The following is a 72,089-nucleotide window of genomic DNA, read 5'->3' as shown; positions in this document are numbered from 1 at the left end:
TTTATATCTGCAATGCCTTGACATATTGACACCAAACTTTGTATGTGTCATTGTCACTTCACTCTGACCACATCACATCAGTTTCGTAACTGCGCCACCTATTGGTCGAAAGTGATAATCATATTTTTAGTTATTGTATGTGATTTTTCAACCATTTTGACAAAATTCATCTTCAAATGTCTTTAATTGCTCCTTGCTGCAGTGGGTCTCACACTCCCAGCCACTTTGGCATGTCTTGTCGTCTTGCTTGCGCTTGGCCCCGGTGATTGCTGCTTGCAGCTATATTTATTATTATTCTGCTTCTTCCGACTGGGCGTCTATGGCAGCCCATAGAACCGTTTCCGGGAAAGTTGTTCCGGTTTGACATTCTGATAGAGGACAGTCCCAACATCAAATACACCAATTTTGGTGTTTCTAACTCATTCCCTCTAGCGCCACCACCTGTCCAAAGTTTTAGAAATTGTATGCTAATAACTTTTGAACCGTAAGGCCTATCAACAAAATTCTTTTTTCCTCTGATTCCTGAGCTCATGCCGATTCGATTGCACTCTATGGCGTCATTTTCGTCAAAAAAATATGTCCGCCATATTGAATTGTCCAAAAAAACTACTTTTGCGAACTCGTCCTAGACGGTTTGTCCAATTCTAACCAAAATTGCACCAGATCATCTTCAGGCAGTGCCGACAAAAAGTTATGGAATTCAAGTTGATTCGCTTAACCGTTTTTGATAAACGCACAAACAAATTTTACGTAGCAGTTGCAAAAATAGACGTAAGGCTGTATCTCCGCAACGCTTTATCGTATTCAGACCAAACTTGGTACATGTCATCACAAGCATGACCTGAAGCTGCGTGCAGCGTTTCGGCGCAGCGCCACCTACTGGTCCAGATATATGAAAAATTGCTATTTTGGCTTATAACTTCTGAACGGTTTGTCCAAGAATCCTAAACGTGGTCTCGTTAGATTCAGGGCGTCAGGCCGAGACGACTGATATCCAATTTTTCCAGATCGGCCATTTTGTCTGTCGGCCATTTTGAATTATGTGCTAAAATGCTGTATTTTTTGAACGCATGAACGAATTTTTACGAAACTCGGTATGAGTCATCAGTACAATGCCCTGAAGGAGCCTGAGAAGTTTCGAAACAGCGCCACCTAGTGGATAAATTTTTTTTTCAAATGCTTATAACTTTGGGTGTGGTCGACTTATTCTCACGGGAGTCATCTCCTTAGACTCCTGAATCGTTGCCGAGTCCAACGATACCAGACTTGCCAGGTTTCGGCATATGGTTTGTGCAGCGTTGTAATTTAGCGCTTAAAAAACATTTGGCGATATCTTCGAAACCGCTAGTCCGATCGAGACGAAACCACCGTCAGAAGTTTGGAAACATAAGTCGATAGCTATACGCCAATGCCCAAATCTCAAAATATTGATCGTAAGGGGTAGTAAAATTCAATCAAAGTCACGTGTCAGTCGTTTTTGACGTGTTTTTTCACATAAATGTCTATAACGTTGAATCTAATTGAGATATTTTCACCAAAATTGACACACAGATGCATGGGCTCGGTATGAGGACACACAAAAAAAACTGTGGGATTGAGCCTCTTGGTGGCGCTAAAACTAAACAAAACATGAAATTCCCATTGACTTCAATGCAGTTTAGTGATGTAAAATGCTATATTTAACGAATGCATTGCTGTAACATTATGAAACTCAGTATGTGCCATCAACACCATGTCCTGAAAGTACTCAACAGATTTAAAGACAACGCCACCTTTTGGTCAAAAGTTGTAACAAATTTTCACGAAATGCTAATAACTTTTGAATAAATTTGCCTATAGTAATGACACTGATCTCAATAGATTCATTGGGTTATGCTGAAAACATATACCAATTTTGCCATAGTCAGCCAAACTTCCTGTCCGCCATATTTATTTTCTTTTAAAACCTACTTTTTCGAACTCCTCCTAGACCGAACGTCCGATTTTCACCAAAATCGGATCGTGTCATCTCCAGACCGTGCAGAGTAAAAGTTATGGATTTCGTGTCGATAGATAAAACCGCTTTTGTATACCGCAGATGCACTGCAAAAAATACTTTCTTAGTTAGTATTTTTGTTTTGTTTCCAGTCCAAATATCTAAAAATTCTTAAACCAAGAAGCGTTTACTAGAGAAGTAAAATGACATAAGAAATTCTATTTTGTTTTAAGATAAAAATAAAGTAATTTAAGTAATTTTTGCTTAAAACGAGCAAAATTATCTGCCAATGGGGTAAGCAAAAAATTCTTGGTTTCCATTCGAATTAAGATTTTTTTTCTTGTTTTCCATTTGAATTAAGATTTTTTTGCTTACCCCATTGGCAGATAATTTTGCTTGTTTTAAGCAAAAATTACTTAAATTACTTTCTTTTTATCTTAAAACAAAATAGAATTTCTTATGTCATTTTACTTCTCTAGTAAATGCTTCTTGAATTAATAATTTTTAGATATTTGGACTGGAAACAAAACAAAAATACTAAGTAAGAAAAGCATTTTTTGCAGTGTGCAAAGTTGAGGCATGATGCCAAAATGACTATTCAGGCTTTATATCTGCAATGCCTTGACATATTGACACCAAACTTTGTATGTGTCATTGTCACTTCACTCTGACCACATCACATCAGTTTCGTAATTGCGCCACCTATTGGTCGAAAGTGATAATCATATTTTTAGTTAATGTATGTGATTTTTCAACCATTTTGCCAAAATTCATCTTTAAATGTCTTTAATTGCTCCTAGCTGCAGTTGGTCTCACACTCCCAGCCACTTTGGCATGTCTTGTCGTCTTGCTTGCGCTTGGCCCCGGTGATTGCTGCTTGCAGCTATATTTAGGGGCCAAGCACTGAAGGTGCGGGCACCTATTGTATCTGTTCCGGTTCTTCTTCTTCTTCTTTTTCTTCCGACTGGGCGTCTATGGCAGCCCATAGAAGCGTATGCGGGAAAGTTGTTTTGGTTTGACATTCTGACAGAGGACATTCCCAACATCAAATACACCAATTTTGGTGTTTCTAACTCATTCCCTCTAGCGCCACCACCTGTCCAAAGTTTCAGAAATTGTATGCTAATAACTTTTGAACCGTAAGGCCTATCAACAAAATTCTTTTTTCCTCTGATTCCTGAGCTCACGACGATTCGATTGCACCCTATGACGTCATTTTCCGTCATAATAGTTTTCCCGCCATTTTGAATTTTCCAAAAAACCTACTTTTTCGAACTCCTCCTAGGCCGTTGCTCCGAATTTCACGAAAATTGAACCAGATCAACTCCAGACCATGACGACAAAAAGTTATGGAATTCAAGTTGATTCGAATTACCGTTCTCGAATACCGCGCAAATAAATTTTACGTAGCGCTTGCAAAAACAGACGTAAGGCCGTATCTCCACAACGCTTTATCGGATTCAGACCAAATTTGGTACATGTCATCACAAGCATGACCTGAGGCTACATGCTGCGTTTCGGCACAGCGCCACCTACTGGTCCGGAGATATGAAGAATTTATATTTTTGCTTATAACTTCTGAACGGTTTGTCCAAAAATCACAAAAGTGGTCTCGTTAGATTCAGGGCATCGTGCTGAGTCGACTGATATCCAATTTTCCCATATCGGCCATTTTGGCTGTCGGCCATTTTGAATTATGTGCTAAAATGCTGTATTTTATGAATGCATGAACGTATCGTTACGAAACTCAGTATGGGTCATCAGTACAACGCCCTAAAAGTACTCAAAAATTTATGAGACAGCGCCACCTTTTGGTCAAAAGTTATAATGAAATTTCCAAAAATGCTAATAACTTTTGAATAAATTTGCCTATAGTAATGACACTGATCTCAATAGATTCCTTGGGTTATGCTGAAAACATAGATACCAATTTTGCCATAGTCAATCAAAGTTCCTGTCCGCCATCTTTATTTTCTTTTAAAACCTACTTTTTCGAACTCCTCCTAGACCGAACGTCCGATTTTCACCAAAATCGGATCGTGTCATCTCCAGACTGTGCCGAGTAAAAGTTATGGATTTCGTGTCGATAGACAAAACCGTTTTCGTATACCGCAGTGGCAAAGTTGAGGCATGATGCCAAAATGACTATTCAGGCTTTATATCTGCAATGCCTTGACATATTGACACCAAACTTTGTATGTGTCATTGTCACTTCACTCTGACCACATCACATCAGTTTCGTAACTGCGCCACCTATTGGTCGAAAGTGATAATCATATTTTTAGTTATTGTATGTGATTTTTCAACCATTTTGCCAAAATTCATCTTCAAATGTCTTTAATTGCTCCTTGCTGCAGTTGGTCTCACACTCCCAGCCACTTTGGCATGTCTTGTCGTCTTGCTTGCGCTTGGCCCCGGTGATTGCTGCTTGCAGCTATATTTCTTTTTCTTTTTCTTCTTCCGACTGGGCGTCTATGGCAGCCTATAGAACCGTTTGCGGGAAACTTATGAAAATTGGCACAGTGATAGAGGACAGCCTGAACTATCACCATAGCGAATTTGGAGTCTCCAACTCGTTCCCTCTAGCGCCACCAGCTGTCCAAAGTTTCACTCATGTTTATGCTAATAACTTTTGAACCACAAGGGCTAGAAACAAAATTCTTTTTTCCTCTGATTCCTGAGCTCATGACGATTCGCCTGGACCCTATGACGTCATTTTCCGTCATAATAGTTTTCCCGCCATTTTGAATTTTCCGAAAAACCTACTTTTTCGAACTCCTCCTAGGTCGTTGCTCCGAATTTCACGAAAATTGAACCAGATCATCTCCAGACCATGACGACAAAAGTTATGGAAATCAAGTTGATTCGAATAACCGTTCTCGAATACCGCACAAATAAATTTTACGTAGCGCTTGCGAAAACAGACGTAAAGCTGTATCTCCACAACGCTTTATCGGATTCAGACCAAATTTGGTACATGTCATCACAAGCATGACCTGAGGCTACATGCTGCGTTTTGGCGCAGCGCCACCTACTGGTCCAGAGATATGAAGAATTTATGTTTTTGTTTATAACTTCTGAACGGTTTGTCCAAAAATCACAAAAGTGGTCTCGTTAGATTCAGGGCGTCATGCTGAGTTGACTGATATCCAATTTTCCATATCGGCCATTTCGAATTGAATTATGTGCTAAAATGCTGTATTTTATGAACGCATGAACGTATCGTTACGAAACTCAGTATGGGTCATCAGTACAAGGCCCTAAAGGTACTCAAAAGATTATGAGACAGCGCCACCTTTTGGTCAAAAGTTATAATGAAATTTCCAAAAATGCTATTAACTTTTGAATAAATTTGCCTATAGTAATGACACTTGGGTTTCCTTGGGTTATGCTGAAAACATAGATACCAATTTTGCCATAGTCAGTCAAACTTCCTGTCCGCCATCTTTATTTTCTTTTAAAACCTACTTTTTCGAACTCCTCCTAGACCGAACGTCCGATTTTCACCAAAATTGGGTCGTGTCATCTCCAGACCGTGCCGAGTAAAAGTTATGGATTTCGTGTCGATAGACAAAACCGTTTTCGTATACCGCAGTGGCAAAGTTGAGGCATGATGCCAAAATGACTATTCAGGCTTTATATCTGCAATGCCTTGACATATTGACACCAAACTTTGTATGTGTCATTGTCACTTCACTCTGACCACATCACATCAGTTTCGTAACTGCGCCACCTATTGGTCGAAAGTGATAATCATATTTTTAGTTAATGTATCAACCATTGTGCCAAAATTCATCTTTAAATGTCTTTAATTGCTCCTTGCTGCAGTGGGTCTCACACTCCCAGCTACTTTGGCATGTCTTGTCGTCTTGTTACTCTTGCTTTTTTTTTTCTTTGAAAAAACGAAAATAACTGATGTGCAAATCATTACTCTACCGGATTGTTAATATATTGTTTACAATTTAGAGATTTGCAGTCTCCGTAGCATGGTTGTAAATGCAGACCAAATGTAAGCTAGATTTCCGATCGAGAGAACATGTAAACACTTGATCGGAATGAAAATTTAAACTGGAAAGGACTGCACATGTGCAATGACGTAGAAATGGCGTGATGACATATGATGCGCGGAATGAGCTGCAGTTTGTTGTTAAATAAAATGTCATAAATTACTCCTGTTATTCTAAAATTCTCCTACCCAGGGCTGGCCTGGTAATCTGGCATACCAGATCGGTAGGCCGACATGCTTTTTGGGCCGATACATCTCATACTTTTTTTTTTTTTTTTTTTTTTTTACGGCCCATAAAACTCGTACATCGGCGGCCCATTCGTTTTGTTTTGTTTAACTGACGGCGCTGGGTTAGTGCCGGTGTAATGCATTGGTCAAAAAAAGTAAGCGTTAGTTTTTTTCCACTGACAGACCGGATCTTAATCTTAATCTTAATTTACACTGGGCTGGCCCAATCACATCTTTAAACACCTACCCCTTTTTGGCTTTGAGCGAGCTTGCAGTGTCAGTGTGTATCTGTCGAAAAAATTATCTGAGAGATGGAGAAGAAACGCAAGGAATGTGCAGAGAAATAGCGTGAAAATTAGATACAGGCTCTTCAAACAGACGCTGTAAAATGTGTCAAAATATATTTTTTTCTGCAGCAGCAGGACCTTCATCAACTCCAGTGGCTGGTGATGATAGTGAGGAGAATCAGGAGAGAGATGAGAAAGGTTTCGCCCCCCTCATTAGAGACTGGGTCTGTTTTTATGTTCAGTCCTGCAAGTGGGGGTTTGCGTGGCTTGGCTTATCACAGCACCACCATATCCAGTAAGGAACACCTGGCTGTTCCGCGATCGGATCATTTTAGAATGTCACCTGGGTTCAGTTGCCCTTTTCTGTTGTGTGTTGGGTTATATTGGCTGCTTAGCTGCCTTCTGCTTCATCCTGGCTTTTTTAGCCCGAAAATTGCCTGATAATTTTAATAAAGCCAAATTCATCACATTCAGTATGCTCATATTCTGTGCTGTTTGGATCGTTTATCCCAGCCTATGTCAGTTCCTCAGGGAAATGTACTGTAGCTGTGCGGATATTTGCCATTTTAGCTTCTAGTTATGAAGTACTTTTGTGTATTTTTGCACCTAAATGTTACATCATTATTTTCTAAAAAGAAAAGAAATTGAATTCTAAAAAGTGTATCATGTCCCAAAAATGATTTACTATGTCATGGTGTACTCTTTCATGTTTTTTATGCTTTTTGAACATTCACTTATGTGTAAATATGTTAACATATTTAATGAATGTAATACAAAAAGAAAAAACATGTGTGTTGAATCGCTTTATGAGGTGATAATCTGTCTTGGCCTGTGACAATGAATGGAAGTAAATATTTTATTAATTTCAGACACACATGCAAGTATGTTGTTCTACCACTAGAGAGCACTAATGTTCCAGTAAAACTCTTCAGTTAGACATCACAATGATCTGACACTTGCACCACTCATTGGAAGCCACTAAAAATGTCATAAATTACCCGTTATTCTAAAATTCTCCTCATCGTCTGTGAAGTGGAGCAGAACAACGTCCCTGTCACGGTATATGGATTAATTGACTCGCCCTTGCTATGTGTGTGCGTGTTGTGTGAATGGGCGCGGCTCATCAGCACGGCTCGCTATCTCCGCTGATGAGCCGATCAACGCCAGCTGTTCTGAATAAGGATGTCCTATATATTTTTTGTCACTTCGTATTGTCTTTGTCAGATGGTTGTGGAGGTTCTCTCTCGGACTACTCACCTTATACTCCTGCGTTCCAGTTTCTGGTCCCATGCAGTGGACTTCAGTGTTTCCTGAAGGATATTCTGTCTGTTTCCAGCTTCGTTGTTTCCCCTGCGTTGCTGAGCCCGAGAGATTCGCGCCGGCGTCCATCCTGACCTGCTCTACCTTCTACTACTTTGTGTTAATAAACATCATCGTAACTCGCTATTGAATCCTTGACTATTTTCCTTCCGAACCATGACAGAACCATCTGACCAGCCTATGGATTCAGTGAGTGCACCCGAGGTAATCACGCCCGTATGGATCGTCAGAACGAACAGATCGGGGCCTCAGGCCGGGCGATACAGGCTCTGGTAACGCAGGTGTCCGAGCTCACCTCTCAAATTCAACGTCTGAGAGTTCCCACTGTGCCAGCCCCGCACCCGCCTGTTCCCCCGGATTTTTCCAACTTCAACCGGCCAGAGAGGCATTCCAACACCAGAGAGGTATGCTGGCGAACCCAATCTCTGCAGACCTTTCCTAACTAAATGTTCGATTTACTTCTCCCTTTCAGCCAGTGACATTTTCTTCCAAACAGTCTAAAGTGGCACTAGTGATGACGTTGCTGTCCGGACGCACGGCTCTGTGGGGAACAGCGGTGTGGCAGAATAAACATCCTTGCTGCTCCTCATTCCTAGCACTCGAGCAGGAGATGAGGCGAGTGTTGAACCGTGCTATCGCCGGATGCGAGGTAGCCCGTCAACTCGCCGACCTTCGACAGAACAACAGGACAGTTTCCGACTACTCTATCGAGATCTGGACGTTGGCAGCCGAGTGCAAATGGAAAGAGTAGGCGCAGTGGGACATGTTCCTGCATGGGTTGGCTGACCGTGTTCAGAGGGAGATACACACCCTGGAGTTACCCAAGACTCTCAATGGTCTTATCGAATTAGCCCTACTGGTCGATGCACGTCTGCAGCAGAGGAAGAACCGGTCGTACCAGACTCCAGTGTCCGATTTCGCTGAGTTTCCCGGTTTCAGGAGTGTGAACACGGTCAGTCCCTCGAACGATGCTGAACCTATGCAGGTAGGTCGAGCTTGGCTTTCCCGGGAGGAGAGAGAACATCGCAGAACGAGGGGTCTGTGTCTCTACTGCGGGGAGGCCGGCCACTTCATTGCCACCTGTCCTTTAAAAGGCCAAGCCCGGCGGTAGGACGGAGGCTACTGTCGGACCAGACCCTATAATGCCACTCTCCTCCCGGTAAGACTGCAATGGACAGACCGATCCTTCAACTGCCAAGCGCCGGTGGATTCGGGGTTAGAGGGAAACTTGATGGACTTTTCACTCAAGAACTGCACATCCCCATCATAGCTTTAGAACACACAATCAACGCACTCAATGGACAAGAGCTCCCGGGAATCACTCACTCCTCTGGGGTCATTACACTTACTAGTAACTCACTAGCCTGTTAACGCACCACCCGTGCGCTCAGTTATTTATTTTTCTTTTACTTTATGAACTTCTTCACTTATAAGATCGATAATATCAGGGACAAAATATAACTATGCAACTGTCTTAATACAGTATCGCATCAGGAAGTGCATTGTAGTCTCCCTGAGGGAAAATTTTATTCATTCATTGCTATAGGAGAGGAAGAATTTTGCAAACTCGTCAAATCATCTAAATCGACAAGTTCTATGTTAGACCCTATACCGACTAAACTGCTGAAAGAGATGCTTCCAGATGTCATAGATCCTCTTCTTAATATCATTAATTCATCTTTGTCTCTAGGATACGTACCAAAAACCTTTAAGCTGTCTATGATTAAACCGCTTTTTAAAAAAACGCAACTTGATCCTACAAAATTAGTCAATTACAGGCCGATCTCTAATCTGCCTTTTCTGTCAAAGATATTAGAAAAAGCAGTATCGATCCTCACAACTGTGTTCCTTTCTTGAAAGAAATGATTTCTGCAAGGATTTTCAGTACGGATTTAGACCATACCATAGTACCGTGACAGCTCTCCTTAAAGTCACAAATGATTTGCTCTTATCATCCGATCGTGGTTGTATCTCTCTATTAGTATTACTTGATCTTAGTGCTGCATTTGACACCATTGACAACAATATCCTTTTAACCCTCTGGGGTCGGCAAACGCGCGGGCGCGTTTTGCTTGTTTTTTTTTACATAGCAGCAAAATAGACCTAAAATACTCTGTCAGTTTTGGTCATACAGACTTAAGAAATATGAAAAAATAAGCTGTTAAATGTCTACTTTTTTATGTGTCCACTTACAATCGAAATAAAACATTGTGCTTTTGTAAAATAAAGAAAATATACAGGGTGTGCTTTCTGCCTCTCCGTCTCTGTGAACTTTTTTTCTGAAGCACGTCTCTAAACTTAAACAAAACTCAGCGAATACTATTCACTCAGACATGAGATATATATCTCTATAATCATTTAAGTGTGTAGTTTTGAATTGTTTAAATTGTAAATTCTCTGTTTATGTAATCTATATAAAAAGAGAGAGAGATCAACCGTTCTCATTATGGTTCTGGCACCTCATTACTCTGCTAATTTGACACGCCCATGGAGAGCGCGCGCTATTCTGGAAATTTTACCTCAAATGTGCTGGAGTAGCCTAACAACGGATCCAGCTGCAGATCAGTAAGTGCTTTGTTCTAATCGCGATATGAAATGGTGTCTGTAAACCGCAAAAGACTGTTTAAATTTGAATCGCGTTTCTGTGTTTGAATGAATGAACGGCACATATGCATGCTGTTGTTTACTACAGCTATTGCCTACTGAGATGAGTAAAAATCGACTGAATACGTTGAAATAAAATGTCTTTTTATAAGCAACATATTAAACTGTAAATTAACATTTATGCCCTAATATATATTATAAAAGATGATATGTTACAGCCGAAATATGAAAGACAACATTTCGTTTTGGATAGATTATAACGTTTTTACTGCCACATCAAAACCTAATTTACAAGGTGCAAACAAAATCTTAAAAGGTCAATATAAGCCTTCTCTTTAAATTATTTTTGTGTTTTATTAGTGACAAATTTGGAGAGAGGATAGCCTACATATTCCAAAACTTTCTGAAAATACGAATAAGAATTAACTGCACAATTAATAGAAATGTTTACCTTGGATTGTCACGACACACACAGGAAAAGGTAAGGTCCAGGCGCAGTATTTATTAGGGGAAATCCGTACTCACATCAGTCCAGGCAAAGGTCAAAATCCAATAAGGCAATCCGAAGGCACAAACAACAAGTGTGGTGACATATAGCAAGGACTCTGTGACATGAACTGAGACAGACAGGGTACTTATACACAGACACTAACAAGGAACAGCTGGGAACAATGAAGACAGGGAACAGCTGTGTGAAATGAACATTGATGGGTAACAGACAAAGGATGGGAAATGTAGTTATAATGTGGATGACACCATGGGGAAGAGGACCTCTAGTGGACACCAGGAATACACAAACCAGACACTGTGACATAACCCCTACGGAGCGGCTACCAGACGCTCCAAGACCCACAAAAAACAAACAAAACAAGAGTCCAGAGGCCTGTTGCACAAAACTAGGATAAGGGATTAAGCCAGGATATCTTGGTGATCCTGGCTCAATTGATCCGTAATCCGGTTGCACTAAAGCTGGATAGGGGGCAGGAGGATATGTTATGGTATAAATTACCATGGAGATTTATTCTGTGGAGCTAGCCTGCTCCAGACCAGGCTAAATTCCAGGATCTATTTAATCTCATCCCTAATGTCAGTCAGCAGTCCCCACAAATGGAAACCAATAGTTATTTCACTGCTCACTATACATTGTTATCACATATAACTAGACCCACTGTCATCATTTAACCTGTTAGCCTTCACCAGAGCGAGGACGCTCTGAAGCGTTTTTTTTTTTATATAGTTCAAAGTTACTATCAGATTTAATGTTATTACCTTGACAAACTATACATCATTAAAAAGATATGTCTCACGTTTCAGTATTTGACCACTATTGTATTCTGAGAAACTTATAGTGACAGTTATGTCTTAATTTGTGTCAGGATTTATGTAATGAAAAAATGAGTCGATACCTTTAATATGAATTATGAGCAACAGACGCGTCCATTCTGAAAAAAACTCTCCTGCTGTTGTCATGAGAACGCGTGACAAAACAACGTCCCTCGGGGCTTTTGGCTCAAAAATGTGCAGATTTGGAGAAATATTGATAGATTCTCATAGGTTTACATCAGATTTCTATAGACAGGAATAATATTTATTGAATTTATATCAAAATGCGTCCATGTAAGCATAATGCGCGCTGGATACACTGATGTACTGTGTTTTCAATTCATACAGCAGACTGAGGGCGCCAGAGATACACAGAATAATCCATATATGGATGCACAGTGCACATGAAGAAGAGCCATACCATGTGACCTTCCAGGACGCCACTAACATAAACAAAGCTAGCTTTCAGAGATCGTTGTAACATGCAGATAAAGATGTTTTGAAGACAATAAACATGATTGCAATGATATTTGATTTACCTGTGTTCTTCGAGCCATGTCAGGTATTTTTATAATAGTAGATTATATTTATAATGTAATTCTAATCGATAGACTTTAGCATAGTGCAGAATACTATCAAATAATACATTTTCTGTCTGATTTTTTTATCTGAAGCCACATAAGATCGCTGAAGGTTATTTAAAACACTCGACTTGCAATATAAAGTAAGTTTGGAGCACAAACATGGTTTTAATCTCATAAATTGTCGTGTATTGATGGTGTGCTAAGCTAACATGCTAACGTTAGCTAGCTCAGGTGCACCTGCCATCTAGCTGTTATTTTTATGAATTTTTCTAAATAGGAATGCTTACTGAAATGTTTCTTTGTTCAAGAAAGGCATTTGATACAGTTTCAATGTGAAGTGATAATTATGAAAGAAATTAGGGGGTGAAAAACCGTGAATAGCCAGTCCTTAGCCATTATAATGCAAACAAAAGAAATGCATATTACCAGGGCCATAACCAGGGCCATAACCAGGCTGGAGAGGTGTGAATGAGAGCAGGAGAGACTGACACTGAATGGGGCTCGTTTGCACCACAAAACAATAGAGACAATAGACTGAATAGATGCTTATAGATGACAATAAACACAAGTTTGCATTTTAGAGTCATTTCAAAATAAAGTCATATGACATGATCTTGAAAAACATTTAACAAAATACAGAGTTTTAGACTTATCACCTTCAAATTTTAAATATAACATGGTCAGACATGTGTCTTTAGCTGGAGTGCATTTCTAGAGAGCTGACGGGCCAACTTCAATTTAATTTTCATGAAGATGTTTCATAAAAATAAATTTCTAATAACTTACACAACTTTGAAGCTATTCATAATTTTTTTTTTCATTATGACAATAATTAATTCTACATTTCCAATAAAGTGCCAGGTGTCAGCTTTCAAATGAGACCATACTTGTGTTTTTAGGACAAAGGGTTAATAAACACTATCTATTTTAGTGTGGGTATGCCATTTCTGGGGATTTTTCAAAAGTGGCGCTTCAGGCTAACAGGTTAAACATTTGTGATCATTAATTTCAATGATTTTGGATAAATAATGATTTTTAGATGATATTACTATCATTAGATAATTTACAGTTTCCCATAGACTATAAGGCTATATATAAAATGATAGAATATTAGGGCCACAGAGGAAAAAAAAAAAAGACAAGTCATAATATTGTAACCAGTTGTTTTAAAGGAGGACAGTTACAAAACTGTAAAAAGAATATGTAGCTTTTCTGCAGAAAGAACCAGCCTCATAAATGTATGACTTTATCCTTTTTCTTCAGTGTGGCCCTAGTACTCTGTCATATAAACAAATACACATTCCATATGAATATAAAAACACAATGTGTAACATTATGTTCCTTTATTGAATAAGGACAAAACAAAGCAAGTAAACCATCAGCTCCTTTCGAAGCTGAAGTCACAGTCTACAAGATGAAAAGCACAGAATCAAAGCATATTATACAAAATGATACATACACATTCAAAGGTCTGTATATAACACACCCTGCATGTCTGCACACTAAAATAAATGCAGGACAAATCCATACACATCAACTGAACAGACAAATGAATGGATGCAGTAGCCTCCCTGCAGCCTTGTATTACACACAGTATACCGCACAAACATCATAAGAGGCCAAATTCGTAAAAAAACGAACCCAAAAAAAAAACCAAATTCCTCTGCCACCGCAGGACATATTTAACCAAAATTGAAAGCACACATACTAACTAAAATAATTCAACACATATTGGTCCCTCAGCAGCCAACCACTGTCATCATCAGGGAAGATTGCCGGATTGTCCCAGTCCATGGGTGGTGGCACTCTGGGGGCCCTCTCCTTCCTTATAGTTTAGACAAAAAATATAAACTTTAAGTAAATGTGTGCTTAAAACAAGCAAAAAAATAAAAAAATCTGTCAATATAATAAGAAAAATTCTCTTGAAATAAGTTTACTTTTTCCATAAACACTTAATTTTAGAAAAGTTCTCTTGTTTCACTGGCAGATTTTTATTTTTATTTTCCTAGGTAATTTTGCTCAAGAAAATATTTAAGATTTTTTTTAGATATTTTTTTTTTTACTGAAAACAAGACAAAAATACTAAGTAAGAAATACATTTTTGCAGTGCAGTGAGCAACCGACCTTGGGTCCTTTGAAAGGCACTATATAAATTAAAGTGATTATTATTATAGCATATCTATTTATTCAATTAAATTTTATTTATATAGCACTTTTCACAATTGTTTCATTCTGTCGAAGCAGCTTTACATTAATAAAAGCAGGAGAAACACACACAAAAAAACGGTGGACAACATAAGAAGCAGAGTACAACGGCTAAGATTAAACCGTACTGAGCGTAGTAACGTTAAATAATAATGTAAGGCTTTAATAATAATTTATCATAGCTTTATACAGTGTGATGGAGTTACTTTACATAATTTCACTCATATCTGCAGTGCATTTCAATTAAAAATTTAACCGTTTCATAATTACAGTACAAATGCGTTTTTGGAGATGTGAATTAAATATTTGAATTGTAATTGTGATGTTTCAGCGGAGCGGTGAGTGTGTAATTGTGCACTACTTACGCATTCAGGCGGTCTGCAATACTTTGCCACGCTTTTTCTCTTTGCTTTATCACTGTGGCGGTGTTGCCTTTCTTCTTAATTATATCTTTTACCTCCTCGTATGCCTCCATGAGGATTTGCGCTTCCGACGGGGAAAAGTACGCGGCTCTAGTTGCCATGGTAAATCAGTTAATCTGTGATCTGTGGCGGGGTCTATTTGAGTGAGCCGTGAGCGCGCACCTATCCAGGATTGGTTTACCTGGCTTAATGAATCCGTGTCTGCTCATCCTGGCTTGGTCTTTGTGCAACCAATTAAGCCTGGATGCACATGTTTTGGCTTCATTGAGCTCAGCTGAGTCATTTATCCCGGATGTCTTAATTCTACTTTTGTGCAACAGGCCCCAGGTGGGAGGTGGAATGGTGGAGGATCAGGGGGAGGGATGGAGGGCCAGGACCATGAAGGGGAACAGGAACAGGGGATGACGACTTAACCGGCGGCCGGGGCGAAGCAGACAGTCCATCGGGCGGCCAGGGCGGAGACGACAGTCCATCTGGCGGCCAGGGCGGAGACGACAGTCCATCTGGTGGCCAGGGCGGAGACGACCCTTCAGGTGGCCAGGGTGGAGCAGGTAGTCCATCGGGCGGCCATGGTAGAGGAACAAGTTCAGGAACCGGCTCAGGCACAGGAACAGGAACAGACACCACCGGCTCAGGCACAGGAACAGACACCACCGGCTCAGGCACAGGAACAGACACGGGCACCGGCTCAGGAACAGACACGGGCACCGGCTCAGGAACAGACACGGGCACCGGCTCAGGAACAGACACGGGCACCGGCTCAGGAACAGACACGGGCACCGGCTCAGGAACAGACACGGGCACCGGCTCAGGAACAGACACGGGCACCGGCTCAGGAACAGACACGGGCACCGGCTCAGGAACAGACACAGACACGGGCACCGGCTCAGGAACAGACACGGGCACCGGCTCAGGAACAGACACAGACACGGGCACCGGCTCAGGAACAGACACGGGCACCGGCTCAGGAACAGACACGGGCACCGGCTCAGGAACCGCAGGCGTGACGTGAAGCTCAGGCTCTGCAGGCGTGACGTGAAGCTTAGGCTCGGCAGGTGTGACGTGAAGCTCAGGCTCGGCAGGCGTGATGTGAAGCTCAGGCTCGGCAGGCGTGACGTGAAGCTCAGGCTCGGCAGGCGTGGCGTAAATCTCAGGCTCGGCAGGCGTGACGTGAACGGTCTCTGGATCGGCAGTACTCGTGTGTCTCCTCCATGCATGCAGTACAACCACCGCGTAAATAAGGAAGACAGCCCTCTTGACTGTGACAGGACTGATGGAAAGCCCCGGGGACACCAGCGGGCTGCATGGACAAAGCCTCCGGGATGACAGCGGACTGTTCTGGGACGGTCTTCGGGACTACAGCGGGCTGTTCGGGGACGGCCTCCGGGACAACAACGGGCTGCTCGAGGACGACCTCCGGAACCACGGCGGGCTGCACGAGGACGACCTCCGGGACGACAGCGGGCTGCACGAGGACTACCTCCGGTACCACAGCTACCTGCACGGGGACGACATCGGGCTGCACGGGGACAACCTCAGGTACCACAACGGCCTGTACGGGGACGATCTCCGGGATGTTAGAAAGAAGGGAAGTCTTCCTCCTCCTCTGTCGTTTCTTATGGCGAGGTGCAGGCTCTGGGCTGGACAGGACCCGCAGCGAAGGGTGCTCTGGGCTGAGCATCACCGGCCCAAGGTCGAAGAGAAACCGAAGCGGAGAGTGGTGCCGGGGCTCACATCTAGCCCCTCCTCTCCCACGACCTCCACGGGTCCCAGAAAACCTGGCCAGACGAGTTCCCTCAAAAGATTGTCCATGCCTGATGGAAGGGGGCTCGGGGGAATTGACTGTCATGGCCTCCTCAGTTTGACGGGCCCAAAGCGCGAAACATTGAAAAATGTTCAAACGAGGTTCCACCTCTCTGGCTCGAGAAATCCCATTGTGCTGGGATCCTTTCCTCCCCGTAGTAGTGGGCAGGATACGGAAACCCGTACTGCTGGACCTTGACATGACGGAGTCCTTCTGTCACGACACACACAGGAAAAGGTAAGGTCCAGGCGCAGTATTTATTAGGGGAAATCCGTACTCACATCAGTCCAGGCAAAGGTCAAAATCCAATAAGGCAATCCGAAGGCACAAACAACAAGTGTGGTGACATATAGCAAGGACTCCGTCACATGAACTGAGACAGACAGGGTACTTATACACAGACACTAACAAGGAACAGCTGGGAACAATGAAGACAGGGAACAGCTGTGTGAAATGAACATTGATGGGTAACAGACAAAGGATTATGGGAAATGTAGTTATAATGTGGATGACACCGTGGGGAAGAAGACCTCTAGTGGACACCAGGAATACACAAACCAGACACTGTGACATGGATATTATACAATTTGCAAGCATACACAGTTTGTGGAAAAATACACTTTTTTTCAAGATGCTTCCAACTCTGAACCAATTCTGTAGTTATATATATATATATATATATATGTGTGTGTATGTATATATATGTGTGTGTGTGTTGTCTTTGCATTCTTTCTTGTGGCTCAGAGACTCATTAATATGCAGCATTAGCAGGTCTTTGTCTTCTCAGGTGTGAATTAGAACATTATTCATGACCTCGTTGGATCATTCACACCCACCTGCATATTGCCTTTCCAAACAAAAAGTGTCTTACAAAATTTAAATCAATCTATTGTTTAATGTGAACGATTAGCCCGGATGGTTTTCAGATAATTTTGAAGTAAAAACTCTAGGTGAGAACATCCATTAGTCAAAAGTATTGTGGGAATATGTGAAGTTGGTCGTTTGTGGTCTTATATCAGAAAATTTAAATTTGAGTTTTTTGAATAACCACGCATAAATAATATTCTCTCAAAAATGCAAACATGTACATACAGTATTGTTCAAAATAATAGCAGTACAATGTGACTAACCAGAATAATCAAGGTTTTTAGTATATTTTTTATTGCTACGTGGCAAACAAGTTACCAGTAGGTTCAGTAGATTCTCAGAAAACAAACAAGACCCAGCATTCATGATATGCACGCTCTTAAGGCTGTGCAATTGGGCAATTAGTTGAAAGGGGTGTGTTCAAAAAAATAGCAGTGTCTACCTTTGACTGTACAAACTCAAAACTATTTTGTACAAACATTTTTTTTTTTCTGGGATTTAGCAATCCTGTGAATCACTTAACTAATATTTAGTTGTATGACCACAGTTTTTTTAAAACTGCTTGACATCTGTGTGGCATGGAGTCAACCAAATTGTGGCACCTCTCAGCTGTTATTCCACTCCATGATTCTTTAACAACATTCCACAATTCATTCACATTTCTTGGTTTTGCTTCAGAAACAGCATTTTTGATATCACCCCACAAGTTCTCAATTGGATTAAGGTCTGGAGATTGGGCTGGCCACTCCATAACATTAATTTTGTTGGTTTGGAACAGAGACTTTCCCCGTTTACTAGTGTGTTTTGGGTCATTGTCTTGTTGAAACAACCATTTCAAGGGCAATGTCCTCTTCAGCATAGGGCAACATGACCTCTTCAAGTATTTTAACATATGCAAACTGATCCATGATCCCTGGTATGCGATAAATAGGCCCAACACCCATAGTAGGAGAAACATGCCCATATCATGATGCTTGCACCTCCATGCTTCACTGTCTTCACTGTGTACTGTGGCTTGAATTCAGAGTTTGGGGGTCGTCTCACAAACTGCCTGTGGCCCTTGGACCCAAAAAGAACAATTTTACTCTCATCAGTCCACAAAATGTTCCTCCATTTCTCTTTAGGCCAGTTGATGTGTTCTTTGGCAAATTGTAACCTCTTCTGCACATGCCTTTTTTTTAACAGAGGGACTTTGCGGGGGATTCTTGAAAATAGATTAGCTTCACACAGACGTCTTCTAACTGTCACAGTACTTACATGTAACTCCAGACTGTCTTTGATCATCCTGGAGGTGATCATTGGCTGAGCCTTTGCCATTCTGGTTATTCTTCTATCCATTTTGATGGTTGTCTTCCGTTTTCTTCCACGTCTCAGCTGGTTTTGCTCTCCATTTTAAGGCATTGGAGATAATTTTAGCTGAACAGCCTATCATTTTTTGCACCTCTTTATAGGTTTTCCCCTCTCCAATCAACTTTTTAATCAAAGTACGCTGTTCTTCTGAACAATGTCTTGAACGACCCATTTTCCTCAGCTTTCAAATGCATGTTCAACAAGTGTTGGCTTCATCCTTAAATAGGGGCCACCTGATTCACACCTGTTTCTTCACAAAATTGATGACCTCAGTGATTGAATGCCACACTGCTATTTTTTTGAACACACCCCTTTCAACTAATTCAACTAATTGCCCAATTGCACAGCCTTAAGAGCGTGCATATCATGAATGCTGGGTCTCATTTGTTTTCCGAGAATCTACTGAACCTACTGGTAACTTGTTTGCCACGTAGCAATAAAAAATATACTAAAAACCTTGATTATTCTGGGTAGTCACATTGTACTGCTATTATTTTGAACAATACTGTACATGTTGCTCACATATTATGATAGCCATGTTCGTGCTAAATAGAGTGTAATTACACCTTTGCCATTAATATGTTTATAAGCAACTGAAAAAAATACAAATATCAGGGCATGTCAAAACATCTCAAGGACCCCAAAAACACCTTAGACCCCAGAGGGTTAAAGACACATCTCTTTGACCTAGTATTCACATAATGCATTATAGACTTCTATAACTCAATGTTAGGCTGCATAGATTAGGTCAGCCGGAACTGGGAACACTTCCCTTAAATCCTGATGTACTCGTTACATCATAAGAAGAATGGCATCTACAATAATTTGAGTGTCTTTGTTTATCCCGAGGTTTTCCCGCAGCCTGCCGGATCCAGGCCGTATCCAGATCTGATGAAGAACCTTCGCCTGGACCCGATGTCAACGCAGTGCTGAAGTGCCAACTAGCCTTTCCCTATGGAGGATCCCTTTACCACTCTACAGATAAAGCATTGTGGACAATTTGCGTATATTCCCCGTAGTGATAAAATAAAATAAAATTCTGTATCAAATTTATAGGCAGGACAAGTAGTTTGTTTAGGCTTGGTTTGTAGAGAATTACAAACATGCGCACATATATTCAAACGCACATAACTATAGAATTAATCCTTGATGCGCACGTGAGCTCCATCAGTGTTTATCACAGGTTCACGTTTAAAGTCTGTTTAGAGAGAATGGTGTCGTCTTAGCGGCCCCTAATTTAATAACAAATTATCCTTTCGACGGAAGTGAATCAATCAAAACTATCTTTAGCTGGAAAATAACATTATTCAAGAACCGCTGTAAAGCCAAAACAATCTGTTACCTTAAATTATACGTTTATCTCTGTAAAGCAGCTTTGAAACAATCTACATTGTTAAAAGTGCTATATAAATGAAGATGACTTGACTTGACATGTCTCTCGTCTGCTGTTTCGTCTGTTTCTTGTTCTGTGTTGCAGGAGGAACCAGTGAATATGTCTAACGTGCCACCGGAGTATCTCGACCTGAAGGCAGTGTTCAGTAAGTCCCGGGCTGCTTCTCTTCCTCCGCATCGTCCCTATGACTATGTTATAGATTTACTGCCAGGTACGTCTCCGCCTAACGGCAAGATATATTCGCTTTCTGCTCCAGAAAGGGAGGCTATGGAGAAATATAGTTCTGATTCTCTAGCAACTGAGTTCATCCGCCCCTCCTCTTCTCCAGCGGGGGTGGGGTTCTTTTTTGTGGGGAAGAAGGACGGTTCTCTGCGACCTTGTATTGATTACCGAGGGTTGAACAGCATCACGGTAAAGAATACCTATCATTTGCAGTTGATGTCTTCAGCCTTTGAGAGGTTGCAGGGAGCATCAATCTTCACAAAATTGGATTTACGTAATGCATATAATTTGGTTCGCATCAGGAAGGGGGATGAATGGAAAACCGCGTTGGAAAAACACTTAGAATATTTGGATATGCCGTTTGGTCTTTTCAGCTCCCCAGCGATTTTCCAGGCACTCGTCAATGATGTGTTGAGAGACATGGTAGATCAATTCATATATGTTTACCTGGATGACATATTGATTTTGAGGGAGTACACATGGATCCTGAGAAGGTTCAGGCTGTGGTGGAGTGGCCAAGTCCAGATTCCCGTAAGGCCCTACAGAGGTTTCTGGAGTTTGCCAACTTCTACCGGCGTTTTATTCGCAACTTCAGCCAACTAGCCTCACCTCTGACTGCCTTGACCTCCCCCAGAACAGCGTTCAGGTGGTCAGACACAGCTGAGGCTGTGTTTGCCAAACTGAAGAGCCGCTTTGTTTCTGCCCCCATCTTAATAGCCCCTAATCCTTCACGTCAGTTCGTGGTGGAGGTTGACGCGTCAGAGGTGGGGGTAGGAGCAGTGCTATCCCAGCGTTTCCCCACGGACGACAAGATGCATCCCTGCTCGTTTTTGTCTTGTCGTTTATCACCTGCTGAACGGAACTATGACATTGGTAACAGAGAGTTGTTGGCAGTCAAGTTAGCGTTGGAAGAATGCCGTCAATGGTTAGAAGGGTCGAGGGTACCTTTTATCGTCTGGACCGATCACAAGAACCTGGAATATATCAGAACCGCCAAAATATTGAACTCCAGGCAGGCTCGGTGGGCACTTTTTTTCGGTCGTTTTGATTTTTCTCTTTCGTACCGCCCTGGTTCCAAAAACATCAAACCTGATTCTTTATCGCGTATTTTTGACCGCTCTGAATGCCCGTCTACTCCCGAGTGCATTTTACCCAATACCCTATTCGTCTCCACACTCACATGGGAGATCGAATGCCTTCCTCCTGACCAGTCCAGTCCCCCTGCAGAGCTGTCATCCGATCAGGGGACACATTTCAAGGGAGGTGAGTAAGAACTCCGTGAGACCTTTGTTGGAATGTCTAACGAACTACAACATCTCCTTGCACCACAGAAGATCTCCTTCCGCTTAAACCCCCCAGCAGCTCCCCACTTCGGAGGGGTGTGGGAGAGGGAGATGCGCTCAGTTAAGAGCGCACTGCTCAGCCTGTTCCAGAAGAAGTGCTTTGCACCGTACTTACTGAGGTGGAAGGGATTCTTAACAGTAAGCCCTTGAGTTATGTGTCTTCAGATGCCAGTGACCCAGATCCAGTGGCTCCCAGTGTTCTTCTTATGGGGCGGCCTGATGGTTCGCTACCTCATGTAGTCTACCCCGGAAGTGAGCTCATCTGTCACCGCCGTTGGAAACGCTCCCAAATCTTGGCTGATCACTTTTGGGCCCATTTCATCTGACTCTATGTGCCGAGTCTGCAAGCTCGCCAGAAGTGGCAGGCTACACCAGCTGATATTGCAGGGGACTGTGTAGTGATGATCGCTGATCCACATATTCCGAGGGCCCTCTGGCCCATTGGAAAAGTAGTCAAGACTCATCCCATCCCTGACGAGCACATCAGGTCTGCTGATATAAAGGTGAAGGAGAGAATCTACATCCGGCCAGTTGCCAGGCTGGTTGTCCTCCCTACACTTCCTTCTGGAGTAGATGGAGACGGTTCCACTCCTGCCACTTCACCCCAGCCATAGAACTTTGTTGCCTTTAATGATGAGAGAATGTATTACATACATTCGGGGCGGCTGTAGAAAAGGCCCCAAAGTTATGTTAGTGTTGCTATTATTTAGAACAGTTGACCATATTGTGCTTTATGTTTCACGTTTACTCCCGTTTATTCAGTGCTTGTGACAGGGTAGCAAAAGCGTGCGCTGGTTTGTATATTATATCTGACGTCACACAGTTAGTATGCAGTACGATAGAGATAGTCGGCCGGTTGTCACACAGTTAGTATGCAGTATGATAGAGATCGTCAGTTGGTTGGATTATAATTGTGAGCGACACTTTTCTTCAGAAACTTTTCTTTCAGTAAATGAGAAAAGTAAGAATATCTGCTGCATTACTTGTGATATTGTATTTTTTTGTCAGCTGTTATTTCTGTTATTTGATATGGATGAGAGTTAGGAGTTTAAGGGTCACTACACGACCGTTGTGTTAATTATATCCACATTCGTACGTTACTTTCTAGCTTCGGTCCACCTGATTCAGTACATCGGGTCAACATATGTCACATTGTGTTTAGACATGTTTATACTTTACTACTTGTTGTTATGAATGTTCAGTACTTTGTGGTTGAGCAAAATATTAAGTGGTGTTAAATATTATTATCTGGACCGCTATTGAGGCTTTAAAGTATATAATAGACGACAAAGTTTCTATCTACGTTATGGTAACTTAATGCATGGTAGAAAATCTGAGAATCCCATATAAGTGTTTAAATCCTTTCTCTCTGCTTACATTTTTAGAGTTTAACTAACACATTTTTTGCGGGAAACCCTACACAATAGAATAAAGAACATATACCTGGGAGGCTGAATAGGCTATTCACATAAGCCAGCGAGTCCAACAAGTTACCGGTAAGCGAGTTCACCAAGCTCCCGCGATCTCCTTTCACAACACTGAATCCATTGAGTTCTTCCTCGGTGTTGCTTCTGAACAACTCCGCCAACCAGAGTGCCCTCTCGCGGCTGTAGACGGTAATGTTTTCTCTTGGATCATCTCAGTCAGTATTGAATTAATTTTTATATATTAGTCGCACCTGACTATAAGTCACAGGACCAGCAAACCTATGAAAAAAAGTGTGACTTATAGTCCGGAAAATACGGTAGATAGTGTAGCGATAATCAAATTTCGGGGAATAATTAATTCAAATGAAATTTATCGTCTATGAATATAAATTTACCCTTAAAAGGGAATAAGTTGCCCGTGCGTATATGCACACTCAAATACAAGGAATTTATATTTGATGATCCATACAGTTAGGCATAACTAGATACATTTGTGTACATCGATAATTAATCATAACGAATTATAATTCAGCATTAATATATCACTTGTCTAGAATCGATCAGTTTTCGGGATAACTTTTATGGAATCAATTTATCATCACACAAATCTATTCGTCCAGCGAACAGATCGCTGATCTTTATTGACTCTCATTAAAGCTACCACTTTATAGAAACTCACAGAAAAGCTATTCTTCTGGCCACGAAAAATAACTTCCTGTTCTATAAAAATACTAATTTACCTATCAACAAAATATAAAGCTTGTAGCTTAGATCGAACATTTTAGTGACTTGAGACATGAGTGTCACGGTGTGACAAGAATCAGAACGGGACTAAGTTTCTTGTGAATGCAGTGTTATTTAGAAATTCCAGTGAACATCCGTCTCTATGCACTGCGAATCTGTTGCCATGGCAGCAAGGCAAATTGCCCGAGTGACAGCAGGTGTGGGGTAATTACAGGGAACGCTGTGAGAGGGACACATATCTCGATGGGGCTTTAAAAGCAGAGAGGAAACAGACTGTCGGTGTGGTTCTCCTCCCGTGAGATACTGTGTTTGTCGGCGGGCTGTTCTTTTTATCGAGGCTGGGCTGTGGAGCGGGTGAAGAGCGAAACGGAGAAGTAGAAAGAAGAGAGTGAAGGATTTATCAGCGAAAACCCAAGGAATATCGTCAGCAGTGGGAAGGACGCAAAGTGATGAGTATTGGATCCGTTGTTTATATGCACTAACACTGAAGTGGTGTTGAGAGTTTGGAAAGTGTGTGGCACGAGTGAACTAGTACACTGAGTGAATTGTTGATCTGTCTCCAACTTCTGTCCTCTCCTTGCCGAATGTGACAATAGCTGCACCTGTCTTCTGCTTTCCCCGGAGCGAAGTCGAGCCCTGGCAAAAGACGAGATCTGATCTGGTGGGAGAAAGACCGGTGGGTGAGTGCTGGCCTGAATGCACGAAGTGACGATTCACACGGTTTGTGCTGTGAAGTGAAATTGTTGTGTGGAGAAGTAATAGCAGTCTGCCGTGCACTCTCCCCCTACAGTCTTCCACCCGCTGTCTCTAAGGAAGGGTTAGAGTGTTATGTCAGCTGAATGTTTCATATACTGGTGAACAGCCAAAACCGTACTGTATTGTTCCAGTACACAGCCAAAGTGGAGCGTCCCGCTCAAAGTGTCCTCCCCGCCTGGTGGTCTCCACACGCCTCCAATTGAAGTATCTGCCCTAAACGGAAAGAGAGAAGGTATTTCAGCTGAATGTTTCATATACTGTTGAACAGTTAAACCTAGCTGTATCGTTCCAGTGACTCGCTTGCCCCCACACCTGAGTACCTACCTCCAGAGTAACACCAGTGACTCGCTTCGCCCCCGCATCTGCATACCTACCTGGTTCCAGCCAGAATGGGGTCCGTATGACCACGACCCCCTCTTGAGTCCTGTAAAGAGTACTTACCTAGTGACCTACCTGGACGGCGCGAGTATTCCCCCTGATCCTCCTTCAACGAGCCGCCGGCCCGCCACGATTGTTCCCCCCCTCCTGTCTCAGGAGGTCCAGAGACTATTGAACCGCCCCTGGTGGCAAGAAGAAGATTTTAGTTAGGACTTTTCCAATGTACCATTTTTAACTTAATAAAGAAACCTGTTATTTTTTACTGCCTTGTCTGTCTGGTCCCTGACATGTTCCTTGAGGTGGTTCCCGGTTTTCAGGGGTGGGTGCAGTCTGGCTTGGCCTGCCCTGACCTGTGACATGAGCTTTAGGCAGTTCCAGTAAATGAATATAATGCATTTAATACATGAATTACAAAACAAACAAATGATGACAGTTACACGTAATATATACAGATTAATAACAGTGAATAATGAAAGAGGAAGTAAGAATGAGAGGGGGAAGATGAGAGAGAGAATGAGAACGACTTGTCTTAGGTCGACTCGGAGCAGCGCGCGCGGAGGTTTGAGTGTGAGAGAGAGAGAGATAGATCACCCAAATGATTGTAAGACAGCAAATTTTCAAACACAGAACCTATGAAAGCCAACACGGAATTAAAACTCCCTAAAAGGGGGTAAACAGTCTTAGTTTAAAAGCTTGTTGGAGTTATACTTGCATAGTTCGTTTGTGTGTTGCTGAGACAAAGGAAGCACGCGTGCGTGTGTCCTCGTGCTGAGCAGGGCGCGTTCCCTCGTGTTTCCGGAGCTCGCGCAGGTCGCGGGAGATTTGAAGGTCTCTTGAAAGTGAAGTTACCGAAGGAATAATTCAGGCTAAGTTCGTTTCACTCTTAGGTGGAAGCGAACAAAGGAGAATTTGAAAACAAAAGACTAAGACAAAAAAAAAGAAGTTTGTGAACACGTGTCCGACGAGCGCCAGGCGCGCACGGAGTTGCGTGTTTGCTGCTTGTAGGAAAGGGGTCCGAGAGCGGAAGAGAGCCTTCTGTGGTTTTATAGAAGGGCTGGGCCCACGCCTCTTGTTGCGCGAACAACCAATGATCGTCCGAGAATCTGAGGCGCCAAAGTTCTCTTTGTCTTGTCAAGGCATCTCATCTCCATAGTTTATGATGCGTGGAAGTCTCCAAATTGGAGGCTTATATTTTACAAAGAGGATTCATATCGTAATAATCATATCATGGTAGCCGAATCTTTTTATCGAGATTCAACTCCGTTAGGTATCAAGATTTAAAATGATATCAAACACGTCATATGAAAGCTTATAGGAAGACCGTTGCATAAGATATACATATTAGAAGCATTTAAAGTTTGATCAATACCCACTAGTATCGTAGACACCCCAAATCTGTCATGACACATAAATGGCAACACAGAAAAGTATCATATACATTTGGTAATGTCTTAAATATTATTCGTTTAAAGAAACGTTTTGGTGTGTGTGTGTTCGTGTGAAGACATGTGGGTGTCATATTACGTGTGTTGGCGTGTGTGCGTGCATTCCAGAAGCTCTCCTGGTTTGGTGTCGGGTGTCGGAGAGAACACAACGGGGGGTTTAATAGTCTCTAGCAAGAATGTGTTCATTGTTCAGATAAACCAATCATGAATTCAGCTTCATACGCTACAATAGAAATGGAGGCTCCACAGAAGAGATGCCGTACATCTGTGGTGTGGGAGCATTTCCATTTGGAAACCCCAAATAAAGTGAGATGTATGTATTGTGATCAGCAGCTAGCCTATACTGCAACAATACATCATCCATGATGCGCCATTTGAGGAGCACTCATCCTGCCATTTTGCTGGGTGTAGAGGATGGTAGCATTCCCCCTGTACCTAGGCCTGCTACTGACACTGCTGGGCCATCTAAGCAAGGTATGCATTGTTTGAAATATAATTATAATTGAAATATAATAACAAACTGTTGGGACACGGTTTAGAAACTCCATAGGCCTGTGTCAACCTAAGCCCTTTAACCTAACGTCCCAATCACAACTGCCAATCATGTTAAAAACAGCTTCACTGTGAATATAATATAATATTTTGTGAATATACATTTTATAGGTCTACATATGAGTACCCAATCTACAGCCAGTGAAGACATAATTTTGGTTTTCCTAATTGTTGTAGTTCTACATTCCATTTTATCTTTCTCTGCACACTGAGCATAAACGTTCATAACATAACTTTGTTTAGGAAGGTTTCCAAATAATGATCAAGTAGGCTACTTTTAAAAGCTGTGCACTATTTGTAGCTGTATTTGTCTGAAAGTATGTTTTATCTTCTCTTTTAAAAGGCAGACAGAGGGAATTGGATGAGGCTCTTCTAAACATGGTGGTGAAGGATCTGCAGCCCTTCACCATCATGGAGGATGAGGGTTTCAGGGACTTTGTGAACAAGCTTGATCCAAGATATTTTCTCCCATCCCGGAAGGTGCTTAAAACAATGGTCAGTGAAAGGTACAACAAAACCAATGGAGGAATTTGTTAGCCTTACGGCTGATATACGACGGATATCTTCGTGTAACTTGTCATTACATAACACCAGAGGCAAAAATGGCAACTGTTGTACTGGGTGTAAGGAGGTTTTACCAAACACAGCCCAGCATCTCATGGAGGCTAAAGCCTTGCTAATGGCTGAGTGGGGAATAACCTCCAAAGTTCAGTGCATGGTGACTGACAATACATCCAACATGATCCTAAGCGCCCAGCTACTCCACCTTCGCCATGTCCCATGTTTTGCTCATAATTTAAATTTGATTGTGAAAAAGGCCCTAGATCAAACCAATCAATCAATGAAATACGCCGTAAAGCCAGAAAGATAGTGGGGTTGTTCGGATCCAGCTGCAAAGCAAAGGACAAGCTTGTGGAGATGCAGGGCTTGATGGCCAGACCAACTCTGAAACTGATACAGGAGGTTGAGACGAGATGGAACAGCACATTCAACATGCTACAACGCTTGTATGAGCAATGTGAGCCAGTGGTTGCTGCACTTTCCAATTTAAACAGTGATACTGCTCCCCTGACAAGCCTTGAGTATGACATTATTCAACAATCATGGTCACTACTGCAACCATTCAAACTAGCAACAACAGAGTTGTCAGAGGAACAGAGAGTGTCTGCTTCAAAGCTTATACCACTGTACAGGATGTTGCAGCACAAGCTTGCACAGAAAAAAGGACATGCAACGCAGGAATCAACTGTATAATTAGGTAGGCCACAATGACCATACTACCCATGTAATTGGCCATAAGTGTTATATTGTTGTCATTATTATAATTAACCCTTTAAGTGTCACGCCCCTTTTTTTGAATATACATGAAAATGCACTTTCCGAACTTAAATGCTTGTAACTCAAGAATGCTTTGGAATATGGATGTAAGATTGGTCTTGTTTTAAAGAAGAAAATTAGCAGATTTTTTGTAGAAGTGAAATAAATTAAGAAAGTGTAACAGAAAAAAAGTTATAGAAGTTTGAGTTTAGGAAAATATAAAAATAAAAAATTTAATTATTCATATTTTATATAAAATATATTTTTTCAAAACCCTGGTGACTCTAAAACTGCACAAAAATCAAAGCCAAAAATCTGAACAAGTTGTGTTTTAAATTTTAGGTTGATATCTCAAAAAATGAGCTTTCAGTAAGATTTAGTTTGGGCGCAGTACCACACTTTTTCACTAGTTGACATTACTGCCCATATAAGGGCGCCTCCATTTCCATATATGGTTTTTCTTTATTTCTAAAACATTTTCAGACCTTTTTTTCTAAAATAATTGAACAAATGCTATCTTTTGAACTCTTGGCATGAAAACAAACTGAGGTTTCAACCATTTTTTTCATAATTTTTCATATTCATCACTATTTCAAAATAAAGGACTGAACACCTTAGGAGTATGAAAATATTCTTGTTGCAAATTGATCAATTACAGCTCCTCTGTAATTTATTTTGAAAATCAGTCACCAAATATGAAAACTAGAGATTGTAAGCTTTCAAATGATATATAGTTTGTCAATATTAGTTTAGGTTTAGTATAGGATATTACTATTTTAAATATGTAATGAATTTGGGCCCACCGGTGGGCCGGTGACACTTAAGGAGTTAATATGGTTTTCTCCTGTTTTGGCTCATAGGCTCACATCTGCAAGAAGGTCTGAACTCCAGATGTGGAGGGTATGAGACTTTTAGAGCCTTGGCACTGGCTACACTGCTGGACCCAAGGTTAAAAAATGTGGCATTTGGAAATCCTGCCAAAGCCCAGGACGCTGAAAAGCACATCACACTGGAGTGTGCTTCGCTGATGCGTTCAAACACAACTCCTGGGGCCTGTACCATGAAGGTAGCTGAACAAACTCGGGGTTACAGGATTAGTTTTGAGTTGACAAAACCAAACCGATGCAATCAGGCTTTATTGGTACCATGACGCAGCTCATCAACTTTCTCTGTCAACTCAGGCTTTGATCTTAAGCTATGATTAATCCACGAGCGTGTGCACATCCCAAAGTGACGTTGGCACCGAACAACCAATCGCGTTTGATATGGATAGAGCGAGAGCGATATATTTTTTCCGCGGAGGAGTAAGAGATAATCATTCAGAATTACGATGAATTTAAATATGTATTACAACCTCGAAACAATACGGTCTCTGCTGCCAAAGCAAGAGAAGACTGTTGGAGAAAGATGGCTGATTGCGTTAATGTGTACGCTAAACAAATACGTTCTATATTCATGTAAAATTATGTATATATGTAGGCTATGAATGTGTGTGTGAAATATAGCCTATATTTTTATAATATATAAAAAATGTGCATGTATATGTCATATGGAGAGATTATGGTCCATTTTATTTCATGTGTTTCTTGTGTATATTTGGCACTGGTTTGTTTTTCTTTTCTTATTTGATTTGGTGTTTTGTGATTTTTTTTATTTTTCACGTTATTATTTGTTTGACCATGATTTGGAATGTGGGGTAACGCCCCCGTGTTCTCCTGGGTGCCCGGACCACAGCTGATTAGATGGACAGCTGTTGGTGATTTGACACGTCTATCACAGACTGTTTAAAAAGCAAGGGAACTGATACTGTGTGTGTCTGCGGCCCCGCGATCTCTGTCGTTGCAACTCTGTCCCCACGTCAATTGCTGGATTGTTTATTGTCGCCACGATCATCGCACAGATTGTCTGCTTGCATCGAGCCTGAAGGTTTGCTGATGTGCCGGTTCTGCTGTTGACTCGTTGGCTGCTGTGTTGCGTCTCCTCCTCTGTCCCATTGCTGTCGTCCTCTGCTGTGCTAAGCTGACTGTCATCCTCTGCTGTACTGGAAATTCTACCGTCCTCTGTTGTGCTGGGATTGCTGCTGTTCTCCGCTGTCCGAGCCCCGCCTTGTCCGTTCTGGTCCTGTGTTTTGAGGAGCCCCGTTCAACGAGACTGGGAGTTAGATTCGTCTGCTCCCGGTTTATGGGTGAGTGACGTTCTATCCCCATTCCCCAGTTATGCTGTCTTGCCTCGTCCGAAATTAAGACCCACGCCACGGTCTCATCTAAATTAGAGAGCGTCAGTCTGTCCACTGTAGTCATACCATTTATGTAACTTATATTCACGGATTGTAGTGCTTAATTGATTTATTGCCGATTGATGGATTTCTAGTGTGGTGCTGTTTATCTATTGTGGAGATACTGGCGGCTTTCTTCCTGTTGTGTGAGTGTTGTCTTGGTGCGTGTGGTGATTGACAGGTGGCCTGCTGTGTATACGTCACTGCCTGGCGTGAGACGGACTCGTGAGAGAGGAACCGCTTATGGACTGTGTATCTATGGACTTCCAGTGGACTTGAATGTGCTATCTGATGCCCAGCTTTTATTTTGATTAATAGTTTTAAGAGCCTGATTGAGAGAGTGTGTGTGCCTGGCACCTAAATTTTCTATTGAATGCGAGAGTATAATAAATATATTTTTTTACTGAGTTTGTTGTCTTGGGAATCTGTTGTGTTGCTCCCACCAAACTAAACGAACTTGCAGTTACTTAGTTAATCGAGTCCCAGCTCTTCAATTGGGTGGCGTAGTCAAGCTATATCACCTACTTCACATATATACTAATAAAGATTAATATTCATTGATTTTTAGATGCAACTCCAAACGTTTTTGGCAGCAGATAAAGACAAAATATAAAAATATTATTAAAAGTAAGTATTTACACACAACCTTTTATTATTTTTTTGTCAACATTTGATCATAAACACTTGTTTGAGGCAAACCGAAAAAAGAGTGAAATTCAGAAAACCGGTGGAGGGCCACAGATTATGGATGGAGGATGGGATTACAGGTGCTGTACAATCTGACCCTGGTGCTGGCTCCAAGCAAGTAACACTGGGTATGTGTGCGATACATTACTATTAAGTTTTAAATATGGCTGACTGTATGTTCTACAGTAGAGAGAAATGCAGTGTCCCTGTTGAAGCCAGCACACACACACAGTCTCCCACACAGAGGTCAGTATGCAGCAGACAGAACACCAGAAACATAACCTGCTTTATAACAGTTATGCTTTATATTGGCCTACTTTTATTTATTAGGGTGGAATAAATGAAGACACTCTGTCTATGTGTTCTGAGACAGTTGAGGTGAATGCACTGGGCTTTTTATTAAGGCAAACATTTGAATGTGTGGCATAAAACAGGGACTGGCCCTAACACATCTCTTTTATTGTAGGATTTTTTTTTTTACAGCTGGATTAAACTGATCACAGTATGTGAAATTATTTAACCAAGTAACACTTTAGCATTTATTAATGCAACTTTCTCTCGCTCTCTTTCTCCCACCCCCATCCCACAAAACCAATAAAACAGTTTGAGACCTATGGACTTGAACTGGGAGTTTCTCATTGCACAGACATAGTTTCTATGTGCTTTTATTAAGTGTAATATTGTATGGTGATTGCAACTACATTTGCACCAGCTGGGTGGTCAAGTGTGATCGGGTCAGTTTCATCAGGGAGAAGCTTTGTGGGGGTTCTTGGTCCTTTCTAATGGTGGCTATATTGTGCAGAATGGCACATGCAGACATTATCTGTGATGCCTGCTCCGGTGAGTCTTAAGTGCAGAAGACAGTTGAAAGGTGCCTTTAGGATGCCAAAGGTCATCTCTAACTTTGACTATGGTTTTACTGACACATTGAAGCGGTTCTGTGGCCCTGTCTGAGGGTCATGATAGGGGGTTATTGTGTAGGTTTTGCTGTCCCAATTCAAATTAAGTGTTTTGTACTGTACCAAATTTAACTAGCTTTCCTCAAAGCGCTGACACAACATACTCACGGAAAGTTAATCATTGTTTTACTATTAATTTAAAGATTCATCTCACAGAAAATAATAATTTCACATGTTCACATAATCTCTACCTGAACATTAAGGCTGTGAAAGGATTTTCTATTAACATAATCTGCCTCATGTTCTCCTAGAAAAGTGGAGATTGCAACATGTGTGCAGTCTATTGCTCCAATGACTCAATAGGGAATCCTATCATAAGATTAACCGAAAAAAAAAAAAAAAAGATTTAAAATAATTCTTAACATGTACTGTATTGTATAGTACATTTGTGAAATTTGCTTTTTGAAAGAAAAAACACTGTGATGTCACCCTATCAATATATCTTACCGGCAATTTTATAAAAACCCTCTCTTATGGACATGGTCGATAAATGTCTGGGGAACACTATTAAACTATTAATACACTCCTGCAGAGCGAGGACCACCTTGCGAATGGTTCGACAAACCGTGTTTTCCCCTAGATTCTGTGCATCACCGATCGTGCAAGTATGTAGGCTACTTGCAAAAAAACGCAACGCAATACCATTTGTGGTACAGTAAGTGCATGAATTCGACGTGTTAAATTATTTATGCACGGCTAAAGAAGTTCGCAAAGATATTCCTTCCGCAGAAAATACAAGTAAATATCAGAAAAGGCAAGGGGATTTTGTCTGGCGCTGAGATGTCCACAGGATTTGAAAGAAAATGTAAAGCCATTGCAACAGACACTGGGAATTAGTTACGTCACCTATATGTTTCTTTGCTCACAGCTGATTGGTCAAACTTCAGTCTGAGATTTCGAATCCAGAACTTAACCTGCCCCGGAGCAGGTTAGCCGTGCAGCGTAAGATACCATGGCAACGAACACCGATTAAAGCCGAGCTACTTTCATAGTACCTAAAACCCAGGGTTGGCGGAAACTAAGCTGAAACATAGCTGGCTAGCCACCTAAACCGGCTTCATGGTATAGGCCCCTGGTGAGCAGTTTCAGTCTATGTTATGTTATGTAATCTGATTCATATAATTTATACTTCATATATGCTGTCAGTTTAGGATTTGTTACTAATTGCTGTTTTTATTTTCATTCAGAACCACAAATGTCAACATCAGGCTCATCATCATCATCATAATCAGGCTGGAGAAATTATCTGTAAAAAAAGTAGGCTAAATCCTTCACAGCAGAGAAATTCATATTTTTGAATAAAAATCTATAAAAAAGTGAGACATTGTGGCTTAGATTTCTTTTATTGATATTAATTTTTCATGACCAAAATAACATTATGCACAGTGAGGAGCCTACAGGTTACAAGCTTCACATATTAGAAAAATACAATAATAAAAAAAAAACACATTTTTTTAATGGCTCGTTGTCAAGGTTGTTTCAGATCAACACCTGCAAGTGACCACTATGTGTCACCGTTGAGACGGGTGTCGGATTGTTTCGAAGCCTCGACACAATAGGCCTATGGCACATTTGCTTCAACTATTTCATTGTTTCACGAAGCCTCGATCTGCCCACCACTACACAGACGTTGCCACAACATAAATGTGTTTGCTGGGTAACAGCTGATATTGTCACGGTGTGGTGCAGGCAGAAGATGACAAAGAGGCAAATGGCTCCAATACAAACTTTTACTACTAATAATGGCAGGCAGGCAGGCAAAATATTGTGGGGGTGAAGCAAAATCAGAGATTAAACTTAAGTAGTTTTTTTTTCTGTTTATTCAAATTATATTGTTTACTGAGACACAATACATTGAAATACACATATAAAAATATAAAATATAAATAAAAAAACACTTCTAACATTAAGAGTAGAATGTTTAATTAAACTAAATGAATATTTGTGTTGTTGTTATTGTGATAATAAATTGCACTCAGTAAAAATGTTGCCTTCTCACAAAAGTTTTGCATTTGTAAACCTTATCTGGCCATCATGTTCTTTTTTGTATTCTTCTCAGGTTTAAGCAGAAGGATGTAACATTTTGGGGTGAATATACACAACAACAGGCCGTAACTGGAAGCCAAAATGGCGAAAATCTCCACAGCCACAGTGTACTTCCCTGGTGAGCTGACATACGCTGGCACAAATGCAATCCACACAGCACAGAAGATCAGCATGCTGAAAGTAATGAATTTAGCCTCATTGAAATTGTCTGGAAGCTTTCGAGCAAAGAAGGCCAGCAGGAAGCAGACCACTGCTAACAGACCGATGTAGCCCAGGACCAGTACAAACCCTACAACAGATCCCACTGTGCACTGTAGGATCACTCGAGCGCCAAGCTCACCTGCACTCTCTGTGGGTAGAGGGGGAGCCAGCAGCAGCCACAGAAGACATATGACAACCTGAACCAGCGTGCAAAGGAAGATGCCTGCCCTCTGCTGGATGGGCCCAAAGTACTGCATCAGGTTAGGTCCAGGCAGAGTGGCTCGAAAAGCCACCAGCACCACCACAGTCTTACTAAGGACACAGGCAATGCAGATCACAAAGCTCACTCCAAACAGGGTGTGACGTAGCATGCAGTTCCACGGCACAGGCCGACCAATGAAAACTAGGGCGCACAGGAAGCAGAATGTGAGCGACACCAATAACAGGAAGCTCAGCTCTGAGTTGTTGGCCCGCACAAGGGGTGTGTAACGATGATGGAAAAAGGCAGCCAGAACAGTTGTGGTCAGTGTCGCTCCAGTGATTGATAAGACTGTCAGGACAATTCCCATGGAATCTTGCAATGACAGAAACTCGACAACCTTTGAGATGCACCTTGTTCTTTCAGTGTTTGACCAGAACCGCTCAGGGCATCTTGTACACTCTGTAGAGTCTAAAGAACATAATTGCACATAGTAAATGTTGGCTTTCCATTCTACAGATTTCTTAATGTTACTTGTCTAGCACAATGTTCAAAGTTAAAAAAGTTATTTCCAATAAATTAAAATGATCATTTAATCATGTTATTGATTACTAAATATATGTATATGTATACCTGTCATGTTACTAACTTCTCCTGCTGCACAGGGAAGACAGTCGAAACAGCAGACAGGTTTTCCTTTTTGTACAGCCTTTCTAGTCCCTGGATGACAGCTCACACTGCAAACAGATACAGGAACCTGAATGATACAGAAATAAACTAAATTAGACTCACATCATCCTTCTAACAACACAATATCTGTCAGCACAAGCACATACAGAAGTGCAGAAAAATAAAATCCTCACACAAATGCATTCCTCTTTCTATAAAAGACGGGTAACACTCTCATACACACAATAATTTACTCATTCACAGGACATATCTTTCCACTCTCAGCAGGGGTTTGTCCATTAAAGGGCTGTATCTGCTCCATACTGAGAGGTTTCACTTCTTGTACCCTTTTTTTTTACAGAGGGCACTTGAGAATGTAAAAGCATGACTTTTTGTGGTAACACCACGCTAGACTGTTTTAATTAGTGAAAGAGATTGTTTTTTGCCTGCTGATTTGTTTCTCCCTCTTTTTCTACATGGCTAGAGAGCCATACGGACCGCTTATAGAAAATAATATAAGCAAAATACGTATATATAGCACACAATGGTGAAAGCAAAGAATGCCAATTGCATGTTTTTTTTTTGTTTTTTTTTATAGGCAGCCAGGTTTTAAACCCAGGACCCCTTGCATCAAAAGCAATAATTATACCACTGGACTGACACATTCAGTACTTTGTATATTTATCCAAACAGTATGTATTTAATTTTTGAATGTTTTCAGGATTTTTTTCTGTTTTCTCACAAATGTATGTAGGGTTAGAAAATAGTTTCAACATAGGCTGAAATATATGTCTGGTAGGAGCATGCCATGTCATGAAATATCTTGCTAAATCGATAAGAATCACCACCAGATTTTCTCTCAATATAACCCCTGATTATGAGTGAAAAATCAGGGGCCTATACAATGAAGCCGATTTAGGGGGATAGCTAGGTATGTTTCCGTTTAGTTTGCCAAGCCTGGGTTTTAGGCACAATGAAAGTGGCTTGCCACAGTACCTTATGTTCCATGGATAACCTGTTTCGTGGCAGGTTGTCTTCTAGGTAAGATATCTCAAACCGATATTGGACCAATCAGAATTAAGCAAAGTGACACATCTCTGATGCAATAAAGTCACTCCCCCAGTTACTCTTACTCCAAGTTAAAGGTCACTACATCGTAAACTGGCTTTTAGTGATGAATATTTATTATAATTATTTTATATGATTTATATAATTATTATACCCCTAATCAATTACACATTAGTACTTTTAGTTTAACAATTATTATTATAAATGTAGTTTAAATAAACATAATTTTATACAGATAATATTTAATAAAAATAAGATTTGGAATCAGCAGATAAAGCATACATGTCTCTGTAGTCTCTGTATGCATATGCATATATATATATATATATATATATATATATAACTATTATAACTATATAAATTAAGTTTATAACTTGCAGTTGCACTGATACAGCAAGATCATTTTCTTGCTGTGTATGCATTTATGTAGTTCATATTCTTCAATCTCTTAATCTTCGGTAGAAGAGAGAAAATAATCTTGCTGACTCTCTCAACGAGATGTGAATCGCAATTTCTTTATGTTTCAAGGCATGTGATTGGATGTTTGCTACAGATGTCACACTTTCATGTTCATGCGCTCCATGTACTCAGAATTAAAGCCTGAGTTGACAGAGAAAGTGTCATGGTACCAACAAAGCCTGACTGAATTGGTTTGGTTTTGTCAACTTTAAACTAATCCTGTAAACCTGAGTTTGTTCAACTACCATAATGGTACAAGCCCCAGATTGAGCCCCTCAATGTTTGTTTGTTTGTTTGTATGTGCATCTCTAAAGTCAAATTTTTTAAATAAAAACATTTAAAATTATATAATGAATGAAAAGTCACTGGATTCTTACTTTGTCAGTCCTGCCCCCACCCCAAAACACTTTCTCAAGGCTTATGGTCAGTTCCTGGCCTGGTCCTTTGGCTGCATCAAACTGTCCAACCTGGACGAAATTCACTGATCCACTTTTATCAACATGCCAGTTCATAATGTCATAAGAGGCAGATGGCTCGCCGTTATCTTCAAAATAAACCAGCTCACCCACTGGTGTTGTGAAGTTTACTGCATTTAAGTAGTACAGAAGCTGTAAAAGGAAAAGAGTACAGATTATCACATGCAGTGATTAATTTAAAAAGTGTCGTTTACATAAAACATAAATATTTAAAATATATATTTTTAGACCCCTCCTGTCTGTACCTGTCTGGAGTTTATCTGAGTCACATCAGGACATTCTCCATCTTCAAACGGCCCTCTACCAGGCTGACAGGCCATCATGTTGTGAATAGCATTGGCAATAGCATACACAGCTTTATACACATTGTAAGTAACTCTCAACTGTGAAACATCAATGTAGATGTTACCACGTTTCTCCACATTCTCTGAGCCTGTGCACTTTGGCGTTTTAAATGAAGGCTGCCAGTCCTGCGCCAGCGAGCAACCAAATATTTCTTCCCATACATCTTTTACGAATGGTTCATTTGGCTGCTTCACAGGGCTCAGCTGGGCAAGATAAGCACCAAGACCCCAAATATCAGCTCGGCGCAGGGCAAAGCCAATGGTACCGGCTAGAAGAGGAATGCTCGCTTGGTCAAAGAACTGAATGGAGGTGCTCCAGGCCTCTGTGGCTATCCACTGCCTGTTGGTCACATTCTGCACCACCACTTCCTTGAATAGGACTACTATGTCGGGGGCAATGGCAAATGTCACCACCACACGAGCTGTGGAACTCTGGATCCTCTCCACAGTTCGCCGGATCCTGCTTTGTGAGTGTGATTTAGGAATGAATTCCAAGTAGTCCACACAAATCCCTAAATGTTCCAGTTCTTTCAAGAGCAGCTGCACACCACTTTTACCATATTCATCATCTCCTGCAACCACACCCACCCAGGTCCAGTCCAGAAGGCGCAGAAGACGGGCCATGGCCTTGGCCTGGAAGGCATCACTGGGAACAGTGCGCAGGAAAGAGTGAAATCTACGACTGTCAGTCAGACAAGCACAGGATGCAAAATAACTAACCTGGGCAGATAAAGCACAGAGACAAGACCTGAGGTAAAACTGTGTAAAAAAAAAAAAAAAAAAAAAAAAATTTTATGCTTAGAGACACTGTAGCTAAATTGCTACACGTATATAAACTATTTAAATAATTAATACTGTTTTCAATAGACCTGTGTACAAATAACAGTTGCTTACACTCTAAACTATTGCAACAAGTTTAGCATGTCAATGTTACACCACATTGTCATTTCCTACTGACACCATTACTGGCTGATTTGGATCAAATTTACAGTAGCAAATTCATCAAAAGGTATTTTACTCTTTTTTTAACAATTCTTAAAATTTTAATGACAGAAACCTGTCTCCTAATATGCATTTTAAGTTAATTATAAAGTAAATAACCCAGTTCATTAAATATTGGAAAAAGTACTTGAAAATGTAATGTGATTACAGCGAGGAAGCTTTTATGAGTAGAATCTTTGCAACATTTTTCTAAAAGTCACCCCAAAACAAAAAACGCACATAATTTCAATAAAATTATGTAATTTCAATAAAAAAAATAATCAATGATTGGGTCTTTGAGGGTCAATTCTTTATACCATGGGGATATCAAAAACTCCCAGCGTGTCAGCCACCACTATTGAGGCAGAGGAACGAGCGTCACCGACAATGACAGGCACCATTGGAGGTTCGTTGCACTCAGCGCTCGACACTGTCTCCTCCTGCCCTGTTACCAGAGCTAAAGCAGCACTCAGTGTTGTGCTCTCAGCTAGGCAGGTATCGGCTACCAGGTATCCCAAAGTAAAGTTTGGTAGCAGAACAGGGTCCCGATTAATCTCCTCCACGGTGAAGATCATAGCTTTGAGCCAGCGGTATGAACGAAGGTCAACACTAAAAGAGAATGTAAAATGTAAAGTTGTGTAATTTGAGAAATAACTGAACTTGGCCAGTTCAGTAATAATCTATATGGAGAGACATCCTGATGTGATATGAAATCCTAGTATGTTGGAATATGCACAATGAAAATATTGTTTCAGGCAACCTAAATGAGTTTATTGAATTAAAAATCAAATAAAGGTATTTTAGGCTGAGTAGAAAGTCAGGGTGAGGTTAGGTAATTACAGTCAACAAAAACCCTCCATGAGAAAACATTTTGACATTTTGAATGTATTAACAGTTGTTCTATAAATTGCCTTATAGTTCATTTTAAATGTTCTCATTATTCTCACCCCTGGCAGCGAGCACTATGCTGCATTTCAGTAAAAGCATGATCAGGTGCTGGTGCTTCATTATGAACTGGAAACAGACCACCAATTATCACATCTCCCTCTTTATACAAACTCTCTGAAAAATATCTGCTCTGCAGACCACATGACAGGCCTGCACCACAAACCCTGACCATCTCAACTATGAATCCCACCAGCCACAACCACATAATTAATCCCATCACTTTACACAGAGAGAGAGAGATAGAGAGACTGAGTGCAGAACTGCAGGCTCACGCTTTTCCAGCAAAGAAAGAAGGGTTAGATGATAACTCCTCTTTTGTAGACTTTAATTTGCCTGGGGCATAAGAACATGCAACGGGAAAACAAGTGAGTGGGGGATACTTGTAGAAAACCCTTGGAGAGCACAAAAACAAAGAAAAACTACTTTGAGAATTAAAATGATTTTGTGATATTGTGCAGCTGCAAGCACAGAGCAAAAAACATAAACAAGAACCAAAAGTACAATAAACAGAGCAATTACAATAGTGTCCTCGCACCATCGGTGCTCCGGCCCTAAAAATGTTAAAAGATTACTTAATTTACCAATCAGGGAAGTTCCAACACAAGGTGAACTGATCCTAGTCACTTGCCATACATTCAGTGGCTGCTGTTAGGTTTTAAAATAGAGGAAGCACACAAAATGTTAGCGGTCGGATCCCCTCCCAAGGATTTTAACTGCTTTAAATGGCTTTTTTGTTCACTTTTAGACAGAAAATGTAAAGAAAACGACACATATACAGCAAGACAATATAAATCTAATTTTACTCACCTAGCCTATTACTTGAAGCAAAAATACACCCTTCTGTCCTGTTCTGTAAATGTCCATGTTAAAAGAGCAGGTTTAAAAACTAAACTCGGCCGTTTCGTGAAGCTGATTGCTGTGGCCTAACTGTAAAAACATTGCTGTAAAAAAAAAAAACGGTCAAATTCTGACAGTAACCGTAACATACTGTTTTCCATTAAAACAATGTGCTGTGGAGTCACGTGATGCGCTCGAGGTAGTTAGACGTACCCAGGAGAGCTCTCTAGAAATCACCTAATATATGTCGAATTAAACACTGAAGCATTGCCCAAATTGTTGTAAAAAGTTTACCTGATACTTGTGTGCAACGCGGAACTATGGAGCGTCGACCAAAACCCAAGAAAGATGAGCATAAAGCCGCCGAAACTACTGAAAGTCTCCGCAAATGGCTGCTGAGGCGACTGTCTCTGAGGGGGAAAGTTCAGCGGCAGTTCTCGCGGCCGCGCTGAAAGAGTTTCGGGAGATCATTGGGAGTGTTAAGCAAGAGCTGATCTCTCAAATGTCGGAACTTCGCAACTCCATTCAGGGATCAATTGATACCCTGACGATGTCTGTCTCATCTATGCAAGGCCGGATCACTACGGCCGAGCAAAGAATCAGTGATGTGGAAGATGCAGTTTCGGGAAATGAGCGGTCACTCAATCTCCTCCAAAAAGAAAACGAGGTTCTCAGAAATAAGCTGGACTATATAGAAAACTACAACAGACGAAATAACATCCGCTTGATTGGACTGAGTGAAGGAGTTGAAGGTCGGGAACCGGTTGAATTCTTTAAGACATGGCTGCCGAGCGTGTTGGGAGAAGAGAACTTCGGCGCTCCAATTGTCATCGAGCGTGCACACCGCGTTCCGGCAGCGCGAGTCCCGGGAAAGGCTCCGCGGCCCATCCTGATTCGACTTCTGCGATTCCAGGACCGTGAAAGTATCCTTCGTATCGCCCGAGATAAAGCACCAATTTCTGTTGATGGAAAGAGAGTCAGCTTTTTCCCGGATTTCTCATCAGACGTGATGAACCGCAGAAGAGGGATGATTCCAGCGCTTAAGGCATTAAAGGAGAAGAATGTCAATTGTCATCTTGTATATCCCGCTCGTATTCGCATTCTTACGGAGGATGGTGGAACATGGTTCTGCACTGTAAAAAAGAAAAAGTTAGTTCAACTCAAATTTTCAAGGCAACCGACTGCACAGAATTTTTGAGTTGAAGATATCAACTTAATTTTTTAAGTTTTGAAGAACTACAATTATTAAGTTGCGTCAGCTAAGTTTTTCAAGTTCGTACAACTAAGTTTTTTTAATTCAAGTTGCTGGAACTTTTAAGTCTGTAAAAGCGTACTATTTTGAGTTTAAAATAGTAAAACTCAATTTTTTTTTTCCAGCAACTCGACTTTGGCACAGCTTTACAATTCCATAATGACATCAGTATGGGCATTGGGCAATGTAAACGAGTTATACCCAAAGCAAATACATCATTTTTTTTTTACTTTCCGACTCTTGTTGAGACCTTACAAATAATGCAATATTGTCAAAGATGACCGATAAACAGTTGTATAGTGCCTAAGTATTAATTCAGAAATGTGTAAATCCCCAGCTGAAAAAGCCAAATTGTCTAAACGTTCTGAATTATCTGAACTTTGAAATTAGCCAAAAATGCAAACACGCAGGCTATAACAGTAATTGTGAAACACAGCTTGCTTCTACTGAGAAACAATCAATATTCTCGTGACAGTTAAATGACAGCTACAAATAACAGATTTTTTTTTTTGTCAAAATAAAAGAACAACATAAAAACTATAAGGTGGTCCATGTGAAGACTTACAAAATATCCAAACATAAATGAACAAACATAAAATAAATCTTCCCCATGGAAAATGAATCACTGGTTTAAAAGCTTGGTCTTGAAGCTCCGGACACGCTGTGAGCAATTGGTGGACATTTCCATGAAAATGTGCTGGATAGTTTCACAGGTATACTTGATGTCTTTTGGGAACTCCATGTTAAGGGCATAAAGCAAGCCAAAAAGATACGCAAGCGCAGTCGGGGTGTCTGGGATGTCTTTCAGGACAATGGTTTCCTCCAACACAAGGGCAATATTAATGACTGTGTCGTCATCATCATCAAGCACTGTGAGGACCCCCATCTTGATGCCTTTCACCTGTTTGTCATCTGCATCAGTTGCCTGACAAAACAAAAACACCACTGAAATAATGTCCTGTAGAAAACTAGTCAATAAAGAGTGATGTCTATTTGTGTATGGCCTCTTTGCTATACAACACTACTAAAAGCTGAAGGTCTTCCAAGCTGCACTCACCAGGCATCTAGAGAAAAGCTTCTCAGTATTCTCCCGCAGAAATATGGGAAGACCTTCCACAGCTACCTGTCTGCGATGACTTGTGATGTCAGATGTCTGTTTTGGAAGAATATAAAAACAAACAAATACTTTTGTTTAGCTCTGTGAAATGTACTCCTGCATGTGCACTTGGTTCCATTTGTATTCCCATCTCTACAATTGTGCATGTAGGCAGATAAAATAATTGCAGGCTCTGTTAGTTTGTTAGTGTTTATTTTTGTCTTTTAAGGATAAGTTCACTATTTTGCACTTTGAGCCCTTGCACTTTTATCTTGGATGAAATAGAGTGTTTGACGAACACTCAACGAACACATCCAACCAATCGGTGAGTTGCACATCTTTGAAAACGAACGTTTAGGGTTGATTTAAAGACAGGTTTGTGAATGCATGTAGCTAGCCATTCTGAAGCATGGCAGGGCCGATTCTAAATCAGCCAAAAGCTCAAGACTGGACCAATAGTCAAAATTCGGGTGTCAAACACTATTTCATCAACCCAGAGAGGAGGCTCAAAGTGCAAAACCGTGAACGTATCCTTTAAATATTACTGTATTAAATAGACAATCAAGATGGAACTCGCTCACCAATGTAGCTGATGCAAAAAAATTAAGTTATATTACATCAAAAGTGCTGAGTGCTAGCTTGGTAGTTCCTTCTTGATTAATGGTTTAAATATTAGTGGACAAACTGAAGAAAAGGGTAACACTTTACAATAAGGTTCATTTATTAAACATTATTTAATGTATTAACTAACATGAACAATACATTTGTTATAGTATTTATTAATCTTTGTTAATGTTAGTTAATATGAATAAAGCTGTTCATTGTTTGTTCATGTTAGTTCACAGTGCATTAACTCATGTTAACAAGATTTTAATAAAGTATTAGTAAATGTCGAAATTAACATTAACAAAGATGAATAAATGCTGTATAAGTGCAGTTCATTATTAGTTAACGTTAACTAATGTAGTTAACTAATGTTAACTAACGAACCAAATTGTAAAGTGTTACCAAGAAAGGGCCTTGTAGTCAATATAACAACCTGTTTGTCAAGCATTTCCAAAAGTGTTTCCATCTCTCGACTAAAGGCGCACTTCCTGGCACGATACAATTTCAGCAGACGAGGGGTCAACATCTCAAGGGCAGCTTTAAATTTTCCCATCAGGTCCTTGGTGGTCACACGAGTGAACTCTTGACAAATCTGAATTAGAACAAATGCACCAAGTTCAAGAAAAAAAAAGATTCCTTACCTGTTCTTCAAGAAATAGACCGGGCCACCTCTCCAGAACCTCTGAGACCATGGGCTCCATCTCTACAATCTCCATTCTCCTAAGGGAGAATGTGATGTCCATCTTCTGTTTGATGAACTCCATGTCCTTGTTTTTCTTCTTCATGGCTTCAACCAGGGAAGACCTCAGGTCTTCCAAGTCATCCTCGGTGTAGCTTTCAGGATGATCTGGTACATGGTTGACCTCACCTCGTTTTGTTTTTTTCAAGGAAAACCTTCCCTCCGGACCACCATCCCCATCATCATCATCTCTTCTTTGCCTGTTGACACCATGATCATCCGCCTCCTCCCTTCTTGATCTCCTGTTGACACCAACCTCATTACATCCAGCTTGACGTAGTTTTGATCTGTAGTTCCCCATCTTGTACTTTATGCTGGTTGTCCATCCCGCATATCCAGTACCACCACCAGGCTCTTTGAGGCAGGGATGTTTGTTGTCAAGTTCAGCAGCAACAGAATCAAACTCATGTTTTTCAGGGTAGGCTTTCACAGAAAATATTTATTGTGCCAACTTGTCCAGAATCTCTTTTTTCACATCTCTGGTTACATGTAAACCCTTCCCTAATAATTCAAAGGTGTCATTCCCCTTGCGGAGTATCAGTTCCACATCATATGAGAATTCAGCTCTGGGCTGGACGGGACCAGCGGCGAAGGCTCTGGGCTGGACGGGACCAGCGGCGAAGGCTCTGGGCTGGACGGGACCAGCGGCGAAGGCTCTGGGCTGGACGGGACCAGCGGCGAAGGCTCTGGGCTGGACGGGACCAGCGGCGAAGGCTCAGGGCTGGACGGGACCAGCGGCGAAGGCTCTGGGCTGGACGGGACCAGCGGTGCAGGAAGCTCTGGGCTGGACGGGACCAGCGTTGCAGGAAGCTCTGGGCTGGACGGGACCAGCGGTGCAGGAAGCTCTGGGCTGGACGGGACCAGCGGTGCAGGACGCTCTGGGCTGGACGAGACCAACGGTGCAGGGAGCTCTGGGCTGGACGGGACCAGCGGTGCAGGTTCAGCAGACGGGATCTCAGGAACAGAACGAAGCGTGAAGGCGGCCATCCTGGGAACCAGAATTAGGCGTGGCCGCCTTCTTGGCTGGAGACTCCCCAAAGCTGCTGCTAGATCCATTTGTGGTCGGGCCATGGGACTCGCAGAGGCAGCTCCCGAAGCAGCGGGTGTTTGCGGAAATGAAGGGAGGTGAGGATCTTGAGGGACATCAGCGATGATGGGAGGATTAACCGGTGGATTTTGTTGTAAGGCTTGACGAACAGCTTGAACCAGATCCGCGAAAGTATAGCGCGGTGGTGAATCCTCGGAATCGGCTGCAGCTTGCATGATGGTCTGGTCTTCTGTCACGGATACAACGGAAGCAGACAGGTGGTAAGTTGAATTGAAGTTTATTGAACAAGGTGCAACAGATCCGGGATGCAATGGTGAGTAGATACTTTGAAGTTAGAGTTCACAAAGACTTAACTGAATGGTAAACAATGTCTCTTGGTTGTAGATGCTGGCGAAAGGGTTCGCGAGGGTTCTCAATGGAAGGCAGACGGATGGTTGAAGACAGCAGATGGGAGACACCGAACACGACAGGTAAGTAGAATCTCTGAGGTGAGTAGCGTGGATGAGTCTGTATGTCAGTGGTGTTTGACGAGACCAGACAATGACTGGTGAGTGAGAGTGGTGTATAAAGGGTGTGACTGATGAAGAGGCCAGGTGAAGGTGATTAGAACTCAGGGGAAAGTGAACGAGTGGGTGGAGCGAGTGATGATGAGGATGGAGTGAGTGATGATGAGGGCGTGGCTGTGACAGTATGAGGTTTTCTTCAAGTAGAATCGACTTTATTATCCTTTAGAAATGGGCTTATACTTCTCAGGAATGCTACCACAGCTGATGTCTGACTATCCATAACCTTAGCTGTGGATTTTAACAATGAAAAGTGTGCTTGTATCACAGCAAAAGACGTTTTTTTTGAGTGCCAATACTTTTGACCATGCAGTATTCACTTCCCGCAGTATTTTGGTGATATTTTGTGTTGAATTTGAGGAAACCAATTTTTGTTGTTTCAGTTCTGTTGAGCTATTGAAAATATCATGGTTTGGTTATTACATTAAAAACACCTTCAAAAGTTTGTGAGTTTTGCTCGAAAACCAACACATCCGGAGGGGTACCAATACTTTTGGCCATGACTGTACCTTGAAGACTTAAAATCAAGTCATTAACACATGACAAAATTATGAAAACATACAAACAGAAAGGTGCTTACCATTTCAATTTACTGCAGTAGCCAAGCCCTTGGGGTCACCATCAAAGTTCTACCAACTTGGTATGCAGCCAATGGGTGGTAGTCGTTTAAAGTCTCTGGATCCAGGATCTCTACATCTGAGTGACAGTTATCAATAAGTTGGTAAGACCGATAATGTTCCATGTACCAAGATGATAACCTTGCGGTGACAAAATACACTTTACACCACTTGTCCACCAATATGTGTAGTATTTTAAAGAATTCTGGCAGTCCACTGCATTCACCCGCAGACACTATCATGTCCCTCACATACTGGGTCCCATACAAATGTACTTCTTTAGCAAGAGACACATCATCTTCATTTGGGTACTTCTTTTCTAGTACTGTCCTGAGCTTTTCATCTAAAGATGATATTTTCACTCTATCTACACTACCAACATGCAATTTTGCATGCAAAATTGCTGTGTGTCAAGAAGATATGCCATGAGGTGTTGATGCTTAGTGGAAAGGGTGAGTAGTACATTCTTAAAACAGTGAGCATCATTAATTGCCTGTTTGAAAAAACTATGCTTAGACTCAAATCTAAACATCCACAGATCCACTAATGGCCCAAAGCACCGTGTGAGATGCACATAGTGATCAATGAAGTGATGTTTTGGTTTGAACTTAAATTCAGGAAAGGTGTCAGTGAGTAACTGGCGATGGTCAGACAATTTATTCCCCAAGCAGGGTGGGAAATTAACTTTTTTGTCCACCAGCCACAGTGGCTGGTGGATGCCCAATTTTACCAGCCACTTATATTTTTTACCAGCCACTTTTTCCGGAATTCAAATTGCAAGAAAGAAATTGCTTTAATACGTTTTTTATTTATTTCAGGGTACCCCCAGGATCCTCCAGCTTAAATTCAAGGCTTTTTAAGACCTTTTTAATACCATTTCAAATTAAATTCAATGCCAACTTCGTACCTATTCCAACATAAGTATGAGGGGAAAATATCAAATCTGTATAAATTTTAAACCCTGGAAAATAATTATGTAGGCTACTATGTAGGCTACTTGAATTAAATAAAACATTTTATTTAAATGATCAGTCATATTTAATACATACGCAACAGAGTTGTAGTCCGCTTGGTGTGTGTAGGCCAGTGTTCATTTTGGCAACCATTTTTGATTCAGTCTTAGTCTTCATCTTCAGACGAAAATGCTTATGAATGCAAACTTTTAGTCATTACTTTTAGTAAACTGCAGTTACTTTAGGTAGCTATTTTATATGTAGTCTTTAGACAGAAAATGTCATAATTATTCTCTCTAGGCCATTCAATTAAGCTTATGAGAAATGATTTACATTGCACTCTTTAGCAGTAGCACTTGTGCAATTCTACATATCCCTTTTCCTAAGTTCCTCTCTTCCACTTAGACTGCAGTCACACCTTTTCCATTAAGGGACAATATTCGCCCCCTTTAATACATTTTTTCATTTAATTTTTAACCTTTATAATACCTTTTAAAAATAAATAATGCTTTAAATAAAACAATGTTCAATAAATATGCAACGTTTTTTAATATTAATAAAAATATTATATTAAAATAGCCAGTAGGTGGCAGTCATCGAGTCATTCATTCATTGAATCTCACGATTCGTTCAAAGCCACAGATTTCGTTGCAAAATAGAGCAATAAGCCTGACTATACTGTTTTAAATGCAGTACATCACTTAAATGTTACCCTTTTTTTTTACTGTTGTATAAAATCAATGTCACATTTGAAATCGTGTGGATATTCGGGAAACATTGCATTCTTGCTCATATAGCCTATAATCAACATTAAAACACTGCTGGATATCAGCCTGCATTTTGATCGCAGATTTAGTCGCACAAACAGCGCAAGCGGCTCGTGACAGAACACAGACCGACTGAATGACACTTTAATTTAAGTAGAAAATCTCAAATAAAGATCGCTGAACTCCAGCTTGTCTGTGTTTTCAGATCATCCGTGTAGAGAGCGCGCGCGCATGGTTAAAAATAATTTCCCTTTCTTCTGCACCAGCTCAGCTCAGCTATATATATACACTTTTTATTTTATTTTTATTCTCAGCTTAGCTATGTGTATAAGTTATACAGTATAACGGTCTCTTCAGCGCCGTGACACGCAGCGCTGAAAACCAATCAAAAGAGTTACTCGACAAAAGTGTATTATTGTTACTTAGCAACCGCATTCTTTGACAAAGGCTGTCCAATCCGTACAATGAAATCACTCGCAGCATGTGTTTATTGGTTACTACTTAATACATTCAATGTTAAGTCAATGTAAAGACGCGTTTATGCGCGTCTGGTGGTCCTGTCCTGGTCCCTCGGTGGATGCTAATTTTTGCGAACTGTATTCGCTTTTGGTGCGAACGCAGCATTATTATAATCCACCCGCCACTGTGGCTGGTATACACGGCAAAGTGACCCGCCACTTTGAAAAAGTACCCGCCCTCGGCGGGTGGCGGGTGCTAATTTCCCACCCTGTCCCCAAGTAACATAATGTTCCCTCTGATAACGTAGTAGACACCGTAATCTCCACAATCTCTTTAAGGTCCATTAAAATTTCCCATGACTGCTCTTGTTCAGGTATATAGTTCCCGATCAAGAGAGGTAGCAAACGTAAAAGTGCCCAGTTTTCATGTCCGTTACCGTTTACCTTTCCAGATACAAGGCTTCTCTTTGTAATTGCATGTGGCTTGTTGACCAAATCAGAGAATTTGTATGGAAACTGTTTTATGCGGTTATTCAGTCCATCGAATGTAATGAAACCTTTTCTAATCAATTCTTTCAAACACAAACTTAATTCCGCTGCGACAACACCTTCAAATAGATCATGCAAAAGATCAGGGGGAAATCCAGTAACTGGGTGGAAGAAAGACAACTTACTTAAAGCACAGGATGATTTAACACCATTCACACATGGCTTAGGCTTATCATTCAACTTGAGTTGTTCCACAAAAGAATCGTGTTGCGTAGCAGTTCTCAGTGGAAAGTTCCTTGGCTCACAATTTCCAATTTGGTCTCGACTGATGCAACAAAATCTGCAGAATTTTTCGACATTGAAAGCTTCCTGAAAACCTGCTAAGCTGTGTGCACCAAGGTTATCAGCACAGACACAGAACACTGTTCCCTTTACAAATGTATCTAGAGTCTCAATATACACTCCTATCTTTTCAAGATATCCAAGATCCTTAATCAAAGGATAAAGAAAGGCATCATACCCAAATTGTCTGACATCGACAGTTTTTCCAAGACAAGCCAGTTGAATTAGGGGGAGAGTAGAGCGAAACTTGCTTGGTAAATTCAACAAAATCCAATAGACAGCAGTAATTTTATGGATTTTTTTTGAGGACCCCAAAGGATTACATAGTTCCAGGTCATCTATGTAAAGTCCTATAGAGATACTTGCATCTTGCACACCCAGAAGACCATTGTCTTTGTAGTACTGTCCGTCTCGAAAAGAGCAAAATTTACCTGGGTTGTCCCCTTGACTAAACACCAACTTCTCCACAAAATCTGGCTGTCTCAACAAAGTCCCAAGAACCTGGAGGATTGAAACATAAACAAATGTTTGTTTATGGGTTATTTTATATGTATACTCAGTAGGCTGAATTACAGGGAACTTATCTTTAAAAAAAATATTTCTCCTGTGATCAGTGGCCAATGCACCCTTTCCTTGAGTGCTTACAATTAATGGATTTGTTTCCAAGACAGCATCATTAATCTTATGGAGAACGCTATCATCTAATTCAATGCCGTGTTCTGCAAGCACTGCTTTGATACCTGGTTGCGAGTGGGATTTTGAAAGATGTAAAATATCATTAAACCCCTCAACTATTTTCTGTACAGCGTGTCTACTAACATGTAATTCAGTTTGCATACGTAGAAAAAATCCAGCAGCCCTGTGTTCAAGAGTCTCAGCATCTACATACTCCTCCTTTTCTTGGACATCTGAATTTCCAGAACTACCTGGAAGTGTATCTTCCTCACTACAGATACCTAATGGTTGGTCAGAGGAATCTGTCTCAATGGACACAGGTTCATTTTCTAAGTCTGCTCTTAAACAGGTTCTGATATCACCATGCTTGTGTTTCCTACTTTTGTGTGAACTAAAAGTCTTTAGATTGTTTGTTTTAAAACTACATCTCAAGAAGGGGCAACACACAGTCTCATGTTTTTTTAAATGGCGTCCAAGGTGTTTGAAGAAAGACTGTTGCGTGCAGATTTCCCGGAATTCACATAGATTACAAAAAAAGGTGAATTTATCATGTATTTTGGCTGTCCTAAAATGTGATCTGGTCAAATGTGACTTTAAGGCGCCAGGTGTTTTAAAAGTACATACACAGTCACCGTAAACACACGGCCAGTAAGCTCCTCTACCGTGCCTGAGCCGATGGTGCCTAAGCAGACGTTCTTGACTGGCACTGGCAAAGCTGCAGAAGCGACACTTCATAGAAAACCTAGCACAAAAATAAGAGGAGAAAATTAACACAGTGACATACTTCGCAACCGTTCACATTAATGCTGTTGAGCTTCAGGGCTAAAACACACAAAGGTAGGGCTGGGTATTGTTCAAAATCTTTCGATCCGGTGCCAATTTCGATACCTCAGTTTCGATACCGGTTCCTAGCGATACTTTTTTCGATACCAATTTTATGAAATCCATTTTAAAAAGATTACATAACTAGGGATGGGAACCGAGAACCAATTTTTCTTCAGAACCGGTGCCCAGTGAATCAATTCCTTGGAACCGTTAGCATGCCTGCTTAACAATTCCGCGTATCGGTTCCGCTCGTTGCAAATGTGTCATGACGTCACACACGCGCTGCACTGTTTTGATTCAGAACGCGGCAAACATGGCAGAGGCAGAAGTTCGATGCAGAAGTATAATGAGGCCTTTAACGGCAACCATGTTGCTTTCCGACGTGCTATCTCACACACATTCACTCGCACACACACTCTCTCGCGCTCACTCACTCACACACACGCGCGCACATACACACTCACTCACTAGTGCTCACGCACACACTCTCGCTCACTCACTAGCGCACACACACTCTCTCGCGCTCACTCACTCACACACAAACGCACACATGCTCACTCACACACACACTCACTTTGAGAAGTAGCTCACCTATACTTTTAGATTTGTTCTGAGGTTGCTACACATCATTTGTGTATACAGTATGTGCTCTGTCTTCTGATCAGATATTAAAGCGAGTTAATACAAACAAACACATTTGTACTTATTCCCTCACCCAATGAGAATCGATAAGAGAATCGATAAGGAATCGGATCGATAAGCAATATCGATAATGGAATCGGAATCGTTAAATCCTTATCAATTCCCATCCCTATACATAACACATTACCTCAGAAAAACTTTGGTTTTATTTTTTTAGTTTGACTCATGCTCCTTAGCCAGTGCACAAATGAACAAATTTTTTTTTTATAAAGAGCTCATGCTCACCAAAGCTGATTTTTTAAAAATAAAAAAATACAGTAAAACTTAAGTAATATTGTGAAATATTATTACAGCTGAATTTTCAAAATCATTACTTCAGTGTCAAATGACCCTTCAGAAATATGAAAAGAGTTTGCTGCTTAATATTTTGGAAACTATGATAATTTTTTTCATGATTATTTGATGAATAAAAAATTCTAAAAAGATTTATTTAAAAACGAAATATTTTGTAACATTACACGTTGTAATGTCACGTTATTCACCTTTGATAACTTTAATGCATCCTTACAGAAAACAAATTCTGACAAACCAACACATTTTTGAACGACAGTGTGTACATTCAGTAGGTTATTTATTGAAATATAAACACTGGAGTGATCAACAAGGTATCTCTTCATTTACCAGTCGAAGACGGAGCAACTTTCTGCTCTTATGTTTACTCCGTGCACTGTCAAGGTCTTCATCATATTTGTCGTGGTACCGGTCTTTGCAGCAATTATTTTAATGCAAATACTGCATCGCGCGCTGTTGGCATCGAGCCTGGAGAAATGTACCCACACTTTTGATCGACTTTTCCACATCTTTAAGGTATTATGTGTGTGTGCTCGCGTCTCATATGAATATGTGCGCGGAGAGTTTGTGTGTGTGTGCTTGCGTCGTCTCATATAAGTATGCGTGTGGAGAGTTGTGGGTGCGCGCGCGCGTCTCATAATATGAGTGTGCGTGAGCGACTTTATGTGTGTCGTTGTGCATTTCATATGTATTTGTTTGAGCACTGACGTTGACGAGTTAACTCCTTAGGTAACGTTATCGAATTCTGGAACTGGAACCGAACCACATGTCATTTTTAGATAAAGTTACTCGATAGTATCGAGGCAATTCGGTCGGTAACGTTACCTAAAAAGTATCGAACTCGGCAACTTAACGTACCCAGCCCTACACAATAGTTGCATGCTAGAAGCTATATCAATCTAGTTAACCGTATCAAACCGAAGTTTTGTATCAAAGTTTTAGCACGTTAGTTCTACCTTGATCACGAGCAGCAATGTGAACTAACGTTAACGTACGTTAACTAACGTTACCGCCGGTGCTTCGGTTTCAGGTCAATGAGCAAAGCAGACGTGCATAAAACAATGCCATATCATTCATCGAGAATAACAAACATAACGGCAACACAAATCTTTCAATTAATATGTGGACAAGAATTATATTGAGCTTAGCTGTTCAAAATAAGCTAGCTTCTAACCGATTAACGTTAGCAAGTGTGGGATTTTGTATTGCCATTAACGCCTCGCCTGGTTATGATTTATCGATTTTGTTTCGCGCAATGAAATGTAATACAAATACCAAATGCATATACATATTCATATGATTAGCTTAACTGTTAGAATGAATGTTGTTTATCTTCGGCCAAGACGTCAGAGAAATTTACCGCTGGCATCGTGACAAAATGGCGGACGCAAACTTTCAAACTGTCGAAGAGAGCTCCTGGCAAAATCCTTGGAAACCCCGTGGCAGCCGGTTGCCATGACAAATTTCAAATGAGCATGCGCAGATAAGTTGACCTCACTCTAACTGGGTGTCAACTACAACTTCAAAATAAAATCAACTCAATTTATAAAGTAAGATGAACTTTTACTCAGAAACGTCTGAAAGTGAGTTCAAGTGGCTTACAACAGATAGTTCAAGTTCCAACTAGCAATTTTATTGTCAGTGAATGCAAAAATCTTAGTAAGGTGAACAATTTTGAGTTGTCATTTTTACAGTGTGTCACACGTCGGACGAAGCCCTCAAGTTTCTGTCGGAACGTGAGTAGCCTAGTAGTTGACGTGGCGGAGTCTGCGATGTTTTGGGATGCATACGGTCTCATACTTGTCCCAGATCGATTTGACTCATCGATTAACGTTAGTTGTTAGATCTGGACGGGTGAGTGATTAGGCTATGTTAAACTTATATTTTGGCAACTTTACTTAATATTCTTTGGTCGCCTGCGATTTATTTATTTTTATTTTTTGAATGGGTAGGCCTATAGGCCTATTTTGGTTTATTTTCCCCAAGTATTGAGCTGGGCCTACTGTATTTTGTTTTTTCTCTTTCTCTTGTATCAGTATCAGTGAGGGGCTGCATCTAATAATGGACTGAAAATAACAGACGTGGACAGTTTTTCTCTGACGGGTGGCTGCACTTGATTAGATTTGTAATAGAGTTCAATACGTTTGGGGCATTATTATAAATGACTGTTGCTTATATCAGTGTGTTTTATATATAAAGGGAGCTCGGGGTTAGCACTTTATTTTTGCTTGGGAAGGAAGTGCGAGCTATTCGTTTCTCCACTGTTTTTCCACTCAGCTGCTGATAGTTCGGGTTCAGCAGCTTTAGCGGGGTTTCTGTGTTTATATGTTTTTTGTTGTTGTTGTTGTTGTTGTTGTTTTTTATTATCATTTTTTATTTTATTTATTCCTTTTCGGAGAGATACATGGCAACATTTAAAATACAGGGTGACAATGGATCAATCAGGATAAGGTTTATTTTTTATGAGGGTGTTTTATATGGTGATTTGGATACCATAGATTATACATGACAACAAAGCCATTGAAATTTGTGACATTTAATACTAAGGGTCTAAATAGCCCAGTTAAAAGGAAAAGAGTCTATATGTACCTTAAGAAGTTGGGAGCAGAAATAGTTTTTCTACAGGAAACCCATTTAACAGACTCTGAGCATAAAAAATTAAAAAGGGAATGGGTAGGTCAAGTGTTTGCTTCATCATTTAATTCTAAGTCAAGGGGAACGGCTATACTGATAAATAAAAATATCCCTTTTACAGTTACAAATTCGGTACTCGACCCTTCAGGAAGATATGTAATGATACAAGGACATATGTATTCTGAACAGTGGACGATGTTAAATATATATGCGCCAAATATTGATGATCACTTGTTTATACAAAATGTTTTCCTTCAAATCGCTCAATCATCAGGCTCACTTTTGGTAGGTGGGGACTTTAACTTTTGTCTTGATAATGTACTTGATAGATCTTCAACCAGACCATTGCCTCTTTCTAAAGCAGCTCAATCAACCACTGCTTTTATGAAAGATTTAAATCTAACTGATGTTTGGAGGCATGAACATCCACAAGATAGAGATTACTCTTTTTATTCACATCCTCATGATACACACACTCGTATAGATTATTTTTTGTTATCCACCCAACTTTTATATTGTGTGATGGATGTTGAATATCTTCCTTGTTTATTGAGTGACCACTCTCCCCTTGTAATGTCATTGTCCATCCCAGAAAAAATAGGACGAAATTATAGGTGGAGGCTAAATCCAATTCTTCTTAGACAATTGGAATTCCAAAAATTTATTAGAGAACAAATTGATATTTTTACGTCTACAAATAAACCTTCTTGTTCTAACAGCTTTATATTATGGGATACTTTAAAGGCCTATCTTAGGGGCCATTGTATTTCATATACTAAGGGGTTAATAAAATCTAAAAAATACAAATTGAATGAGCTAGAATCTGAAATCTTAGCACTTGAAAAAATATACCACAAGGATCAGAATAAGGATGTTTATAGGGAATTACTTAATAAAAAAATGGAGTATAATAAAATGAACACCTACCAGGCAGAGAGAGCTATTATTAGTTCTAATCAGCGTTATTATGAGCTTGGCGAGAAAGCACATAAAGTTTTGGCCTGGCAATTAAAACGTGATGAACAGAAACGAACGATAAATACAGGTAACGCAGAAACATATATTCCTGCAGAGATTAATGATGCATTTAAGCAATATTACACAGAGTTATATACTTCTCAGGCAAGTACAGATAGTACACAAATGGATTCTTTCTTATCCTCAATACACTTACCATGTCTTTCAGAGGAGGACAGTTTTGATTTGGATCAACCTTTTTCTGCCTCTGAGTTGACTGAAGCCATTCTTTTAATGCCTAATAATAAATCTCCGGGTGAAGATGGCTTCCCATCCGAATTTTATAAAGTTTTTAAAGATTTGCTTGTGCCATACTTGATGGAAGTACTTGACCAGTCTAGGACGGACAAGTGTTTTCCAGAGTCTTTCTCCAATGCAATAATTTCGGTAATATACAAAAAAGGTAAAGATCCGCTGAAATGTGCATCCTATAGGCCAATTTCTCTCCTTAATGTAGATTATAAATTAGTTTTAATAAAATGATAGCCAAGAGGTTAGAAACTCGTCTTCCTCTGCTGATTAACCCAGATCAAACTGGTTTTGTAATGGAGAGACTTTCAGCGAACAACTTGAGGAGACTATTCAATGTCATTCATACTGCTAAATAAAAACGCATACCGGGAGTAGTTGTTTCTCTTGATGCCGAAAAAGCTTTCGATCGCGTCGAGTGGCCATATCTTTTTGAAGTGCTGAAAAAATTTGGATTTGGAGCTGCATATATTGACCTAATTTATTCACTTTATAAATCTCCTAAAGCAAAAATAGTTACTAATGGAATTATTTCTGCTACATTTCCCTTGTACAGGGGATGTAGGCAAGGATGCCCCCTAAGCCCAGCTCTCTTTGCACTGGCTATCGAACCTCTAGCTGAGGCTATTAGATGCAACTCTGATATAAAGGGCTTTGGAATCGGCCCTGAAATGCATAAAATATCATTATTTGCAGATGATATTCTTTTATTTCTTACTGACCCCATAGACTCTTTGTCAAATCTACAGAATGTGTTACAATTATATAGCACTTTCCCTGGATACAAAGTTAATATTGACAAGAGTGTCATTTTGCCGTTATCAGGGTTCGACTCTACTGCACTGGACGGCTTTTCCTTTAAGTGCTCTCCTACTGGAATTAAATATTTGGGTATTCAGGTAGATGGTAACTTAAAGAATCTCTATAAACTCAATTTGACTAGTCTTTTAGAGAAGGTGAGTAGAGATTTAACCAATTGGATGGATCTACCACTCACATTACTTGGTAGAATAAATGCTGTTAAAATTAATATTTTGCCCAAATTCTTATACGTTTCAATCTCTTCCAATATTAATCCCTAATTCATTTTTCACCTCTCTTAATAAGTTAATAAGATCATTTATTTGGCACCGTAAAACACCTAGGGTCAGCCTTGATAAACTGGCTTTGGTTTATAAGCAAGGAGGACTGAGACTCCCCAATTTTAAGATGTATTATTGGGCAGCACAATCCAGGTACTTAGCTCAGATGTTTGCTAATACCCCCTTTCACTCTTGGCTGAATATGGAGAAATCCGAGTTAAAAGAAGAATGGCCTTCCAATATTTTATATACATGGGATGACAGACTGATTAAAACAAGAACTAATAATCCCATGATTAGACATTCAGTTCAGACTTGGAATAAACTGCGGTCTCTGCTGGGACAGGATAATTTTCTTTCCCCTAAAACACCTTTATGGGGGAACAGATTGCTACCAATGTGTCATCAAAACAAAAAATTTAAGATATGGGCAGATAAAGGAATTACATTGTTAGAGCATTGTTTTGACGGTGATGTTTTAATGTCTTTTGAACAGTTAAAAAATAGATATAATTTGAGTAATAAAGAATTCTTTAGTTATCTACAATTACGAGATTGTTTAAGAGTTAAAGCAAAAACTTATCCTAAATTACCAGATTTGACATTTATGGAGCAACTCTTTCACTCCGATAAACCACTATATAAAACTATCTCTAGAATATATGAAGCACTTATCTCAAATCAGCCTTTAGATGACCCAGATAAATCCAGAAAGAGATGGGAGCAGGATTAGGGGGTAAGAATAGATGCAGACCTGTGGGGTCAATTATTTAAAGATGGGGTCACATCAACCTTGAATTCTAGGTATAGATTAATTCAGTTTAATTTTTTACACCATCTTTACTACACTCCATCTAGATTACATACATTTAATAACAGTATTTCACCCCTCTGCTTCAGATGTGGTACAGAAGAAGGGACATTTTTGCATTCCACCTGGTTGTGTCCTAAAGTTAAAGTGTTCTGGGCACAAGTATGTGATAGTATATCACAGATTCATGGAATTGACTTTCCAATGGGACCCAGAGGTGTGTTTATTAGGCAATTTTACCAACTCTAACCTCCGAAACAGACAAGCTATTAAGCTTACTGAAATGTTGTTAATAATAGCTAAAAAATGTATTGCTTTGAAATGGAAAGCAGACACTGATGTGCCTATTGGAATGTGGTTGTCGGAGATTTGCAGCTGTGTACCCTTAGAGAAGATTACATATTCAATGAGAAGCAAGGGTGAATTATTTTATAAAATCTGGAAACCCTTTTTGAATTATGTAAATATAGTACATCATGCCTTGATTTCATAGTTACATTTCTAACTGTCTTACATTGTATCTCCGTTTGTATTGTATTTTTTTGTTTTCGTTGATACTGTTGCTTTATTTGTGTATTGTCTGATGTTTGTTATTGTATTTGAAAAAAAAAAAAGTTAAATAAAATTTTCAAAAAAAACAAAAAAACAATGTGCTGTAGAAAACAATCCATTCTGGGCAATAGTTTTCTCAGTAAGAAAATGCTGTTAATTTATCACCCATTTTAAGCAGTAATTACTGTATTTATGTATTACGGTTTTGTACTGTTGTACGCAATGCATTGTGAGCTGATGCATTTTTGAATTCAATGCATTTTTGTGTCGAGCGGGAAGAACTGAAACTGAAAGCGGCACTTATGAAACTTCGAGGAAACTGGAGGTTTTGATCAGAGTGTTTTCTCTTGCATCCAAATCACTTGATTGGTGACTGATGAGCTAGAAATGAACAAGACAGAATACAGGGTTGCCAACTCTCACACATTTGACGTTAGACCCACACTTTCAGACTCTGTCTCATGCTCTTACTCTGCCCAAGCAAATCTCGAACCAAATTGGCAAACCTGCTTTTGATTTGAAACAAAGTCTCTGATTTTTTAAGCAGGATAGACTAAAGCTTCTGGTATTTGCCGAAATGTTTGGTATTTTAAAAACATTAATGTTAATGTTTCTTGTATTTAACCCTCAGGTATTCCTTACTTGTTGGTTACACTCATACACTTGGTGGTCAAATGTGACCATACACCTTAATTAATGAAATACATTTTCTGTATTTTAGTTCAATAATATTCATTTGATATTTTAAGGAGATCGTTTGGTACTAAATACTATTGAGCAATAATTGCGGTCCATTAATTACTACTTAAAATAATATTTTTTCAGATTTTTTTTATTTATATATATTACAATTAGAGAAGTATTTAACCCTTTAACTGTCACTGTCCCGTATACGGGACGCCTACGTTTACCTCACTATATTACAATTAAATCCTAAATTAATCATGACAAACTATATATCATTGGAAAGGTCTAAGACTCCTTAATAGATATTTCAGCACTGTTTTCTGTTACAAATTATGCAGGAACAGTAATAGATGAATTTATGACAAGAGCGCACCTCAAAAAAATCGACATCATAACAGGAGTTCTGACCTTTGTCACAAAAAGTCGACGCACACACTTTTAATAATTGAAATGTTGGTTTTCATGCTAAAAATTAATAATAAAACATATAATCTAGTATTTGTCAATAAAAAAAATGATAAAATAATATTACCTTCTAAAAAGTATCATATATATATTATCCTCTAAAATATAATATTATCTTTTTTTATCGCCTTTTTTTATTACATTTCATATTTTAGTAGTTATCATAAATTAGGTATCATTTGAAAGCTTACGATCTCAGAATTCATCCTGTGAAAACTGTTTTGAAATTGGACATTGTGTTACCATAGAAACATTACTCTAAATTATTTTATCAGGCTCCTCCCCTTTTGGGCATTATTATGTTTCATAATTTATGATCAAAATATTTTCTAATCTTGACAAAACACATATTGTCAGAAAGGTCTGAGTCTCAAGGTTCCATATTTTGTGACAGAAGTGATATTTGGACAGAAATGTATACATTTTTTATGGCAGAATGCATACAGTTAAATTCAATGGAATTCAATGACACCCGGAGGCTATTTTTGGTATTACGCCTAAACAAAATCTCATGGGAACTTCAATTTTTATTATATCAACTTCAAATTTGGAACACAACTTGGTTAGATTTATGGCTTTTATTTTATAGTAATTTTATAGTAAAAAATATTTTGTAATATATATATTTTATATAAAAGAAAAATATTAAATAAATTATATTTGATTTAATGTAAATTTAAACTTCCATAACTTTTTCATACTTTAATTTTTTGAAGTTCTTTCACTTCAGCAATAATCTGCAATTTTTTCCCTTTAAAACAAGACCAAACTTAGGTCTATACTCCAAAGCATTCTTGAATTACAGCCATTTAAGCTTGAATAGTGCATTTTAATGTCCATTCTCAAAAAGGGGGGTGACAGCTAAAGGGTTAAAGGAACACTCCACTTTTTTTGGAAATAGGCTCATTTTCCAACTCCCTTAGAGTTAAACAGTTGAGTTTTATCTTTTTCGAATCAGGCGATCTCCGGGTCTGGCGGTAGCACTTTTAGCATAGCTTAGCATAGATCATTGAATCTGATTAGACCGTTAGCATCTCTCTCAAAAAAATGACAAAAGAGTTTCGATATTTTTCCTATTTAAAACTTGACTTTTCTGTAGTTACATCGTGTACTAAGATCGACAGAAAATTAAAAGTAGCGATTTTCTAGGCCAATATGACTAGGAACTATACTCTCATTCCTGCGTAATAATCAAGGAACTGTGCTGCCGTACCATGGGTGCAGCAGGCGCAATGATATTACGCAGCATCTGAAAATAGTCCCCAGCTAGGTAACTTCCAACGTGACTTGCACTAAGTTTGTAATATCATTGTGCCTGCTGGTAAGGCTGCACAGTTGCAAAAATGAGCCTATTTCCAAAAAAAAGTGGAGTGTTACTTTAAGGTTAACATTTAGAAAAGGGTTTTAAATTATAATGCAAAGAGGCAAAATAGAGTCATTTTGTGGCTGAAAAAATAATTTTAATTTGTAATGCCATGGTTTACCCACCAGGTGCCTGGGCTCTTTAATAAATATACATGTATCTACTAGTCTATATGCTCAAAGGGGTATTGCAGGTCATAACCCCATTATGGTATGGGGTTTTGCAGGTATTGGGTATTGCAGGCCCAAATCACTCTTTGCAATGGTTAACAAACTCACACATCCACCACAACATGTTATTTCGGGCTCTGTGGGGCTTGTAAATAGCTTTTCTCAATTCTTCTTTGATAAATTGAATTCAATCACTGCATTCATTACCAAAAACACTCCTCATACAAGTGACTTAAATGTTCATTTAATGTTAGCTGATTACGCTCACTCAACAAACTCTGCTTTCACTCTAACTTCTCCTGCTGCCATAAGCAATGGCGCCACCAGGGGGTGGCCTGGCCGACTCATGGCCACCCCACTGGCCAGTATAAATTTTAGTAGCATCAGTTATGCATTTCATCCCTAATGCACAGCCAGACAGGCAAGCCGCTCTAGACTTTCGATCGCACACAGTAGCCCGCCCCGCCCCTCCGTACATGCCGCTGTTGCGCGCTCAGACAGCAACAGCTCAGCGCGTGCTCGTCGGTCAACAATTTTAAAAGGAAGTTAAGAAAGAAGATGAAGACTACCGGTAAGTAAATAAGTCAAAAATATTTTTTAAGTAAAAGAAGACGGGGAATTATGTGTCGTGACATGTGCTTTTTAAGTGCCAAATGGTTACAGTATACTGTTACAGCAGCTTTTTGATCTGTCTTTGACACGTTTTGACAAGAGTTACCTAGCTACAGTAACGTCGTTAGCTGGTGCATGTATATGTGTAAGTGTAACAGAGTTCAAATAATGCTGTTAAATTAATGCATTAATTGGGAAAACTCGACATTGGCTGTTGCGTCACTCGCATTTGTGTGCGTGATATTGCGGGCGGAGCTACGTCACCACCAGCAGAATCTCACATCTCTCGCTGCATCAATAACAGCTGCGTCATAAAAACAGAGTTTAGATTGTTTTCAAGTGCAAGGTTGGACTTTATAAACTACACACAAGTTTACTTCATGTGTCTGTTAGTTCCTAGTTCTGTCAGTCGAGTCATGTGTTATTTGCAATGATGAAATGGAGTGTGTGTATGTATTAACCTGCTTGTGAACTCTGTTTATTTCATTTAAGAAATTCATGCAACGTGATGCACTGTCCATTAAATATAACACAATAAACCAAAGTATATCAGTAGGAGTTTCCTTAAGTCTTTCTGATAGTTTTCTACAGGCCGGTTTACTACAACAGTAGAATAAAATTCAGAAATGATGGTTTATAGTTTTGGTGTGCCACCCCAAGATTTTAAGTGGCCCCATCTGGCCACCCCTCTGAAAAATTTCTGGAGGCGCCACTGGTCAGTTCCCTTTCGAACGGTCATTTCGTAATGCGTAGCTATACGCAGTGGGGGGAAACTCATTTTCCTCGATTTACTGAAGTTAAAAATGTCAAACGCATTTTGCAACTGCACAGCTAGCACAGTGAGTGTCTAGCACAGTGACACCAAACCACGTCAGAGCCCGCCAAGGGGGCGTGGCCTTAGCCTATATTAGTCCCCAAAAAACGCCATTTTAGCAGATTTTACTCCTTCAGTGACAACTTTCATGTCTCTAAAACCCTCTGAAGCCTTCGCCGTCGAACAAGCCCTATCAGCCTGAGCGAGCACCATCAACGGACAACGCCTTCTCTCCAGAAGTCGTCTTCTCCGGCCGCCGTTCACCTGTGTATTAGTTTTAAACCTGCTTTTAGCCTCTTAACATCCTTGATGTGTCATACAAGTGCCCAGCCATGTTAGATGATTCCTTCAGAGTGAACACGAGTGAATCTGACTGCAGTAGATGTGAAAGATATGAATAAAAATGATGTTATTTCAGCCAGCGCAAATACCTGTATTTACATCCTGTTTTCGGTCGAAGTCCAAAGTAGTCGATTGTCGAGTTCACGCGCATAGGTTTAGTTACCTATGATCACGCGCGTGAACTCGACAATGACCGGAGTTCTCCTTTAAGGGAATGGACAGATGATAGAACCTCCTGGAAGGTTGGTGGTAGACTGAGATCGTGGATGGGAGGAAGATCAGGCAGTTCGTCCAGGATGGTGGGGTCTGCATCAGAGTCCTGATTAAGCAGGGTGTCAAAATGGTCAGCCCACCTCAATAGGATACTATTCTGGTCCTTCAGAAGTGTTTGACCATCAACTGTTTTTAGCGAATTGACACAGCGATTTGTTGGACCCGATCCTATATATATATATTTACATAAACAATTGACATTATATAATATAATTGAGCATGTTTGTTTTATTTGACCATTTATCATTGTAGCCTAAATATGCAGTATATATCCTATATGTTTTCTTTTCTTACTGGCTGAATGTTTTGTGTCCAAGATTTAATTAGATTGATTTAAAAATGTATGAATACATTTCTCTCTCATTTTTGTTTGGCAGCTGTAGTACATGTTCCCTTTCAAGAATGGTCACTTCGCATTGCGTATCTAATACACAGTGGGGAAACTCCTTTTCCTCGATAATACTGAAGCCTAAAATGTAAAACGCATTTGCAGCTGCACAGCTAGCACAGTGAGTGTCTGGCTCACTCATTGGCTGTGCTGCGGCAACTTGGGCGTGGTCTAGACCTATATTAGCGCCCGAAATAGCCATTATAGCAGATTTCTCTCCTTAAGCGACATACTTCACATCTCTGAATCCTCTGAAAGCCTTCGCCGTGGAAACAAGCCCTTCTCAGTTTGAGCAAGCCATCTACAGCAGCTAACGCCTTCTCTCCGAAGTCGTTCTTTCTCCTGTCGCCATTCTCCTGTGGCCAACCGGCGATCAACGCTATATACTTTCTTGCATTACTGTTACTGTTTGCCGCTGCGTTCACACAGCCTAAAAGAACTGCGAGCGTTGTTTCAAATGCCTCGCTCGTCATGCTCCACGACGACGGACACACAGAGTGCATCTCATGCTGAAGATGCACTCTCCTCTGGCGGCTGCTCGGTCTGCGAGATCATGCCTGTCTAGGTGCTGCGGACGCGGCTAGCTCTCTCTTGAGATGACGACGCAGCTTCTCCCGCTCTTATTTTTCCCGCCCTGCTTCGGCCTGGGATGACGACGCAGCTTCTCCCGCTCTTCTTTTTCCCGCCCTGCTTCGGCCTGGAAAAAAGAAGTGCCGCAGCCAACGGCAGCCCGAGAGCATGGATGTTAGAGAGCCCACGCTAGCGTGCCTCGTTTTCTCCTGCTCAATCACCGTCACCGTTCGCAGGAGACCACGTCTTAGTCCGCTCTGACAACATGTCAGTGGTGGCATACATAAATCGCCAGGGCGCCGTCAGGTCGGGCAACCTGTACACACTGGCGAGAGACCTCCTCTTCTGGACGCAAGACAACCTGGGCTCTCTAAGGGCAGCACATATCCCTGGCAGCCACAATCTGGGTGCGGATATGCTCTCACAGGGCAACACTCCCCCAGGCGAGTGGTCCCTGAACCCTCAGACGGTCCGTCTGATATGGAGTGTGTTCGGTCAGGCCGAGGTCGACCTCTTCGCCTCCAGAACCAACACTCACTGCCCAATGTTCTTCTCGAAGAAAAAGGACGCGTTGGCCCATCACTGGCCCAACCGCCCCCTTTATGCGCTTCCCCCTGTTTCTATGATCCCTCAGGTCATCAAACGGGTCAGAGAGAGCGGATACCCAGTCCTCCTGGTGGCCCCCCTCTGAAAATCCAGGTCGTTGTTTCCAGAGCTGGTCCAGACGACGGACAAAGTCCCCTGGCCTGTTCCGCTGAGGAAAGATCTCCTCATGCAAGCAAACGGGACGATATGGCATCCGCGACCCGATTTATTGGCCCTCCATGTGTGGCCCCTCAATGGGTACCCAGGGACCTCCCTGAGAATGTCCTGAATACAATCATTGAGGCTAGGGCCCCATCTACCAGGCACCTCTATGCTCTAATGTGGTCACTGTTCTCCAACTGGTGTTCGGACAAACAACTTGATCCCAGGTCATGTGAGGTATCAGCGATACTCTCCTTCCTTCAGGAGTTGCTGGACGTGGGCCGTTCTCCGTCCACACTCAAAGTGTATGTCAAGTCAAGTCAAGTCACCTTTATTTATATAGCGCTTTTTACAATACAGATTGTATCAAAGCAGCTTCACAGTGATAACATGAAAATAATAAAAAAAACAATTTCATCATCGTCCACCTTTAAGGCAGATCTATAATATTGTTGAATATTAAATGTCCCCAACTAAGCAAGCCAGAAGGCAAGGCAACAGCGGCAAGGAACCAAAACTCCATCAGGTGACAGAATGGAGAAAAAAACCTTGGGAGAACCTGAAGGACTATAATGCGTTAAGAGCTCGCTCAAGTACTGCGGAGCTAAACCATTTAGTGCTTTGTAAGTGATCAGCAATATTTTAACATTTATACGATGTTTAATAGGCAGCCAATGCAGTGTTGACAGAACGGGGCTAATATGGTCATACTTCCTGGTTCTAGTAAGAACTCGAGCTGCTGCGTTTTGATGCTGCGTATGTGGCAGCCATTGCAGTTTATCATTTTTTATTCCGGTCCATGATGGCGCCGGTGTTTATGGCATGCCGTCACTCTCTGCGAGTTTTAGGTTTGGTTATATTGTGGCTTCTTAATAGCCTTTTAAATCATGGCATTTTTTATTCAAGTGTTGTCTTAAGTCAAAGTGCATTACCTGCATTAGTGTATGATCGTCAAACTTTGCTGAATATCGGACTTCTGGCAGATGAACAAACAGACCAGTCTTTGTTGGCTTCCTATGGAATTCCTCCGCCACTGTTGGCGTCTGTACCAACGTATCTCCGTCGGGGACAATGTTTGAGGGAAGAGAAGTGGTTTCACGGTCAAGCTCAAACTTGCCCTTGGAATAAACCAGAGGAGATGTGTTCGTCGTGATCTGGTTGTTGACGGAATAGATTGTTCTCGTTTTGTGAGATGGCGCTCCCTGGAACCACTATACAACTGGATTGTCCCGATTCTCCCTACTTCTTCTGGAGTGATGCAATGGTGCTGTCCTCCGCGTGTACGACTTGGCGGGGTGAGATTGTGTAATATTAAACCACTACGTCGGAAAACGCAACCAGATGAGAATAACATACAACTGAAAATCGGCTTGATCAACGCGAGGTCAGTGATGAATAAGACATTTATTTTAAATGACTTTTATACTGCGCATGGACTAGATTTTATGTTTATTACGGAGACGTGGATTGCAAGCGGGGACATGAGTCCTTTCTCTGAGCTAATACCACGGGATTGTAAGTTTTTCAATACCCCTCGTTCATCGGGTCGAGGAGGAGGACTGGTCTCTATATTCAAAGAGACATTTAATTGCAGATTAATAACAACAGAAGAATGCGGATCATTTGAACGACAACTGCTGATACTGGACATTGGAAATCCAGTTGCCATCGCTATTATTTATAGGCCTCCAAAAGTACATAAAGATTTTATTAATGAATTTGGGGACTTCCTTGGAGGATTGTTTTCTAAATTTGATAGATTACTTATTTTAGGTGATTTTAATATACATGTCTGCTGCCCAGAAAATGTGATGACAAAGGATTTTTTAAATTTGATTGATTCTTTTGATCTAACCCAAATAGTTAATGGTCCGACTCATATGTACGGCCATACTTTAGATCTGGTATTAACACATGGTCTCTCTACTGAAGGCTTAGAATTAAATGAGCATGCTATTTCAGACCACAAACCAATTTTGTTTAATATTCCTATCTCATGCTGTCTTGTCAATCCTGTGGAATCTCTGCAATGTTTTCGCAGGTTTTCAATGAAGACTAGTACAGAATTTATCGCCAAGTTTAATGAGGTGTGCAAGGTGTCTGACTCTGACTTTCAGGATAAGGGTGTCGATGAACACCTGCATTGGCTGCATTCAACCTGCAAGGATGTATTAGATGCAGTGGCCCCTCAAAATATTAAACAGCATAAAGTTAGGTCCGATCCGTGGTTAAACGATGAAATAAGAGGCCTTAGACAAAATTGTAGGCAAGCAGAGAGAAAATGGAAGAAAAATAAGTTACAAATTTACTATGATATTCTTAAAGAAACGCTAAAAAAAATTCAGAGGACAGTAAAACTAGCCAAATCAAAATATTTTGTTGAGATAATAGAAAAAAATGGTAACAATCCGAGGAAATTATTTAATATTATAAATACAGTTTTAAACCCTCGCATATTAAATCTCAATCCAACCCCATTGATATGTGAGAATTTTCTTAGGGCATTTAAAACAAAGATTGAGAATCTTAGAGGAATTATCCAACCCGATCTCACGGCAATTCGTACGAATTTTACGAGGTGGCTAATTCGTACCAATTCATACGACCTCACTCGTACGAATTTGTACGTTTTTTGCTAAATCGTACATATTTTACGATTTGCCAAAATCGTATGAATTCATACGAATGACCTACTCCTGACCCCGCCCCTAAACCCAACCGTCACGTGGGTTTAGACAAATCGTACAAATTCGTACGAGTGAGGTCGTACAAATTCGTACGAATTAGCCACCTTTTAATCACTCGTACAAATTCGTACGAATTGGTCGTGAGATAGCGTTGGAATTATCCCACAAATGAGCAATGACTTTTTAAACCTTTTTACACAGACTACAGTTTTTAATCAATTTGAAACCATTACTTTTCAGCAGCTGCTGAAAATTGTAAGTAACTTGAAACCTACCGGGTCAGCTATAGATATGGTTCCTCCTTGGTTCCTGAAAGAAAACATTGAGGCTGTTGGACCTAGTATTCTACAGATTGTAAATAAAAGTTTAGATACAGGTATTTTTCCTAATATGCTGAAACAGGCTTTTGTGCAACCCGTGTTAAAAACAAAACAAATTTAGATCCAACTGACTTGAATCATTTTAGACCAGTCTCGCATCTCTCATTTATGTCTAAAATTTTAGAAAAATTGGTGCTCAATCAATTACAGGTTTATTTAGAACAGAATAAGATTAGTGAAATTTACCAGTCTGGTTTTAAGAGGCTTCATTCTACAGAGACTGCCCTTGTAAAAGTGTTCAATGACCTATTGATGACAGTGGATTCTGGTGATTCAGCAGTGTTAGTATTATTAGATTTAACCGCAGCCTTTGACACAATAGATCACGCGGTGTTGCTGTCGCGGCTAGAGGAATATGTAGGGATTCAGGGGAAGGCCCTATATTGGTTCAGGTCATACCTGACTGGAAGAAGCATGGCAGTGAAATTCGGCCAGTATACATCAAGTTCTACACTATGGGGTTATTATTGTTGCAATATTCCAAATAAATAGATTAATATTCACAAATAAATGTAAAGAGATTCACAAAAATGTATCGAATGCACAAATGAATAGATTAAGATCCACAAATAAATGTAAAGAGTTTCACAAAAAATTATAAAATTCACAAATAAATAAAATGAGATTTGCAAATAAATAAAACATTTACAAATGTTTTCTTATTTTACAAACACAACTCTGCCTGGCATTTATTTGTGAATCGGTTCCTGTGCATTTGTAAATCGCTGCACACATTTGTGAATCGGTTCCTGTGCATTTGTAAATCGCTGCACACATTTGTGAATCGGTTCCTGTGCATTTGTGAATCCCCTCACGCATTTGTGGATTTTGAAACACTTCTAGCGTAGATGTGCAGAGAAATCCACAAATAGGTGGACTCCACCCACCGCCTACTCAAGCCAATCAGATAAGGGCCACATCGAGATGGCCAATCGTAGCACGTTATCGCTTCAACCAATCACGTTAGGCTTTGCGCTCGGGGCGGGAAGTGGGAACTTCAACTGATTCTTGCATCAATGAAAGGAGCACTGGAGCGCAGTAGTAGCGCTGAACTGTGTGTGGTAAAAACACTCTGTTTTCAAAAGATTGTTGGAGTTTAAGGCCTCTTTATATTTCCATTAGGATACACTCAGGGAATGATGATAATCAGAGATCCCGAGCATCATGAACAGTCTCTAACGTTACACCGGCAAGATGCGCGTCACAGCGCGTCAAAAGCAAATAGGCACTGTCTATTCACTGCTGCCGCTGCAGTTTCAAATCATGTAAAACAACTAGCATGTTTGAAATGTTAACACATATTCCCTATGTGACGTCTGCTTAGCTTTAGATGCATAATCGTGCTCTTAACGGCTCTGATCGTAGCCTGCTTATTGACTAGTGCTGGTTACTTAAATCATATTTCGTGATAGTGTACTGGACGCGGGGCATTCATTGATAGTAAACGGATGCCCGCACTTCTGATGTAGCGGCTACTTCACGCAATTAGGACATATGTTTTTTGCACATTCGCTTTGCCCAGTGTAGATTGCCTCGCACAGGGTAGACACGATGCATGACATTATACGATTTTGCCTTTTAAAGCACAATCGCAGTGACAAATAGCAATAGGATATAAATAAATGTAATGTAGAATACCAAATATAAGCCCAAATGTATAAATACAAAAACATTTGTCCTAATTGCGTGAAGTAGCCGCTACATCAGAAGTGCGGGCATCCGTTTACTATCACTGCCCCGCGTCCAGTACACTATCACGAAATATGATAGTAACCAGCACTAGTCAATAAGCAGGCTACGATCAGAGCCGTTAAGAGCACGATTATGCATATAAAGCTAAGCAGACGTCACATAGGGAATATCTGTTAACATTTCAAACATGCTAGTTTTACATGATTTGAAACTGCAGCGGCAGCAGTGAATAGACAGTGCCTATTTGCTTTTGACGCGCTGTGACGCGCCTCTTGCCGGTGTAACGTTAGAGACTGTTCATGATGCTCGGGATCTCTGATTATCATCATTCCCTGAGTGTATCCTGATGGAAATATAAAGAGGCCTTAAACTCCAACAATCTTTTGAAAACAGAGTGTTTTTACCACACACAGTTCAGCGCTACTACTGCGCTCCAGTGCTCCTTTCATTGATGCAAGAATCAGTTGAAGTTCCCACTTCCCGCCCCGAGCGTAAAGCCTAACGTGATTGGTTGAAGCGATAACGTGCTACGATTGGCAAGCTCGATGTGGCCGTTATCTGATTGGCTTGAGTAGGTGGTGGGTGGAGTCCACCTATTTGTGGATTTCTCTGCACATCTACGCTAGAAGTGTTTCAAAATCCACAAATGCGTGAGGGGATTCACAAATGCACAGGAACCGATTCACAAATGTGTGCAGCGATTTACAAATGCACAGGAACCGATTCACAAATAAATGCCAGGCAGAGTTGTGTTTGTAAAATAAGAAAACATTTGTAAATATTTTATTTATTTGCAAATCTCATTTTATTTATTTGTGAATTTTATAATTTTTTGTGAAACTCTTTACATTTATTTGTGGATCTTAATCTATTCATTTGTGCATTCGATACATTTTTGTGAATCTCTTTACATTTATTTGTGAATATGAATCTATTTATTTGGAATATTGCAACAATAATAACCCCATACTACACCACTGATATGCGGTGTGCCACAAGGCTCTATCCTGGCCCCAACACTTTTTTCACTTTACATGCTGCCGTTGGGAGATATTTTTAGGAGGTATGACATTGCATTTCACTGCTATGCAGATGACTTGCAAATATACTTACCATTAACAAACGGAAGTAGCCTGGAGCCTCTAATGGCCTGCCTATCTGAACTTAAATCATGGTTGGCCACTAACTTCCTATATCTTAATGAAAATAAGACTGAGATAGTTGTATGCAGGTCCAGAAGAACAAGGGGCTCAGCGGAGTTAAATTTCGGCCCACTTTCAATACATGTTAAAGAACGTGTTAAAAACTTGGGCGTATACATTGATAGCTCCCTAAAGTTAAATGCACAGATAAACCATGTGGTGAAGACAAGTTTCTTTCACTTGAGAAACTTGGCTAAGATGAAATCGTGTTTGACGTATAAGAGCCTTGAAATTGCTATTCATGCACTTATATCGTCAAGACTTGATTATTGTAACTCTTTATATAAGGGTATTAGCCAAGCTTCCATTCTACGGCTACAAAAGGTCCAAAACGCGGCAGCGAGATTATTATTGAATATTAAAAAACGAGAACACATCACTCCATCTTTGATCGCTCTACACTGGCTTCCTGTACAATATAGAATTGATTTTAAACTTCTTTTATTGGTGTATAAATCACTCCATGACCTTGCACCGACTTATTTATCATCCCTGTTAATGGAGTATCAATCAGGAAGAACCTTGAGATCATCAACTCAAAAGTTGCTGAAAATTCCACGAACTAAATTAAGCCAGAAAGGGGATCGTGCTTTTTCAGTAGTAGCGCCAAGACTTTGGAATAGCTTGCCATCATATATTAGGGATGCTGACTCTGTACATGTTTTTAAAGCACAACTTAAGACATATCTGTTTGCCATGGCGTATCCGTCTTAAATGTTTTTATCTTGTTTTTATTCTTGTAGGATGTTTTTCTTTCTATTTTTCAGTGAGAATGTAAAGCACATTGGTCAACTTGTGTTGTTTTATTAGTGCTATATAAATAAAGGTGACATTGACATTGACATTGACATCATGCTCCAGTGGCTGGCCAATCGCTAGGAAGAAACGACCTGGTGGTGCGGTTTCTAAAAGGAGCCAAGAGGATGAACCCTCCAGACCTCCGTTTGTGTCGTCATGGGACCTCTCCACGGTCCTTGGGGCCCTGAAGAGACCACCATTTGAACCGCTCCAGTCGGTTGATTTTAAACCTCTCTTGCTAAAGACTGCTCTCCTGCTGGCACTGGCATCTATCAAGCGAGTGGGTGATCTGCAGACTCTAAAGTCACCCTCAAACCCAGACATGGCTATGTACCCAAAGTGCTCTCAACGCCGTTTAGAGCACAGGTTATCTCATTATTAGCTCTTTCCCTTTTCCACTGGGGATGGGGAGGCTAATTTGCTCGTCCCG

At 40.5% G+C, this 72,089-nt stretch overlaps 2 protein-coding genes across 2 annotated transcripts; both read right to left on the bottom strand.

The window, feature by feature from the left end:
• Nucleotides 1-34,386: 34,386 nt before the first annotated feature.
• LOC307003276 (extracellular calcium-sensing receptor-like) lies at nucleotides 34,387-40,709 on the bottom strand. The gene is made up of 6 exons (XM_079621531.1): nucleotides 39,864-40,709; nucleotides 39,234-39,525; nucleotides 37,837-38,655; nucleotides 37,493-37,723; nucleotides 35,553-35,676; nucleotides 34,387-35,390 (listed from the first exon to the last, which is right to left on the bottom strand). The coding sequence occupies exons 1-6, from the start codon at nucleotides 40,079-40,081 to the stop codon at nucleotides 34,495-34,497; spliced, it is 2,580 nt and encodes an 859-aa protein (XP_079477657.1). The 5' UTR covers nucleotides 40,082-40,709; the 3' UTR covers nucleotides 34,387-34,494.
• Nucleotides 40,710-42,502: 1,793 nt separating this feature from the next.
• Nucleotides 42,503-51,143, bottom strand: LOC307002623 (uncharacterized protein). Its single transcript, XM_079620425.1, has 4 exons — nucleotides 51,037-51,143; nucleotides 44,297-44,324; nucleotides 43,011-43,106; nucleotides 42,503-42,878 (listed from the first exon to the last, which is right to left on the bottom strand). Exons 1-4 carry the CDS (start codon nucleotides 51,039-51,041, stop codon nucleotides 42,576-42,578), a joined length of 432 nt encoding a protein of 143 aa, XP_079476551.1. The 5' UTR covers nucleotides 51,042-51,143; the 3' UTR covers nucleotides 42,503-42,575.
• Between the last annotated feature and the right edge of the window lie 20,946 nt (nucleotides 51,144-72,089).

The sequence above is a fragment of the Phoxinus phoxinus genome, assembly GCF_949152265.1.
Source record: "Phoxinus phoxinus genome assembly, chromosome: 8".
NCBI classification, from domain to species: domain Eukaryota; kingdom Metazoa; phylum Chordata; class Actinopteri; order Cypriniformes; family Leuciscidae; genus Phoxinus; species Phoxinus phoxinus.
The sequence above is the reverse complement of the archived record's forward strand: the minus strand, read 5'-3'. Positions and strand labels throughout refer to the sequence as shown.

What these genes read in the sequence shown, in the direction of transcription:
- LOC307002623 (XM_079620425.1), bottom strand. An exon ending in GTCTATTTCTTGAAGAACAG is followed by an intron (nt 43,107 to 44,296) that starts GTAAGGAATCTT and finishes CTTCCAAAACAG; the next exon opens with ACATCTGACATCACAAGTCA. An exon ending in AGCTTTTCTCTAGATGCCTG is followed by an intron (nt 42,879 to 43,010) that starts GTGAGTGCAGCT and finishes TTGTTTTGTCAG; the next exon opens with GCAACTGATGCAGATGACAA.
- LOC307003276 (XM_079621531.1), bottom strand. Translation starts at nt 40,081, where the DNA reads ATGGGATTAATTATGTGGTTGTGGCTGGTGGGATTCATAGTTGAGATG. An exon ending in CATAGTGCTCGCTGCCAGGG is followed by an intron (nt 39,526 to 39,863) that starts GTGAGAATAATG and finishes ATTCTCTTTTAG; the next exon opens with TGTTGACCTTCGTTCATACC. An exon ending in CTCAGATAAACTCCAGACAG is followed by an intron (nt 37,724 to 37,836) that starts GTACAGACAGGA and finishes TTCCTTTTACAG; the next exon opens with CTTCTGTACTACTTAAATGC.